Source organism: Lepisma saccharinum, chromosome 2 (assembly GCF_977018435.1).
Source record: "Lepisma saccharinum chromosome 2, izLepSacc3.1, whole genome shotgun sequence".
Lineage (NCBI taxonomy): Eukaryota > Metazoa > Arthropoda > Insecta > Zygentoma > Lepismatidae > Lepisma > Lepisma saccharinum.
In genome coordinates this window covers 1,384,270-1,456,358 of record NC_139230.1, presented here as the reverse complement: position 1 = coordinate 1,456,358, position 72,089 = coordinate 1,384,270, and the positions used below count along the sequence as shown (strand labels likewise).

The following is a 72,089-nucleotide window of genomic DNA, read 5'->3' as shown; positions in this document are numbered from 1 at the left end:
ATATCTGTGTTATGTATATATGTAATAATAACATAACCCATGGTGCAATAGCTCATGAAGGCCAGGGCCTACCTACCGACTGCCGACCTCACTCTCACCTGCCGAGGTGCAACATCATCCAACCAGTTACGGGGTGGGGTGACATGTGGTCAGCCATGAACCTCCAGTCATTGTTGTAATGTACGAGGGTCATTTAGATTGAAGTGGCAACACTGCTGTGAATCACGTGTTGTTTGTCCGGGAGAATAATGACGAGCATAGTGTGTTCCTGGGCAGTGTAGCGATTGGATCGATGTGTTCGTTCTCTTGTATTATGGTGTGTGTGGTCAGTGGAGGGTGTTAAAGTGAGATGTGTGTGACATAGCACCCTAAGCAATGTTTACCCATGCAGAACAGCGTGTGTTCATCAAGTTTCAGGTGGCACGTGGTCGACCACGAAGGCATTATGCTCTCACATCAAGTGCCACAAGGGGTTCCTTAAATGCTGCATACTATGCCTTATACTTGAGTCACCACTGTTTCTCCTGCAGTCTGGGCTCTCTTACGACGATGGGGTTGGGAGGTACTGGAGCACCCACCATATTCCCCAGATATGAGCCCCTGTGACTTTGATTTGTTCCCAAACTTGAAAGAACCACTTCTGGGACAATGTTTCTGCACGGGTAAACATTCTTTAGGTGCTATGTCACACACACACCTCACTTTAACACCATTCACAAACCACACACACCGTAATACGGGAGCATGAACACATCAATCCGATCGCTACACTGCTCAGGAAGACACTAGGCTTATCATTTGTCTCCTGGACAAACAACATGCGATTCATAGCAGTGTTGCCACTTCAGTCTAAATGACCCTATTTGTTTTGTCAATTACACTAGGGTACAGCCATTTTGTATCCTCTTAGCAAATGTGTGTTCTTAACTAATTTTGGCATGCTGATTTTGGATTTGCCACTCATTTTTCTCAATCATGTACCATTTTCGAGATACGCATGATGCCATATGTGGTATAATATGGGTAACGTATACATCAATGAATTCCGCTCTTCATGTAATCTGGCAACACTGTAAACTGTTCACTTGCCTAATTATCATGTACAGTGGTCGGAAGTAGCACGCTACTTGTAGTGGCACTTCTGTAGCAAGCTACAAAATTTGTAGCTGTGATAAATTTTTAAAAATGTAGCTCTAGCTATAGTGACGCTACAAAATTCCTGTACAGCTGCATATCTTCTCAGCATTTTGAGGTAAATTTTCAATGTGGCAATAGGGTCAAATAACATTCGACAATAACGCTTACTTTTGGCAGGACGTTCATAAAGACAAAGTCTATTGCATGGAAATACGAATAATCTAAGTTATAAATATCTTGATATCACAGATTATAGATATCCACGTAATTTATTAGTATCTAAGTAATTCTAATACCCAGATAACTAACTGATAAATATATACATATATTACAGCTAAGAGCTAAGTTTTTCTTATCTGCATCGCTATTTTGGGGAGCAACATGCCTTGTTTGGAGCACCTCTGGAATAATATGCCTCATTTGCTCCACCTCCAGAATAAATTCTGTTTATATTCATGGCATAAGAGAGAGCAAAATGTCATTATTTACTGTGAAAAAAAAACAACTTGCAGTGCAAAAAACGAGAGATCCATTTTCCACTACAATGACAAAATAATAGTGCTTGCAATCAATGGCTCAGTTCGTTAACAGCTTTTTGTCGGTATATAGGATCTCATCAGCAATATATTATTAAAAGGTACATACAATTTAGCGACTTTACTGCAGAAATGACAATTTTCTTTAGTCAATATACAGTTGCCAGATTTATTTATTTTCCTACTTTTATGTCACTTTTTTGTAACTTTCGCTAATATCAATGATGATGAATGGTTTATTTAGTAATTATCTTATCTAGGGTTGCTTTCTGCCACTTTTGGCTTATTGTGAGAATGAGAAAGAATGATGAATGATGATGAGCAGTGTGGAGAATGGAGGAGCAGGGAGATCCCATCCTCCAAACTAGGAGTCTTTCCTAATTTTTGTTTTGAGTTCACTTTATGCACAGATAAGCTAATTGAGACTGGATCCGAACCACTCTGTGTCTCTGCCAAGTATCGAATCTGGGTCCTTTGATTACAAGGTGATTTCCACTGTTTTTTTAAGGAAGCATTCCCAACAGAAAAACTTACGTAAAGCATTGCTCCACCTGTTTCTCATTAATATCATCAGCTATCCCCAAGATTTGAGCAAAAATCCCTCCCTCCCAATTAATATTCTGTTTAAGAGCTGAAGATAAAATTGATAAATATCGCATTGTAATGTTATTCCCCGTTTACACAACACGTTATAGTTAATTTCAATACATATGATATTCCAATTAATTTTGCAAAGTAGTCAGTGACAGAAATACATATTTTTGATATGACTTAATGAGAATAGGGACATTTGTAAGACCTCGTTTCATTAATCTTTCACGTGGGCAGCATGAATATTTAATAAGATTGATTGATTGATTGATTTGGTGTTTTAAGTCCACTTTATGCACAGTAAGGCTAATTGGGACTGGACATACAGTTTAAAGTGGGATCCGAACCACTATGGGCCTCCACTGGGCATTGAACCTGGGACCCGTTGGTTACAAGGCGACGACGCTACCACTGCATCGGGAAGGCCCGAATATTTAATAAGAAAAAAAATCATTACAAAGCATAGTTTACCCTCCAACTATTTCTCCTTCTTCCATTATTTCATTATTTAAATCTGCACAGATAGTAAAACTGCCCCATATCTTGTCTCTCCGTAGGCATATTAAAATTGGCTCTCGAAGAGCAGAGGACAAAATAGTCAGGGACCAGTGATGTGTTCATATGGGGGTTCATGTTTTGAGTGTCCTGCTGGCCTGGCAACTTTGGATGTCTTGTTTTTTTACCTTGAATTGAATGGACAGAAACACGAGAATGGGCAGGGGTCATGTTTCTAAGGTGTAGTTTTCAAAATTGTTGTTCATAAACCTTTAGTAGAAATGTCAGTTATTTGATTTGGTTTGCTATATTTTACTTCGCTTTTTGTTTCACTTTTGGCTAATTTGCGAAGATGGGGATGAGTGATGATATGATGAAATTGATGAACATTCACAAACATCCATGCCCAGGCTGTGATTCGAATCCGGAAATGTCAGTTATTGAGGAATTATTTTATCATAACTTACATACATACTTTATCCTCTAACACTATAGTGAAAATAAGTAACTGAAGTAACACTGCTATCAAAATTATTGAATGACTGGAATCATGATAAAGAGTAACATAATCTATGTTCCACTAAGTACAACAATTATACTAGGGGCTCCATTTGAATGTCCAAATGGTGGTTTTAAGTTTTTTGTGCGGAAGTAGCGCAAAAGTAGTGAAGAATCTATTAGCGAACAGGAGTAGCGTATTTTACAGCATTTGATTTGTAGTGACAAAGTATGTTGACTGAAAGAACCCCTTAGCACATTCTATTACATTTCTGACAAATTCACACCAAAATTGCAATGTATTAACATCACAGATTGTGTAAAGATAGTGTACCGACTGTACTTTGGGTGTTGCTGCAAGATCAAGACTGCACATAGGCCTCAAATGTTACATGTCAGAATTGTGCTGTGTAACACTAAGAGAATGGTTGAATGGTATTCATTCAATGCCTTTCCATGATATCGGTTGAACCAAGACACCTCTGAGACAAGATTGTTATTTTTGTCGAACTGTAGTGTGTGGCTATTCCTCGAAGAATAAAATCATATGCATATGCCAATGTGCCCTCCTCATGGAAGCCAGTACCACATAGTGAGAGATTCCCAGTTCCTAAAGCACCGTCCACCACAGTGGACTTGAATATTTATTGTGGCCCGGTCCTGAGAAATGTTCAAATCAAGGGAACATTCTTCATCTCAAGAAGAAGTCAACAGGAAGGTTCTTTCAAACGTAAAATATAGCGTTAGATAGGAAAAGATAGGTATGTTAGTTTTTCATAGGATCAATTTCAAATCTTTTATTTCATTTGGAAATTAATCAAATTAAATAGCCACATGTCACAGCACCTAGCACTGCACTCTGACACGACTAATGTTGCCAGTACATTTGGAATTTTTTTAAAAAAAAGATAAGAATTTTATGAATATGACATGATTAACCCCATAAATAGTTTCTATTGAATATAATTCATAAAAATTTATTGTTCCTTTATCAATTCGATGAATACCCATTCAGAACATCAACACACATCGAAAATTATTGCAAGTGATTCCATGTCTGTGTTTTATCCATGTTTTTCTTTCCTTTGTACGATTTTTTTTCACACCTTACGAGCTTTTATTCCATACTGAATGTTCATGCAGACAAGTATACACTAATGATGAAGGAGACAGTAAACACTTACCACACAAAGATAAATTATTCTATATTTCGCGATCTGAGTCGCATTTTCATGCTAGGAGGAACACGATCGGTGTTATTTGGAGAAGAGGCACAGAATACTGACCGTAGCGTCTCTACGATCAGTGTTGCCAGATATATATATATATATATATATATATATATATATATATATATATATATATATATATATATATATATAAGTTAATAACTGAAATGTAATGTGATACAAAAGTTTTGAGATTTTCTCAGAACTCCCCACACCAGAATTAGTAAATAACAGATTATTTCATCTAGGACACAGAAAAGAAAGTTTAAATTTGTTCCCTAGTTATATCAAGCAAAAAGTACAAAAAATAATGCACTAAATATTTGGCCACATGAAGTCCACCTCATCCTCGAAGATGGAATTGTGTCTGCACCACTGTGTTGAAGTAAAGTAGGTGTTTCCAATATCCTCTCCCCATTATTTATCAGAGATTCATATCCTGATTTAGTTTCCAGAAGCTGGATGTATATGTTGATAAAAACTGGGATGGTGGGGTATTTGTAGCAAAATTGATTTCTTGTACACCCAATGGCAAAGAAAGTAATACGTAAATTGTCCATCAACATTTTCATTCAGTTTGTTTTCCACACCATGATGATAAAGAATTAAAATAATGTCAATGAATAGAGGTCAACACCTGCTTCGCATCAACAGAATTCCATTCCAACACAGGATGTGGAATAAAAAAAATGAAAATGGCGATGGACAATTTGCCTACTATTATATTTGCCATTGGCGGTACAACTGTGTGTGTGGGGAGCGATGACTAGTGTCCATCCTTGGCATTTTCAATTTTAGGTACGTTATACTTGGGTATGCGGGCACAAGAGACTGCGTTACGCCACTGGCCTTTTATGTGATCACAAAATATAGTTATTTACAATATGTTGGTTCAAAGTAAATGGAAACATTAAATTTTGCATGAGCTCCAGGATAATGGGACTCCATGAATGTGTCATGTGGCATTTTCGCATATCCCACAGAATATCAAGAAATGGAAAAGTATTGGCCAGTATCAGTAAATAAAATCCAAGTGATACTTTACGATTTTGATTGGAATTGGCTCAGCACTAGTTAACATATTTTTCCAGAAATAGTTTCAAAAAGATGATTTTTAAAAACTGTCATAGCAAATAAATCATTAGTGTTTGAGAAATTTGTTGTGAAAAAACATGGGATTATTCAATTCCGTAAATTAAATAAGTATGATTGAGAGATAATTTCTCGTAATAAGATGATAATTGTTTCAGAGTGAAAGAAGTAGTGAAGAAGAGGCCGAGCTGCGTGAAGAGGCTGAACTTCCTGAAGCTGCAGAGCCATGTGAAGAGGAGGCTGTATGTGGTGAAGATGCTGAGACAGACAAGCAGGAGTCTGCTGCACAACGTGAAGATCCCAAGCCATGCGACCAGGGTGCTTCCGCACCTGTTGAAGATGGAGAATCATGTGAAGAGGAGACTGCATGTGGTGAAGATGCTGAGACAGACAAGCAGGAGGCTGCTGCACAACGCGAAGATCCCAAGCCATGCGACCAGGGTGCTTCCGCACCTGTTGAAGATGGAGAATCATGTGAAGAGGAGACTGCATGTGGTGAAGATGCTGAGACAGGCGAGCAGCAGGCTGCTGCACATCATGAAGATGCAGAGCCATTTGAAGAGGAGGCTGCATGTGGTGAAGATGCTGAGACAGACAAGCAGGAGGCTGCTGCACAACGCGAAGATCCCAAGCCATGCGAGCAGGGTGCTTCTCCACCTGTCGAAGATGGAGAACCATGTGAAGAGGAGACTGCATGTGGTGAAGAGGCTGAGACAGGCGAGCAGCAGGCTGCTGCACATCATGAAGATGCAGAGCCATTTGAAGAGGAGGCTGCATGTGGTGAAGATGCTGAGACAGGCGAGCAGCAGGCTGCTGCACATCATGAAGATGCAGAGCCATTTGAAGAGGAGGCTGCATGTGGTGAAGATGCTGAGACAGGCGAGCAGCAGGCTGCTGCACATCATGAAGATGCAGAGCCATTTGAAGAGGAGGCTGCATGTGGTGAAGATGCTGAGACAGGCGAGCAGGGTGCTTCTGCACCTGTTGAAGATACTGACCCATGCAAGCAGGAGGCTGCCGCACCTGTTGAAGATGCTGAGCTGCACGAGGAGGAGGCTGCAGCACCACCTCGTGAAGATGTCAAGCTGCGGGAGCCCTGGTCGGTGGGCACCATTTGTGTTATATGTTGAGTTCATGTTTTGAATTTTGGTTTGCTTGCAGGCAAACCTAAGTTTTATTCCCGAGGATTTCAGGCAATTTGGTATATAAAACAATAATTGGACATGTGTGTTTACATTAATAATTCTTAATTCTTTCATGTTCATTTTGTATCAGGTAGTTACAACTTGTATTGCTTTCATGCAGGTAATGTTCACTATTTTTTTTTTTTTTTTTCACATGCATCTCTACTTCAGGGTGTTGCTACATTCTGCAGCTTTTTCAAGAGGTTGTACAAGATTTAGATAAAATATTATCAAGCTTAAAAAGATAATCAGAAATTGCACTGTCACAATGTGCATCCTTCCATGTCTGTCTGGCAGCATTACCTGCATGAAAATTATTTTATGTGGTGTACGTATGGTTTTGTTTCATGGTTATTGTTGCACACAATACATCCTACTTTTTCGTGTCTCTTTTACACTTTGATGCCACTCAGAAAACGGTGAAGACTTTTGATGTATCTAAATTGAAGCATGATCTGGGAGACGAGGACCAGTAAAAATGTCTTGGGGGAATTGTTGGCATTGGGGAGAGAAAAAATTCCCTGTATTTCACACTGCATTTACGAAATGGCCTTTTCCTAGCAGTTTCCTACTCTGCTTGAAATTTTCTAGTAAAATAAAGAAAAAGGGAAGTAACAGTTTTGAAGTTGCATATATGTAAATCAGCTAACAGATTGTGCTCCTTTTTATTTGTACAACGTTGCCCTTCGGTTTTGGTGTAAGACAATGAAGTGGAAGTGTGACATCGACCCACAAATCTAAAGGCTTTATACTTCTCCCAGTTTAAATTGTGATGTATATTTGTAAACTGAGTAGGTGTCATTTAGTTCCAACTGATGTATGTCAGGATTTGTGTGTGATTAACAGAAGATTATATTACCATGCAAGGATGATGAATGTTACTAAGTAATATGCATTGTTGAGGTGTATGGTATTTATTCTATGTTCAGCTTGTGAAGTTTGGCTTTGCCAGGATCTTGTTGGTGCATGCATATAAAATTGCTTCAGAAGGTCCTAAACTTCCCTTTTGCCAGCCCTGGTCAGTGGGCACCATTTGTGTTATATGTTGAGTTCATGCTTATGGCGTTGGAGTTAATTGACTGGCAGGTTATATGTCTGTTCCTGCCACTGATTTTGCTCAGTGCTATGTATTTTATTGTTCTACCAACCAGGCCTGTCTTCCAAAAACGGGTATTAGAGCATATCATAGCTTAGTGCACTGTGGCTTTCTCTGCACAAAGATTATTACAGGCTTAAAGGGGCAGCAAGAAGGAAATTAATGGTGATTATTTCATTATGGTGGTTTTATTCACTGGAAGTTAGGACTTTCACAGCTCTCAACTTGTCTGTTCCTCAATCTGATCAAAATGCAAAACTGCTTTCATGAAATGGTGATTCCAATAAATTGTTTTGTATTCTAATGAACTTTTTTTTCATTTATACTTCTTAATATTGCTTAACTTGTTAGAAACATGTTCAGTTTTGTAGGAATTCTGAAATTGTTAATTGTTACTGGAGAGTTTTAGTGTTGGTAATATTTTTCAAGTAACCGTTATTGCAGCTATTTTTTTTAAGGTTCAACTTTGTGGTTTCAATTGAATTGAAACAACTTTTTAATTCTTTATATTTTGCTGTTACCTGCGGTAACACCGGCTACATGCACACCATGCCTCGGGCTATCGCTCTTCTCTTGTTACTATTCATTAGAAAATATGAATAATTTCATTTCTATCATTGCTTTTGATTGACGAAACAACAATGTTTCAAACTCAGAAGCCAATACCAAAGATTATTTTTTGTTATTTCACGCAATTGTTATACCACACTCAGTTAATTGTGATGATAAAGATTAAATATGTAAGGTGGAGGTAGGATGAAGACACCCAGCTATTCGACTTTGAAACACGTTACGCTAACCTATTTGCCAAGGAATAGGTGTTACCGCAGGTAACAGAAAAATGTAAAGAATTGGAGTTGTTTCAATAAAATGACAACATTGTTAAGTATGTTAATGAACACCATTGCCGTCAAGTAGATATTGCCTAGGACATTTTTTCTGCAGCCGACAGAAGTGAAGAGGGAGGCAGTTCCGCTACCCTGAAGAGGCAACAAGGGAGAAGAGTTCGCCAGTGCAAGGAAAGAGCGGGGAAGGACTTTGGGGTTATTCATATGCCTGTTAAGGGGCCCTGTTGCCATTCAGACCTACCAGATCAACCAGTGTTGTCACAGGATTGGCATAAAAGAGCTAAATCCCGCCTAAAATAGGAATACCATTTCTGTGAAGCCACTAAAAGTAGTCTGCAGAGCCAAGGTTGGATTGAACTACAACTGAGACCAGTTAGGTAATAGACGAAAATACAGGGGCGGCTGCTCATAAGGATGATACGGACGCCGCACTGCCATGTGTGACCCAGAGGCGCAACCACAAATTTGTGTGTGTGTGGGGGGGGGGGCAAGTACCAGGATAAATGTACCAATTATAATAATAACAAAAACATTAATAATGGCATTTATATATATACCAGTTGGCGTATACTGGGTTAAGAACCTGGGCTATCGCACAATATCATAGTGTTTGAATGGACCAAAAATTGCTGGTGGGGGTGTTTTTGTGTTTTTTAACTCATTTGAGGTGGCGGGTTGAAGTGATGTGACTCTCTGATTAGAAATATATACCTCATAAATAAAACATGGAAATGACAGCAAGGAAAGGATTTCAAGAATTTCATTCTTATTTGCATAAATAAGAGGCCCATATTGTGAAATATTATGTCTGCCTATATACGAGAATAAAAATAAAATTTCAACCTTCCGATTTTCACGATTTTATGTTCGGGTACTCCTTGTTGGCACAGTGGTAACGTCATTGCCTTGAAACTAAGGGGTCCCGGGTTCGATACATGGTGGTTTAGATACAACTTTAACTGTAGGTCCGATCCCCATCAGCTTATCTGTTCATAAAGTGGATGTACAAGAAAAATCCACAACGATTTGGAGCTTATCGTCATTCATAAGCAGAATAGACAGCTTGTTAATTATGTCCCTCATTTCAGTTCACTACACAACAAAGCACATATCATTCACAAAAATACAATCCACTCACTAGTGTATTCACACAATGCCTCTAAATAAATTCCAAGCACCAAGACCACTCCACACGATCTAGACTAGAACTGGTCCTTCATTTCGGTAATTTTTAGATGCACTCGTAAACCATTCCCGCTCAGCCAACAATTTTCTACTCCCCACTGTATCTCTAGTTGTTTGAAGGTCAATGACCTCTTTTTCAACTCCTCTGCAAGTGTTCAATGATGATGTTGTCCCTCCATGTGACACACTTTCCCCTTGATCTGATAATTTGGCTTCAAAATTCCCCATACGTTGGGAAAATTTCATGCTGGGAAAAATTGGTTTGCAACATTGACCCAGACTGTTGAGGGTTTTCCCCCCACCATATGCAACCCTGTTCTCTCTCTTGTAACAGTTTGGCTCCACAATTCCCCGATCCTGGGGAAATTGCATGCTGGGAAAAATTGGTTTGCAACATTGATCGGTGTCCTGTGAAGCTGTGACCCCCGTGGAGTTGCCCACCGGCGCTGGGCCAGACATCTTGTGAATTCAAAGAAAGCGGGCAATGTTTCCAACTCCTCTAAGAAATCAGGTTCTTCATCTTATTGAAATGAACAATTTCATGCACATTTTCTGCTAGAAATTTTTTTGTGTATTTTATTCACCGAGTCTGGACTTTGCAGATAGCCTAGATAGCCCCGAATATACGCCTCTGATATATATATAACAGCAAGGAGGGCCAAAAGGGCTAAATAAAAATTAAAAAAGGAGAAAGGAAACACTCGCCGGACAGTGGAAAAATTCAAAATTTTCACTTACTTAGTAGCATCATTGGTGTGAGACGAAAGAGACGGAACCAGAAGTTGGAGCCCTGCAGAGTTGCCAGGTCCCCATCGAAGAAGAAGCGGTGCGTTGAACGAAAAAACACTGTTTTGTCACCAGGGTTGTCGAAAACTGTGAGTGTGTAGGATGAGTTGGGAGGGAGGGCGGGAGAGATGGGATGGCTTGGGAGGGACGGTGGGTGAGGGGTGGGCATTACTGGGTGGCCTTGTTCAGGCCAGGTGGAGTGGTTTATATATATATATTAATGGAATAATAATAACAAAAACATTAATAATCTCATTATTATTATTATTATTATTATTATTATTATTGTTTCTACTACTAGAAGTTATTATCCTCTTAAATTACGCAAGAAGGGGGTAGAAATCGGTGCTAAAGCATTTGCTTGGAACAAATGATTTGAAATACATATTTTTTCAACACTGTCAATTTCACATTAGTTAATAATGGAAAACAAACAACACAAACTGTATTCTTGAATGGCAGAAAATGAATGATAAATGCATTCCGAAGACAATTATTTTTATTTATTTATTTATTTACCAGAGAATTCCAAATACAGCTATGGCCATTTTAGATTGGAATGTAATAACAATGGAAGTAACAATAAAGAATAACAACAAACTAAAATACACACACATGAGATACAGTGGATTACATGTTGTTACACAGTAGCTTTTTAAAGCTTGACTGGTTTTCAAAAATATCAACTTGGTTTGGTAAAGTGTTGTATTGGCCGGGTAGTCTGTGGAAGAGAGAATGCTGTATTAGGCTTAATCTGGGTTTCTGGTATGTGAAAAGCTGAGTGCTCCTTGTGGTGCAGGATGGTACTCGAAAGTGAATTTCTTGAAGAAGGCGATCACTTCTTATGTTCCCATTGGTTATTTTATGGAGGAAAATATGGTCTGCAAGTATGTGTCTTATCATGAGGGGTCTGGATATTTATCATTTTCAGAAGGATGGACTTTTGTAAATGTTTCGTGGATGGAATTTGGTGGCGAACAATGGCCAGGAAGCAATTTAGAACAGAATTTAGTCTATCTAATTTTGAGGGGCATACCATAGACCAGATCAGAGAACAGTATTCAAGTTTTGGTGAAATGAAAGATTTGTAAAAAGGGCCGAGAGCAAGCAGGTTGTTTATTTCAGTAAAACGATAGAGGAGACCCAGCATATGCATGGAACGCTTAGTGACTGCAGAAATGTGGTCAGAAAAGGAGTTTCTCATCAAATATGACACCTAAGTCCATCTGTGCGGCAACCCTTTGAACGCAATTATTATCTATGAAATATTGTGTATTAAATGTATTTTTCTTTAAAGGTCATGGTGGTACATTTCTGAGGATAAGTTTCAGTTTCCATATTTCACACCACTTTATTATGGAATCTAAGTTCTTTTGCAAAAGTGCCATGTCATTTAAATGTGATATTTTGCAATCATCGGCAAACAAAAGATGGCTTTTACATGAGTCAGAAAGATATTCTGGAAGATCATCGAGGTAGAGGATGAAGAGAAGAGGTCCAAGAACACTGCCTTGGGGTACACCAGAAGATAAATCTTGATAAGAAGAAGAGGTTCCGGGAAGTTTTTTTCGTTGTCTGTTTCGGAGGTAGTGTTTGAGCAGAGAGAGAAATTTCCCATGAATATTAAAACGACGAGATAATTTATGTAGGAGGTAGTTGTGGTTCATAGAGTTGAAGGCTTTGGAGAAATCAATATATATGATTTACAGTTGATAGCGTCAGATAATACGATGCTCAAGTTAGTTAAGCAGGTAAGGAGCCGGGCTGTGCTGTATTTATGTACGGAGAGGTGAATTTGTAAAGTCTGTCCTTAATTATTTTTTCACAGGCGATAGAAAGTGGTGATAACAGGGAAATGGGTCTATAAGAAGCAACAACATCCTTGTCGCCAGATTTATATAACAGTACCACGTTAGCAGTGGTCAGAAGTAGCATGCTACTTGTAGCGTCGCTACAGTAGCTAGCTACAAAATTTGTAGCTGTAGCTGTAGCGACGCTACATTTTGAAAATTGTAGTTGTAGCGGTAGCGAAGCTACAAAATTCCTGTAGTTGTAGCAAAAATTTCGCTACAGCTACATTTTCTCTCAGAGGTGAATTTTGAATGTGGCAACAGCGTCAGAAAAAATCAACAATAACCTATAATTTTGCAGGAGGTTCATAAAGACAAAGTCAATTACCTAAAAATACAGGTTATCTAGACTGTAGATTATAGATATCTGCATGTTTAATTAGTACAAATTAGTTTAATTAGTATCTGGATATCTAACTAACTGACATATATGAATATATTCCATCTAACAGCTACGTTTTATTGAGCTGCATCGCTATTTTGAGGAGAAACATGCCTCGTTTGCTGCACCGCTGGAAAAAAGAGCCTCGTTTGCATCACCCCCGGAACAAATCCTGTGGATATCCATGGTGTAAGAGATGCCAAAATGTCATTAATTGCTGTGTAAAACACAACTTGCAGTGCAAAAACGAGCGATGGATTTTCCACTGCACTGACAAAGGAATAGTGCCAGCACTAAAATGGTTCAGTACGTTAACAGCATTGATCATTTTCAGTATATAGGATCTCACCAGCAAGAAATTATTGTTACAATAATGATAGAGTTTCTGGAATTACAATTATTTTCGCGAAAATATTTGTTCACAAATTTTAAAATTACAATACGTGTAGAACGCTCTGGTTTACACGACAGTTTCCTCAATATATTGTACCATATTGTAAAAAGTACGTACGAGTTATTGACTTTCCTGCAGAAACGACAATTTTCTTTAGTTAATATACATAGTTTTCAAATTTATGTATTTTTCCTACTTTTGCGTCACTTTTATGTAACTTTTGCTAATCATGACATCATCACCATCCTTCGCCGTTTCCTGCCTCTGACTGGGTCGGCATAGAAGTGAAGCCTCCCCATTATTTCCTGGTCTTCCACCACTCCTCTCTTTCCACGGTGTTCTAATCTTGTCCTCTTCTCCTAACACTCTCCACTAGACATCTTGGTCTCCCCCTTGGCATTATTCCCACTCTTTGTGCATTATAATCTCTTACTGGTAGTCTTCCTGCATCCATCCTCTTCATGTGCCGGAACCACCTCATCTGTGCCTGATCTATCCTGTCCTGAAGCTTCACCACACCCACTGTCTGTCGGATCTCCTCATTCCTTATTCTATCCCTTCTAGTCTTCTCCCATAGACTCCTTAAAAATTTAATCTCCACTGCCTGCATATTTTTCTTGTCTCTCTTTGTCACGTAATTATTGGCACATAGTATGTGTTATATATTACCTTCTTGCATTTCATAGGTACATCCCTGTTCCATATTAATCTTTGAACGCTTTGATATAGTCCACAACCCATTTGTCCTCTTCTGTTTACCTCCTCATCTATTCTTCAACTTTTCTCAATCATGACAACGAGGATAAATGGTTTATTTAATTAGCCACTTTCGGCTAATTGTGAGAGCGAGGAAGAATGATGAATGATTAGCAGTGTGGTGAAAGGAGGAGCAGGAGGATCCCATCCTCCCTTCTTGGCGTCTTTCCTAGTTGTTGTTTTGAGTCCATTTTATGCATAGATAAGCTAATCGAGACTGGATCCGAGCCACTATGTGCCTCCGCTGGGTATCGAACCTGGAGCCCTTTTGTAAACAAAGGGCCCCAGGTACATTTCATTCAAAATGCTGCCTTCATATCAGTCTATTAAAAATGAAATATTTATTCTCAAGAAAAATATATTGATGTGAACATAAACGTAATCCTACCAAATTTCATTTGTGTATAGTTGTAATCATTAATTTGGGTAACACCCTAATTGCAATATTCATATATCAAATTTGAATTGAAATGCCGCTTGCATAGGTACGTTATTCTCAAAAACTATAGTAGAAATAAGTAACTGAAGTAACACAGCTATCAAAATTATCTAATGACGGGAATCATGATAATAAATAACAGAATCTATTTACCAGTAGTAGGGGATTTTTTTAATATCCACATGGTTATTTTTAAGTTTTTTTATGCAGAAGTAGCGCAAAAAGTAGTGAAGTAGCGAGTAGCGAACAGGAGTAGCGTAGCGAGCTACTTTTTGATAAATGTAGCTGTAGCTGTAGCGAAGCTACATTTTGGAAGAATAGCTGTAGCGAAGCTACTTTTAAAATGTAGCATTCTGATCACTGCACGTTAGCCTTTTTCCATGAATCCAGGAATTTTGCCTCATTGAAACATCTGTTCAATAAAATAGAGATGGGAACAGCGAGAGAAGAAGCAGTGTTTTTGAGGAAAATAGAAGGGTTTTCATCAGGACCATTTGCACGATTTTCAGGCAACGAAGATAGGATGCTTAGAACTTCTCCCGGAGACGTGGAGAGAGATGTCAGAGTGTGACAGCAAACTGGAGTGAGATTAGGAAGAGAAGAAACCTGTGTATTTGACACTATATTTTTAGAGAAAAAGGAGTTAAAGAGATCAGCTCTGTCAGGGCCCTCTGCGTGTGCTGAGCCATGCTTTACTTCGAAAGGTATTCGGGAATTTTGCCTCCTTGAGTTGATGAGTGACTAAAAACGTTTGGGATTTGATTTGATGTTGTTCGTTATAGCTTCGATGTATTCATTGTATTTAATTTTCTGCAGTTTTTTACAGTGACATCTTAAATCAGTGAAGGTTTTTCGAGTGTTCTTGTTAGGAAATTGTTTCCAGAGATCCCATGTCTTTTTTCGGTTTCCTAGGGCAAGTAAGAGTTCAGAGTCGAACCAAGAAGGAAACTTGCATGATTTAGTTTTCTTAAGTGGTAGGAAATCTTTTATCACTGCATGAATTACATCTGTCAGCACGTCCCACGCTTCCTCCAAACTTCCACTTTCCAGAAAATTCCAGGTGATGGAATCCAGCACTGAATGGATGTCGCTCCAGGGCACTTTGTGCCAGACGAGATGTTGGCATCCAGGGGTGGGAGGTTGTTGGCTCCTCAGGTGGTCCAGGAGCCAGAATACAGCATCCGGCGATTCGTGGTCCAAAGGGATGAGGTTTCTCGAAGGGGTGACGTGTGCTGAAGGGAGGGAGGGAACAATTTAGTCAAGGTTGCTGTTTTTCCGAGCATTGTGCAAGTTGTGCTGGTGAAGTCCGACTCCATGAATGAAGTAATCCATAAAATAATTGTCCTGGTTCTTTTGCAATGCCGTGTGAGCCTGTCCATGTGATAGAGAGGTTAAAGTCTCCGAAGAGAATTACATCTCCCATAGAGCATGCTGACAGCACAGAATCGTAGCAAGCCTCTAGAACTGGTAGAGGGCAAGTTTTGTGCAGTCTATAAAAACAGCCAATTAATAATTTGCTTTTTTTTTTTTTGGGCGAGAAGCACCTCCATATTCATATCTTTTACGTATGTGTGTGTGTTTTCTGAAATCTGGCAAAGTCCTAATAATGTATTCACTTCATAAGTGTCTATTACATAACAGAAAGCATCATTGGGTATTCATTATCAGACGAATAACGAATTCCATGGGAATATTTCAGCGAGTTCGTGGATGTGAGTTCAGCTCTCAATGACAGATGGTGTTAATGTCATTGGTGTTTCCTTTGTGTTTGTTTCTCTATCATAGTATATTTCTTTTTCATGGTTTCGGTGTCCTATTTTTGTGCCGACTTATCTACGATTTGTTTAAAATTATGGATCTTGAGAAATGTATGATTAAAGGCAAGGCAAAGGTAATAGTCCTGTAAAGACAAATTGAAACTTATACTTAGTTTAAATGACAATTGGTCATTGTTGATTACAATTATAAAAATAACTTCATCAAAATACTTGGTTTTGTTTTACATACATTTTTGTAATTCTTTTTGTGCACCATTCCATTCCTACTTGAACAGGTAGATTATAAATAAAAACTCGGCATGATTTCCGTCAATTCATTATTACAGTATAGATCTTCCATGATTCTCGTGGCTTATGATGCATAGAATTAACAATTACGGATTTTTCTTTGTTGTTCTTGTATATTGATTTAACAAATATAGTCACCTTATAATTCCATTAACGGAGACTGGTTGGAATGATTTCTCCATTCGCATGGACGTCTGGAAGGGAGGGGGCCATGCCACCCGGAAATGAAAGTCAATCAAAAAGTATATATTTCACGCATATAATTTCATTTCAGTCACAGTAATATATGTTAGTTATTGCAAGGGCGTTGCAGGAACATGATAACTTCGAACTGTAGAATTTTTTTAAAGGTAGTAATACTGGGAAAATTCTGCCTCATTCTGCCCCCCCCCCCTTGAAAAATATCTTGCTTGTCCCTTCCTGGAAAAAATCCTGAAGACGTCCATGTATCAGCGGCGTTAAAAATTTCATTAAATGTGCATACATCACCGTTGAGAAGCACACATAATATACATGTAATAATACAAGAGAACACAGCTTTTAAAGGCTTCTTTTTATGACGGTGAAGAGAAGAACAACACGCGCAAGTAATACTTTTAAAAGAGAACAATCTAGCCAGAATTGGTGTAGCATAATTGCAATACAACTGGCAACACTGGATCTGTCTGGCAAAGGTGATGTCTCTACGTATACATCGAACGCAACGTACAGCGCAGCGAACGAAGTTCTCAACCCCGAAACCACACACAAACAAGCTATGTACCAGTTTCACCCTCCTCCCCTCTTGAAACGGGCACAAGACCAATGCGCTAGCCGATTGCACCGAGTCACCTGCAAGGAACACGGAATACGGCACAAAACGAAGCTGTCTGTTGTATGGGGGAGGTGGGTCGGACAAATCCGCAAAGCAGAAAAACTGATTGCTTGAAATTATTCGTAACCCATTCAACACATAACAGTCAAACTCTTATATCACAATACAAAATAGTACATCTCAATACAGAAATACTATTTACGTAATTCATATTTCAACTTACATCAAATGAACAATTTACGTACTATAGCTCTCTCTCTCTCTCTCTCTCTCTCTCTATTGAGCCAAAACAACATTCTTGTGTAACCAATGTTTAATGTGCATGATTGATTGATTGATTTAGTTTATTTTACTTCTCTTCTTTGTCGCTTTTGACTAATCGCAAAGATGGGGATGATCGATGTTATGATTAAATTGATGAACGATACACACTCGCCTCACTTAGTACTCCGGTAGTTTGTTTGTTTATACAGCATATTTGCAGAAGATACAATTCAACATACAAGTGTATAAAACAAACTTATTACTAACTTCGTTGACCCTGTACAAGCCCATGCCGGGATTTGGACCACCCCACGGATCCCTGACGTCATAGGGTGATGTGCTGTAGAGCGACCACAAACAAAAAAGATTCGGCCAAAAGTCCCCGCACACCTCCCACTTCACCCGTTCGACTACGGCCATAAGGAAACATGTCCCTCCCCTCCAAGCGGGGGTGATCATACAGACAAACAACTAGAGTACGTGGAAACAGGACTGCAGGCTCTTTTCCATGTGGTTCTACTATAACCACTCCATCACGGAAGTCAGCTTTAATGTGCACATTCCCATTATTCAAGGTTGCATTACAGCATTCGTGTAAAAACAAACCCCTAACCGGATCGGAGCGTGCTGTCAAAAGCACCACGCTCCGGAGTGGAGTGCTGTTGTCTCACGCTCCGCTCCGGATCGGAATGTGCATCTAAAAAATCTGAACCACTCTGCTCCGGAGTGGAGTACTGCTGTATCATGCTCCGCTCCGGATCGGAGCGTGTCTCTCGGAAAGCCGAACCACTCCGCTCCGGAGCAGAGTGCTGTTGTATCATGCTCTGCTCCGGATCGGAGCGTGCGACTCAAAAAATCGTGTCTGTCAAGAAGTCGAACCACTCTGCTCCGGATCGGAGTGCTGTCATACCACGCTTCGCTCCGGAGCGAGGAGCGGAGTAGAACTGACGCTTCGAAGTCGCTCCGGACCGCTCCTTTAGTACGCTCCGCACTCTGCTCCGAAACCCTGAAATTCAGCATCCCATACACACACACACCCTACTACTTCACAGTTGCCTATACCTAGGTATAATGTTAAGGCATGGGAAATTTTCCATTTTAGAGCAGTACACATGAATTTCCTGTTGTTTTTTCTTTAACATATAAATAACTTTTATTCTTTGTTTTTCCTAGAATTTATGGTTATTTTAAAAACAGCTCTTAAGACCAGATAACAATTCCAAAACACACAAATCTCTAGACTGGGTTCATTTTTAATGTAACGGAACGGGAAATCAAGAGTTCGAAATGTGAAAATTGTGAACAAAGATACAACTATTCATTTTAATGCAGGGTGAGTTTAAAGGGGCTAAGGAGGATTCCCTCATCCTTTATCTTGAGCCATCCCAACCAGGAATAATCATATTCCACCCATTGGATATAAAAAACCATATTATTGAATATATCACACTTATATAGAGTTCCATTCAGTTCAGTTCATTTTAATTTGAAAGACCCATAGCTACACATAAAAAGATTTTTAAATACTTTTTGGCTGATGTGTACCACATCCAATGCTTTTTAGTAGCCGGTATTTTCTCGGACATCTAGAGGACGTTGTATTATAAAACAAAACAAAAAATGAGTTTAGATGGTTCCTGATAAACTCATAAGCTGGGATTGCAGTTGAAACCTAGTTTCAGTTTCAGTTCGGCCCGGAATGAAACATTGCAGTTCACTTTCAGTTCTCGAACTGAAACTGAATGAAACCAGAGTATATACTCTATGTGATCAGAAGTATCCGGACACCCACCTGAAAATAAAGTACAAGTTTGGGCAACTCTCCATCGGGAACACTGGCAGTCAATACAGTGTTGGCCCACTCTTAGCCTTGATGACAGCGTTCACTCTCTCAGGCATACTTTCAATCAGGTGCCGGAAGGTTTCCTGAGAAATGGCAGCCCATTCCTCGCAGAGTGCCAAAATGATAAGAGGTATTGATGTGGATCGGTGTGGTCTAGCACGAAGTCTGCATTCCAAAACATCCCAGAGATGTTCTATGGGATACAAATCAGGACTCTGCGCAGGCCAGTCCATTAGTGGGACGTTCTTGTCGTCAAACCCCTCCCCCACAAGCCCTGCAGTATGGACGGGTGCTCGGTCGTGTTGAAAGACACAAAGACACATCCCCGAACTGGTTTTTGACGGTAGGCATCATGAAAGCTGTTAAAATGCCAACGTAAGCTTGTGCCGTGACATTGCCATGTAAAGCAACAAGGGGGCCAAGCCCCCTCAAGGAGAAACATGACCACACTGTAACCCCGCCACCTCCGAATTTCACTGTCGGCATTATACAGGCTGGTAGATGTCGTTCACCAGGCATTCGCCACATCCCCACCCTACCATCGGATCGCCACATTGTGTACTGTGATTCATCACTCCACACAACTGTTTTCCACTGTTCTATGGTCCAGTTTCGACGCTCCTTGCACCACACGAGGCGGCGTTTGGCATTTGTCTGTGGGAAGTTTGACTTATGGGCAGTTGCTCGGCCATGGAAACCAAGTTGCCGCACCTTGGGCCAAAAAGTAATGGTGCTTGGAGTAGATCCTGATGCAGTTAAGAATTCCTGTGTGATGGTGGCGACGGATGATTGACGATCATGCTGTACGACCCTCTTCAACACTCGATGGTCTCTGGAGGTCAACATGGAAGGTTGGCCTGCACGCTTTTGGGTTGTACACATCCCTTCACTATAACATCGGAAACAATGGGCAGAGGGATGTTTAGGAGGGTGGAAATCTCACACACAGACTTCCTACACAAGTGGCACCCAACCAACTGACCACGTTGAAGGTCTGCGAGTTCCTCAGACCATCCCATAATGCTGTCTCACACTGTCTGCAGACTACTGAGTTCGCTGACTATGTGTTCTACGCGGTAGATGGCAGTACTGTGTCGCCCTCTATGATAAACACACGTTTCGCGGTGTGTCCGAATACTTTTGATCACATAGAGTATATCCAAACCAGAACTGGAATGATCTGATGTTTTACATCCAGTTCAGCCTGGAATGAAACAGTTTGGTTCATTTTCAGTTCTCGAACTGAAACTGGAATGGAAGCGGAATATGTATGTCCGAACTGTAACTGAAATGATCTGAGGTTATATTTTCAGTTCTACTCAGAATAAAACCTTTCGGTTCACTTTCAGTTCTCGAACTGAAACTGGAATGAAACCAGAATATATCTATCCGAACCGTAACTGAAATGATCTGGAGTTTTAGTTTCAGTTTGGCCTGGAATAAAACCTTTCGGTTCACTTTCAGTTCTCGAACTTAAACAGTTCCCAGACCCAAATGCTAAGGATCTGGAGCATTTTGCTATGTTTGAGATCGAGAAAACTACTGAGTAACTTTTACATTTTCTTCATTTAAGAACTGTATCTCACATTGTACTTTTTTTTAATTATCTGTGAAATGAAAATGAAAAGTTTATATGAATTCGCTGCGTCACTTTTACCGCAGTTGATTCAGTTCAAAATGCCATCAGACAATGGGATGAAAATTAACTGTGAAAAAAAGTTACATATCTTCATTACAGTAACCAAATTGTAGTTAATCAAACATACATTTCTGAAAGTAGCATATGACATCACAGTACAGTAGTCAAATTATAGTTAAACAAATACATTTTGAAAGTAGCGTACATCATCACAGTACAGCAACCAAATTGTAGTTAATAAAACAGATACAATTCTATGTGAGCTGTGGCTAGCTTCATTAGTGTCCATTTTCCCGCAAAACTACAAGATCAATAAGATTAGATTTTCCTATGGCAGCAAATTTTCCAATTCATGGAAAATGGCATTTACTCTTTTGTATGTAATTTGTTTGGTTTTCTGAATTCCTGAAAATAGAAAATTAAAATAAAATAGTGTTTGAACTGTTAATTTATGAAAAACTCAATAAGCATCTATCCTCGATGGATATTTTCACACCTACAAATAACCATGAATTAAAGAAAAAGCACTTAAAAATATGCTTCACAAACTTTGGTTGATTGTAAATGATACATGTCATAATTTTGTAGTATGAGTTGCTCCTCCTCGTATGCAACATAGTATTTGCACTTTAACAGCAATTATTTAAATTTTGAATAAAAAACGAAATTAGGTCATACATAAATCTTACAATGTTAATCTTTTTAAATGTCTTTGCAAACAAGAATTATGAAAAACGACAGCAAACATGTGAGCATGAATGACAACGACTATTCACCTTCCTCCTCGACAAACTCGTAAACACTACTGGAGCTAATAGAGGAACTGAAAGAATTTTCATCTTGGTTTAAGGCTGGCAAGTGCTGATCAGAACACTTTCGGAATAAAGCATTCATCCACAAGACCATGAGATCATCATCAAGTGTTGGAGAGGTATGGTTGTACCTCAAATCTGACATTACAAACTTCACACTTGAGAACAACCGCTCCACGCTTACCTGGGTGGCTGGTGCACCCAAAACCACCATGGCAACAGAATAAAGTTCTGGCATGGAATGCTTTCTCCTATCCCAGAATTCTAATACATTGTTGTTTCTTGGCATCGTAGCTTGAATATTTTTCTTCGACTGACCTCCGTCTGCAGTAATTAGACTCAAATCTTTTTCTTTAAATGACTCTCCAGTTCATCCTCCTCATACAGATCTCCCGTCATATCTTCAGTGTCTCTTGTATCAGCTTCTAGAGTATTGTCTTTAGTATTGCATTTCTCTAATTGCAACCACAATTTCATTATTTGTTTTTCTGCAGTAAGACAGGCTGATTCGGAATGAAGACAGAGATATCTTGGGTCTATATAAACAGACGCCACAAAAGCAGAATTCTCGAATAGCTTAACTTCCCTTTCTTCCATGTGCAGCACAAGCTGTTTGGCGATTTGGGAACCAACGCGCTTTGTACGGAGTTTGCATTGTACCCAAGTTCCCAAAAGGTTTCCTATGAGGAGCTGTTTACGCTGTAAGGAAGCCATAGCCACCTTGACTGGTTGTAAAGAGTCAACGAGTGTTTTGGTGGCACAGAAATCATCCTTGGATATGTCTATCTCATGTGGATTCCAGTTGTCCAGACAAAAATTCTGCAGTGGCAGCAAAAACTCTAGCATTGAGATGCTGAGTTCCATCTTGTGGGGCAGTCAAGTGCAGCAGCACGGCCCAGCCCCCCAACTGGCAACGCCACCGGACAACAAGAAGCAGACGATGCAAACCAAGATGCACGTGCCAGTGCCGCCGAATGGGAGAAATCGCAACCACCGCCGCCCGGGAACAAACAATGCAGTTACGCGGTACCATCTCCGCTTCAAACGCCATACCCTTTTGTGAATGAAGACAGTGGATCTTCGAAATTAATAGGATTGAACCATTAAATTGTGCAAGGCGGAAGTGCGAAATCTTCTAAATTTCACTTAAGTAATTTTAAACCGCATTTACCACAACCATCATGAAGTGCAGGAATATTGAGTTTGTACACGTGAATCAATTTGATATTTTTTGATGTGCGCAGTCATTTGCAGAGGACCCTCATTTTTCGTATTAGTCCTGACACGTCGGTTGATTTCAAGGTATCAGCCACAGTAAGATGTAACGTATGTGCAGCACAACGAATGCAACTCAGGGCGAAGCCGCTTGTGGCACATTCCTCCAATCCCGACATGATGATTTCCTCCTGAGTTTCATTTTTATCAAGGACTGACCAATTGTTGATGTTTTCCTAATCTAGATCTTGGCCCTTTGAGTTATTTTCTTCTTCAAATTCCATAACTATTTCCCCTCCTTGCAACTGATCATCATGGAGCAGAGTGGCTGCTTTCACCATGTTACTGCCATATCACAGGTGAGGGAGTATATATGTGACACATCAATGTGATAATCATGTAACACACCATTTATGAGTCTTCTAATATTCTCACCCGTGTGAGATACAAGTATTTCTTTAACTGTGAGTGTCCTTAGCTGTACTGTTATATCTGTAATAAATTGCACGTTAATTCCAAGAAATCCTCTTCCGAGCCGTGATACTGCATTGACTTTTAAAGAGAGTATCTTCCCCATGAACTCTGATGACAAGTTATGTCTTGTTATTTGTGCTCGCTTCACAACTTCATTCTTCACAGTACATGAAGTATTGGGTCGTCGTTCGTCACGTGGCACTGCATTAAGAATGGGCTGAATTATTTCCTGCATCCTAGAATCATCGATTATGGAAAATGGACAACCATTTTCAGCGACCAGTTTGACCAGTGACATCAGTAGAGAGTCTACCGTCAATTCTACACCATTGAGAACACTTGCCTTTCCCAGTTCCCCATTGAAAGAAAATATATTGTGGTTTAAGCCGACAGTGTGTCGATCAAACTTCTTTCGTGACCGCACAACCAATGACCACCACTCTTGGACAATGTCAATATGAGAATTTTTTCTTGAATTGAGCTGCAGCTGTGGTGAAAAACAAGATTCCAATGTGGATTTGATTAATATCTTGTATGAACAGGGTTATTTATAGTACCTGAATTTAAACAGTTTGATGGCATGGTAGTCGGGTAGGAGGCCAGGTGATTGGTTGGGAACGGGAATGCAATGCGATGTAAGGCACTGTTGGAAAATCTTGCATACTTCCTGTTCCCTTCCTACAAGTGGTGACACAATATAAACTGGACCGGACGGACGTAGTGACTACTGAGTCACCTACTGACTATTTGAATCAACAATGTTTTTTTTTTTATGTTGTAACAATATTACATTTATTTTGTTATAATTGAAATCTGGACTATAAAATATTAAAAATGACACCAAACACGACCAAAATATACGAATTACAAACATATTGCCACTCAGAAGTAATAATTACGTATCCATATTATTATGTAGCGTATTGGAAGCAATGAGTTCGTGTTTGGTGTCATTTTTCACACTTATTTCATACAATTTTTAGGTATATAAATATCTTGAAACTGTGCCTGGAAATAACTTTTTGGATTTTTTGGTTAGGTCAGGATGTCCAGGGAGGCCGATCCATTTCTCTTCCATCTTTTCTTGCTGGGAGTGTGGCTGGTTCATTTTTCTTGTTTTGGTAGTGTCCAGGAGTTGTTGGAGTTCCTGTCGGCTGCAATGGGTATAGACCAGCAGACCAGCCCCTCCTTCCATAGCCTCCCACCTAACCCATTTTAAACCTTATTACACCGACCCCAATGCAAGAAGTGGCATCTACATGGTCACCTGCGCATTTTCAGGCAAGTATGTAGGGATGACAAAGCGCCGGCTTGATGAAAGGCTCAAGAAGCATGATGCTGACCACAGGCTTTGGAGGAGACGAGGTTTTCAAAAGAAACCTACGCAATAGTGACCGCGCCTGCCAACCTCAACACCAATACCGGGGCCCTCAATAAAACCTGGCTTCCCGCCATCAGGAATATGCACACCCACCCAACCTGCTCTTCTCCAGCAACAAGCACCCATCCAACCTGCTCCTCCCCTGCAACATGCTCTCACCCAACCTGCTCCTACCCTGCGACAAGAAACCAAGCACAGACCCCAAACGTTCGCAAAAAAGCCCACCTGCGCATGCAAGCAGACAACGCCCCGTGAAAGCAGACGACAAGATCTGGAACCACCTTGTACAGTACCAAAACCCCGAGCTATGGCGACAGAAGGAAGCTCTACACCAGCACGAGAACAACAAAAAGTGAAAGTGCAGTGTCAACTAGCGCCACAAGCACAAGCGGAAGAAGAAGGAACCATGCGAGCCGCAGCAAGACAGTTCACCCCTGACAAAGCCACCAGACGAATGGCAAAATCGATCGCTTGAAAAAGACTTTCACGGAAAAATGAATAGTAAATGTATCCGAGTTAATTACCTATCTCCACGTAACCACCAAACTGATATCTTTAGATGCAATAAGAACTATTGTGGTAAACCAGGTGAAATTGTCAGAATATGCCACTGCCCTTTCATAATGTGTCGTATGCTGATTGAACTCGAACGCCAGACCTGATTATTAAATGTTGTCGGTGTTTAGTCTGTGCGTTCTTCCTGTCAAACATGTCCAATATGATATAGCCGTCCTGTGCGACGCAACTTTGTATCTTCATATCACAATGTAAGTTATTGTGCTGATTATGTTAATGTGTTCCTAAATTATACATTTACGTTCGTGTTGCTAATACTGTTTTATTCCTGACTCCATTTCTTGTGTAATTGAAGAACTGAAAGAACCCGAAACTTAACAATGGCGACGAGGATGTTGGAACATACTTACTTCTCGTAATTCTACACATTTCTCGTTATTGTTCTTCAAGTTGTCTGTTGGAGGTAAGAATCTCTATATACAATGCAGAGGTTGTCTCAATTTTCTGAATTCTGCAGGGAGCAGGAAAGTATTAAGCAATATTTTGATAGATTCGAGCATTTCTGCAAAGGTTCAGACATTCCAGATGAAAAGGCTAAGCATATTCTATTAGCAGCAATAGGGCACAAAACGTATGCTGATTTATATAATCTCATACAACCAAAATCTATATCAGAACTCAGTCTTGCCCAAATTCAACAAATGTTGATCCGCCATTATGAGCCCAAGAAAAATCTCGTGCTTGAAAGGCATAAGTTCTTTCTTATTAAACAGAAAGAAAATCAGAACATTCCGGATTTCATTGTGCAAATCAAAGAACAAGCTTCAAAATGTGATTTTGGTGATCTCATCGACTCAATGTGTCGCGACGTATTTATTCTTGGTATGAGAAGTGTGCGCGTTAGAAACAGACTGTTATCAGATCCTGATTTGACCTTGAAAAAAGCAATAGATACGGCCATGTATCTCGATGAGCTAGAATTAAATGAGGGAATTATTAATCAAAGTCGCTCAAAGAATGCTGTGGAATATTCTGAAACTCCAACTGAAGTCACTTCGCAAATACAAAACAGGTACAAGGACAAATTCCGAATGAACTTCAGACAAAATAGAACTGATTCAAGGGATATTGATAACAAATCAAACAATGATTCTGGTAAACCGTGTGGTAATTGTAATTCTTTTCATTCTAATGGGAAATGCCCAGCTTTGTATATCTGCTACTTGCAGATATTGTAAAAAGAAAAATCATTTCTTGACTGCCTGCAAGAAGAGAGAATTTAACAATTCTAGTAAAAGCAAATTGGTTTCTGGCACTAACATTGTGCTTAACACGGGTATCAATGAAAGATCTATTGATATGCAAGATAATTCGAAACTTTCCATTGTACCTAACAATCACAGCAATTTTAAACATATGGTCCGAGAATCATCCATTGATTTTTCAGATTTTAATGTGCCGTGCATTCCCATAGATCACAAATTTGCAGATGATCAAGTAGAAAAATCTAAGTGCGAATTTGTTGATTACAGCGCCGCTAGTGTCCAATGTAATGCTCTGTGTCCAAAAATTTTCACTACCTTCATTACTAAAGAGAGTGAATCTGTTTGGCAAACACAGGGATCGTTGTTTGTCGACTTACAAGTCAACAATTCTAAGATTCCATTCCTAGTGGATACAGGTTCTGTTTATACTTTAATTGATAGCAGACAATTTGAGTCTTCATTGCGAGGTTGCACTATATGCAATTTTCCTATCGTCTTGAAAGCAGCAAATTGCAACAATCTTGGTGTATTAGGAAAAGTTAATGTTGAAGTTATATTTCGAGGAATGAAACATAACTTAGATATGATTGTTGTTAAGACAAAATTGAATCGTTCGATTATGGGTTTGTCTTGGATTGATGTTTTCATGCCTGAATGGCGAAACATCTTTGTTTCACATACTCTTCAGACGGTTTCAAATACTCTTGAATCGTCATCAATAAAGGAACTGGTTGCGAATCTAAAGAAAGATTTCCCTATACCTTTTAATGGTGACATGTCCAAGTCGATCAAGCGTTTTGAGATAGATTTGCCATTAAAGGACGATGCTACGCCAGTATTCAAGAGATATTATGACGTCCCGTACTCGCTAAAGGAACCTGTCAAAGATGAATTGCAGAAGTTGGTTAGCGACGGAGTCATTGAATCGATCAAATCATCATCGTGGGCTTCTCCTCTTGTTGTTGTTCGTAAGAAAAACGGTGAATTAAGATTATGTGTATCCTACAAGAACACTGTTAATCCGCAACTCAGGAAGATGGGACATCCGTTACCTAGAATAGAGGATCTTTTCAACAAGATGGTTGGTTGCTGTTGGTTCGTTTCATTTGACCTTCGAAGTGCTTACCTTCAGTTACGCCTATCTCTTCAGGCTCAGAAGGTTCTTGTCTTCAACACGGAATTCGGGTTATTCAGACAGTTGAAGCTTCCCTTCGGAGTAAACTCTGCCAGTGCAATTTTTCAAGCCACGATGGAGCAGATATTGATGGGTGTAGACAAGGTTTCCATTTTCCAAGACGACATTTTAGTGGGAGGAGTTACTCTTGAGGAGTGCTATGATAACGCACGAAAGGTGCTAAATCTTTTCTCCGATTATGATGTCCACATACAGAAGGGATGTATTTTCGTGGGCGAAAGACTAGTTGTACCTGAATCTTGTATACAAAGTGTCCTGTCTCTGTTACACAAATTCCACCAGGGAACATGCAAAATGAAGGAAATAGCTCGTTCATCGTTCTTCTGGAACACGATGAATGAAGATATTGAAAGGGTTACATCTTCGTGTGATACATGTTTGCGATACAATAACAGGCCCAATGTACCAGGTACCGCATTCGAAACGTGGCCTATTGCATCGCAGCCTTTTGAGCGTGTTCATCTTGATTTCTTCCATTTCTCGGACATGGATTTCTTATTGATAGTTGACGCTTACTCTCATTGGATATCTGTGTGGAGAGTGAAGAATGTGCGATTTGACACCATGATTGGTTACTTAGAGGAATTTTCCTCATGCTTTGGATATCCGAAAGCATATGTTACAGATAATGGCCAACCATTTGCATCTTCAGACTTCAATTCTTATTGCTCAAAGAAGAACATCAAGCTTCTTCACTCAGCTCCGTACACCCCTCAATCAAATGGTCTAGCTGAAAGGAATGTTGGGGTGGTGAAGAACTTACTACAAAAGAACTTTTCGAATCGTTCATACATCACGTTGAGAGAGATGGACAAGTTCGTTCTTGAGCTTTTAGGCAGATTAAGGAATACTCCAGTGCACGGATGTAGTCCAGCAGAACGTTTGCTCAAGTTTCGGCCAAGAACGGACATTTCCGCTTTTGACACACCAAATGGTTTCGACAATCAGCCTATTAGTCCCGTTCCGTTTATGCCGGGGGAAAAGGTGCTTGTTGAACAACGCAAGAAACAATTCAGCCATGGATCCAAACACAAAATCGGAGAAATTGTTATATTGATGGGCCGGAAGATGGCGAAGGTGATTGTGGACAATGACACGATTGTTGTTCATCTCTCGAAGATCAAGAAGTATCCCGACAAGGTCGGAAAAGACATCCTTGTCCGAAAAAAACCAGTGCTTGTTGGAGAGGAAGATTATCTCCCAGTGCCTGCTTATCAGGATCCAGTGATACCTCCGAATGCGGCCTGCGACAATCAACCGGTTAGGAGATCACAAAGACCAAGACGACCGCCTGACCGATATGGGCAAACTACATGAAACGGGAGTCTCTTCAACCTAAGGGGGGGAGAGTGTCGTATGCTGATTGAACTCGAACGCCAGACCTGATTATTAAATGTTGTCGGTGTTTAGTCTGTGCGTTCTTCCTGTCAAACATGTCCAATATGATATAGCCATCCTGTGCGACGCAACTTTGTATCTTCATATCACAATGTAAGTTATTGTGCTGATTATGTTAATGTGTTCCTAAATTATACATTTACATTCGTGTTGCTAATATTGTTTTATTCCTGACTCCATTTCTTGTGTAATTGAAGAACTGAAAGAACCCGAAACTCAACATAATACTCTAGTTAGAATGAATAGATTGTAATTGATTTTTAGCCTGTTCAACTGTCCATATTTTTTAACTGTTCAAAATTTTGAAATAACAGAAAATTTGTAGATTGATTGGTTAAGGGCTGGTTTTTCAAGGTATGGTTAAGGTTAATGTTAGCACGTAAGTGGAAGTTTGCAAAAATTTTGGTTTTTTATGTACAATTAGCTCGTAACTGTAAGTGATCTGGCGATTATTTTAACCACTACTTCTTGTTGCAGTTACCAGACTAACTGGAAGTTGTGAAGCAACATGGCTACCTCATGGAGCTATCGAAGTTCCACACTCGACAACTTCAGTCAGATTAAACAAAATGTGATACACTAAAGAAGTTAAAGTAGTATAGAAGACTTATTTTGTTTGGCAGAGCTCAACCAATGTCCAAGCAAACAGGGAAACTAAACAGCATGGTTGCTAGAATTTGCTTGGCGAGATCGTGTTGGCACACCAATTTTATAGAGTCACTCGGGGGGTATATGCCCATTGGGTTAAATGCCCACGCCTTCGTATCTCGCGCAACGTTAATTTTATGGCAACTCTCAGACTCTTGTTTGAAAGCGTCCTCCGTGGTGAGACGAAGCAGCAGGTTTGGAGCTTGTGAGAAAAATCTGAAGCCATCCAGGGTTAATTTATTGAGGTAAGAAGACAATTTTTGAGGTACTAATTTTTTGGACGTTGCTGTATTAACTGTGTGGAATAATATTCCCAAGAGAGAAAGAAACTGAATTATATTTGGTGTAAAGATTAAGAGTTGGGGAAACATATCTGCAGAGTGAAACTGCCGCATGGTGCTCAGAGTTGCCAACCCAGTGATTCCATTTTCTGCTTGTAGCTGTGGAGTGATATGCCCACAGAAATTAAGTACAATATGCCCATGCCCATGGGCATTATTATGATAAGAAAGGACCACAATGTGACTGGATCCAGTGTATTCGTTGTAGTATTTTGATGCATGAAATATGTACCAAATTCACGTCCACGTGTCCAAAGTAAAAGAGGTTATGGTAAATTCAAAATAAATATTGTTAGAAATGTTATGCATGTCTGTACAAATTATGTTCTGTTTACGAAACAAACGTTAATAATCTTCCAGTTAATGCTGTATATTATTTTCCTTTAAATATGTCTTGTCAAGTATTACAAGAATTGTTTCTTGTATTGGGCATTTTACCCTGAACACGGGGCGAGTTGCCCAAATTGACATTCATCTGTTTATTTTTCTATGGTTCTTTTGCTATAAGACTTACAGTAATAAAACTTATAGGTAACAATAACAAAACATGTAGCTTTCATTTGACATCCTTTTCATTGTGACACTCCTTCATTTCGCAAAGCTATAAACAGAAAAAAAAAAAAAAGTTGGGCGTATTGCTCCTACTACAGTGGCTGCACTTGCAGCTCAACACTGTTGTTTAAAAATTGCAGCACTGCAGGAAGTACGTGTGGTGTGTATCATGCTCTGTGGAATGGAGGGGAGGGGTGGAGCAGACTTCATCGTGGTGGAGGGGAGGATACACGAACACAAAAGTTTCCATCCGAAGAGTGTTTTGTTTGTAGTCCCTTTATATTTGCATTCATTACAACCCAGAACTGTCTGTGACTGTACTTGATCACCTTTTGTGCATTCCTCATTCCTATAAAGCAAAAATCAAATTTGATAGTGTCATATTTGCGCATATAGCATGGCAAGGTCATGCTAGCCTTTTGAATAGTATGTATAATGGATAATGATTAGATGAAATTGATGAAGGAACACTCATGAAAGAGCTTATTCATGGGACAACCTTGTGCTGTGATGTCAGATAAGGTATGCCTACGTTGTTAGGTTAGGTTCTCTTGGCAAAAATACACTGCAAATGTATAATTTATGCAAAGAGAACTAAACCTAACAAGCCTAACCTAAAAACTTAGGCATTTAGCCTAACAATGAAAGTATTCCCAGGTGACATGGGAAAGTGGGATCCAAACTACTGTGTGCATCCACCAGGTAACCCAGGACCCCTTGATTACAAGGCAATAAAAGTCAGTTTGCTTCAACTATAAGTTGATCCCATAAAAATGTACAGGGATTGTGCTTCCTTCAACTGTATCTATTTCAAAGATTATCCTGTCTCATCTCAAACCTTACTGAATTATTGTTTTGAAATTGGACATGAAAGAATGTACCAGAGAGAACTATGATCTCATTTCAGTCATTTACATGGTATCAAACTACTTCTTGGTTTTAATTTTGATCACCTTACTTAGATACAGTCTGTACTAAATAAGAATATATATATATATATAACACAGGAATAGGGTTAGAAATGGTGCCAGAAGGGCGGATAAATACAAATAATGAAGGAGACAGTAAACACTTACCACACGAATAGAAATAATTCAATATTTCGCGATCTGAGTCGCATTTTCAAGAAGGTAGATAAAAGATCGACGACACTTTGAGTAGAGGCACAGAATACTGACCGTAGCGTCTCTACGGTCAGTGTTGCCAGAAACAGTTGAAAGGAAACACGAAATACTTTAGCCAGTGTTTACTGTAAGGTGGGTGGGTAGTTCCGGGGAGGAGAGGAAAGAGTTACTGGTTGGCTACGTTGAGTCCGGGGGGTATAGTGGCGTGCATGCCTGCTATATAGGCCCTTTCCCATCGCCTGCGGAAAGATGTGTCAGAGCGGGGGGGGGGGGGGGGGTAAAAGGTGGATGATGGCAACACGGAAGCAGTTATTGAAGGTGGTATTATGGCTGTTGGTGTGGATGGCAACTGTGAAATCGGAGTTTTGGGTGGAGGAACGGTGATTATTTATCCTTAGGTTCAAGGGGGTGGAGGTTTCGCCTAGGTAGAAGTTGCCGCAGATTTGACAGATGAGGGTGTAAATTAGGTTGGATGAGTGGCAGGTGCCCTTAGGGTGAAGGGTGAACTCACCTGCCGCTGTAGGGATCAGGAGGGTGGGGGAGGTGATGAGTATGGGGCAGGTCTTGCATCTGGGTTTGTTGCACCTGTGGGCTGGGGGAAGGGGTGTGGAAGGGGTGGGGGTGTTTCGGACCAAGATGTTTTGGAGGTTGGGGGGGCGACAGAAGACGACCCTAGGTTTTTCCCGAAAGATGTCTCTGGTCTCGGGATCACTGTGCAGGATGGGGAGGAGGGAGTGGAGGGTATGTCTGATTTTCGTAATGTGAGGGTAGAGCTAACTCCCACAACCGCACCAAACAACCCAAAACCAACCCTCCAACTCTGATCACCCAATACCAAATATATATGTGTGAACATATTTAATGTATCATTTTATTAACTTACTTAGAATCTGTAAACTAATACACATGTATACGACAGTATTTTATAAGTATTACAGAAATATTCAAAGAGCAATGTGAATAAAGAATCTACATTCAATTAGATACATCATATCTGCATAATTGAGTGACCTTGGAAGTAAAACTTGATAACCTTCATTCACTATCGTACAGCAACTGAATCCAACTTTTACTCAATTTTGAATGGAGTGTGGGTTATCAAGTCTTACTCCTGAGTCACTCAATTTTCAATTATGTTATCTAGTACCACTCTTAATACCAAGAAAAAATTTTTAAAAAAATCACTAGTACACTATAAATGAATTGCATAGCACAAACATTTAGCCACTATACAGAATTTAACAAAGCTTTAAATGACTTACTGTAAATAAAATGTAGATAAAAAGTTCACTCATATTCATTCATCCTGTAGATACCACCTGAAGCTTATAGGTAATCCTATCTGCATGAGACTTTGAAAATTTAAAATTCCAAATACACAAATGGTTACATATTAATCTTGAAAACCAGAATATCAGGTAAAATAAACTGAAATCTTACCATTTATGGTGACGGTGTATGTGTCTTTCCAAGACACTTAACCTTGCCAACCTGCAGCTAATCAAATCATGTAAAAATGTATATTATTTGTCCTCTTCAAAATAACAAAGGGCTTATGATCTGTTATAAATGTTAGAATTGTTTGGTAACATAATTGTTATATATGTTAGAATTGTTTGGTAACATAATATGCATTTATTTGTTAATAATAAAAACTGAAACATTCCTACTTAAATATACACTAAAAATATTAGGCTTAATCATAAAATAAATGAAATTAAGAAGAAAAGAATATTGACACACACATTAAAAATTTATACACATTTATTTGCATATATATTTGCATTATAAACTTAAACAGGTACAAAAATATCCCAATTTCAGTTTTGCTCCACTTGAGAGTTATTTTCATATCTCATGAGGAAAACAATGACAATGTGTATTGTTACAATGAAAGATAATATATCTGCTTTTCAATTATTATTCTGAATAAATCAGGGAACACTAATATAAAATATGTGTAATATCTCTACACACATTTTTAAAAAGTCAACAACTGTATATTATGTTAAAAGAACTTTATTTCTTTATTATTAATCACAGTACTTTAGCTAAGTCAAAAGATAATGGGTATCACAATAAAATACCAAATAACTTTTTTACCTCACACAAAGCATTATCATACAGTAGGAAATCTGTTTACATTGTGCACTCCTGCCTTCATCAGGAACCTAGCTGTGAATAAGCGCACTCAAGATACTGCCACAAACTTAAGGAAGGCACTTGGAAACTTCCAAAAGAGTTTGATATTCTTACTCTACGGCCAGTATTGTTACCAAAACCTGAAACAGTTTGAATGCATAAGTAAAAATACTTTACACAAAAACGAAACCCTAATTAAGTACATATCCTCCCTTATACTCTGGATACATGGTGATTCACCTATAATAGCCCATAGCAATACTTAAAAAACAAAGCAAGATGTTATTGTCTTGGCAGGAATGTAATCATATAAGAGGCACAGATAAAAAAACAAAAACAACGAAATGCTTATGTTACCAACAGTGTTGCAACTTTAGAAGAAAGTTGCATTTTAGATACATCAAGTATCTCACCACATGCTCTCACACAATGTACATAGATAAAGTGCTACTATCGTTGCATGAATTCTTATGTTCGCTTATTTATTATAATAGTGCGCAGGTGTAATGAAAATTGCTGAAGTATTCTAGTTTTCAATTATTTGCACAGGAACTGATATGCTAAAAGTTGGGTGAGTAAAATACTCACAACTTGCACCCATTGCAAAATGCATATTTATATCAATCTGTAAGATCACTTTGTACCTAAAGATATCTGTTTGGCAGTTATGCGGAGATAGGTAATTTACTCTGATAAGATTACTTTTCATTTTTCAGCGTAAATTTTCTTCGCGGGTGTGTAGGTATGATAAAGCACCAACTTATGATAGGCTCAAGGAGCAATTGAATAGGAAATCTCAAAGAAAAAACAGTTTCACGGATAAAGTGAGTACTAGTTTTTCTATATTTATCTACTACCGCATCTCTCATTTCCCAATTATGAATGTATACATGTTTAGTTATTTAAAAAATAGAATTTTGTTCTGAGGTTGCGATGCTGTTGGTCATGTGGCCACGTTACACATCATATTATGTATGCACTTCACAAGGTAATATCATTGGAAAATACAAGGTGGTCCAAAACTATAGATACACCCGAATAAAAGTTGAATCACATGCTGTTCCGCAAAACTAACACTGTATGTTTGTAATAGGGGTGAGGGGAAATGTTATGACGATGATGGCTGCCATCTTGAAATCAACTTCAAAATTTTTAATTTAAACCATAACTTGTGACACCTCAATTGAATAGGAAATTTTCTCATGAGTTCCATGGTGTGTTTATTGTTATTCTAGCACCAAACATGACAAAGTTATTAACATTTTTCACATTCTACAGTCTGTATAACCTCTTAAAACTTCATGGAGAAGAAACTAATGAGAGTGGCACCAAGGTGAAATATGCTCCATGCACAGACAGAGAACTATGGACTTCAACATGGCAGTAGCTGCATACAGCTGGCTTGAAAGTTACGGCCACATGCCCAGGTCTGGCACTATCAACCTTAAATGTAATACTTGTGTTCTAAAACAGTTCAGATAAATTTTTAAAAAGTGAAATGTGAAATTACGTAACGAACCGTAAAGTTCGTGGGATCTTACGAGTACCTAGAATGTTAACCAATTAATCAATGGGTGATGTATGTTACTCATCATTCATCCTCTGATGAGAGCACTCGTCATTGGCATGACGAGTTAATGCTTGGCAATGCGAAAGGTACAAAATCACTACACTACACTAAACTACAGAAAAGACAATGGTCCCTCGTTGGGTTTTGTGAATCATTGAACCTGAATCATGGCTGGGTGTTAGGATAATTACCTGTCTATCTGAAGTATTAAGCTGAATAGAATATGCGAAGTCCTCTGTTAGCTTCTCCAATTCATCGACCAGAGCGTCGTTCCACTTCTGACCTACTGCTCTGCTAACCACCTCTTCTCTCTCAACTCAATCCCAAAAGTCAGTCCCCTCTCAGCTTGTCTCACCTCTATATCACTAGGCCATCGAGCTCTTCCTCTATGCCGAATCGTGTTTTTAATTGCCACCATGCAAACCACTGACTCAATAACCAGAAGTATTACCTGTTTCCTGAATGCTCAGGAGGTTTGCATGGCACAACACAATGCATTGTAAACATGTCTTAGAGGTTGAGACAACTGAGAAAAACAAGTGAATGCCCTGGTCAACGTGAAGCATTCAGAGAGACTTAATAAAATAAACATATAATCTTAGGGATTGATACGATTACTAGTTTAGACATTGATTTGGCTAAGGTGTTACATATAACTATAACACTTTCCATCTCCGTAACAATTTACAGAGTGTGCATAGGAGTAAAACCTAAGTTAAGCTTCATGGTGAATAAAAGATAAGGATTAAATGTTTTGTTGTAATGACAGATTTAAGTGAAGAATTAAAGAAATTTTGTATCAGCAAGAATGATTGTGGAATTGTACTGGAGAATGAGTGTTTACTCTGTTGCAGGCAGTGGAATTAACAGGGTATTAGATGATATTGTGTGATGTAGTTTGATTATGTCATGAACTTATTTTGTCAATATTATGTAAATTGAACATATAAAGGCACTGTGAATAATATTGATATAAAGAAGTAAAGGTAAAGTGCTCCCATGTGCTTAGCACCACGCCATGAAGGCATATAGGGGTGTGGGGGTAACGCCACACACTTTCTTGATCCGGTCATGAGTGGGGGTGATGTGATCAGCATCACGCCCCTGACCACCTTTACCCCCCAGGGTTTCCCACAGGTACCCATGTTATTCAATGCTGGGTGGGCGCTTCCAACGTTAGAAAAGTTCCCGGATTTGAACCGGCCGGGGATCGAACCCGGGACCTTGAGCATGGTAGTCAGATGCGTTACCGACTGAGCCACCGCGGCCAGTCAATATTGATATACAATAATAATTATTGATTACCTCTGAAAAAAAATAAAAAGATTAAAAAGAAAATGTAATGTAATTAAGCAACAACAACCACTTGCTCTCTGTCCTATTGGACAATGGTAATAGCAATATACACACAATCAACTTTCACACACTCACTCTCACACACACACCTTCAGTCATCATTACCATTGTTTACAAATAAAATGTGCAAATTTTGATAAATTCAAGATCTTACTTTGGGAATGAAGATGATGATATTGAGAAATTCCATGCAGAAGAAGTCTTTCAAAGCCAGACAAATCAGAAGAGAGAAACATAGATTTTGGATCATGGCTGAAGAAATCTAAAACTTCATCTTCAAGGTACTGAATCATTCCCTGAAACAAAATATTAGGAAATTATTATGAACAGTTATACCTTATGATAGGGTTGAAATAATATAAATATTACTACCTACACTGGAACCCCAATTTTACATTTTCCCACATTATACAGGGTGTACACAAAGTGTCTGACACATTTTAATTATTAATAAATCAGAAACTAATGAAGATACAAATAAACTGGTGGCAATGATAGATAAAATCAAAAGTTCAATGTCCTGTATCAGTACACTTCACTTCTATGTGTGTTATTTTTGTCACATGGAGAATGTCAAGACAATAATTGATTTTTTCCTACATTCAGGTCAGCATGTCAACATCCACAAACACTAATGCATTGTTTATTCTTGGATTTACATATGTTCATCACTTAAAGAAAAAAAGTCCAATAGGGTTTTGTCAGGTAACCTCGTGGACCAAGGAATCAGACCACCATGCCAAATTCATCTTCCCGGCAAGCGTTCGTTCAAAACACGACAAACAATGTTGACGAACCTTACAAAAGTGATGAAAATAAAGCCAGAATAAATGTGATATATATATACTGTAGATACTGTGGATGTTGACATGCTGACCCAAATATGGGGAAAAATCGATTATCATCTTGACATTATTTGTGTGACAAAAGTAACACACATAGAAGTGTACTGATACAAGAAATGAACCTTTTTGAGTTTATCTATCTATCAATGCTCTAAACTTTTTCCAGATTTTACATTTTCCCACATTTTAAGTTACTTCAACTTGGTCCCCTGAAAAATATAAAAATCTAGGTTTCACTGTAATTACATAACTTTAATGAAATTTTGTGAATAAAACTAACAATTTACAAGTTCTGAAAGTGCCTGATGTTTTCCAAAAGCATGGGACAATGTAAGAAATGTAAAGTTAATTAGGGATCGCCAAAAATATCCAAAAAAAATTGAGATTCAGAAATTTTACTGTCTGGATTTCGGATAAAATCTGGATTTATTTTTGTCTGCCACTTTGTTAGAGCAATTTGAGTCCAGAGAGTTGTGAATATGCTCCTGTGATTATGAGCAATATTTTGAAGATTTTGACACAACATTGTCCTTTGTCTGGTGATTTTACAAGCTCTTGTGAGATGACAAAGGGGTGGTTTGAACTTTCGACACAGTATGAGGTGGAAAGTTGGAGGTTGCAAAAAATGCACATCGCTCAAGTGAAAATGTTAAATTGAGCTGCCTGTGACTAAGGAGTCATTAAGGATCACAGAATATGTCAATTAAACATGAAGACGACCTTGAACAAGAACAAGCATAGATGAAGAGAAAGTTTAAACTGAAATAGTAAATTTCTTTTATTTTGGCAGCTGCTTTATGGCATGTGGCCTAAATAAATGTTGCTAGAAGAGATTTAATTTTGTTCATGAATTATTCTGGAAAACAATTAGAGAGTTTACTTTTCTGATAAAATGGTAGAAAGCAAATGCGGAGAAGTAGATGGAAGGATTTTATTTGGGGGGAGGGGGATTAGTTACATTAAAACTCGTAAGTTCATTTCATTATTTTTTTCTTGTCTATTTGGGGTGAGGACTTGTTTACAGCAGGGCGTCCACCCCTCTGGTGTTATTTCAGCTTACCTTACACAGGGTGGCTACAAAGAAGGAGAAATTAAATTCCCTGACAATTATAAACTAAAAGTAAAATAAATTACTACTGATATTCTTGTTTTATTTATGCCTAATTGGTAGGGATCTCGATTTTTAGTTATTTTTTTCCTAAATTGGTGCCATTACCCCCCCCCCTTCCACAATTCACATTTTCATTTTAGTGCATTTCTGGGGAATATACCTAAATTTATACTTTCATGGTGTTTTTAAAGTACTGTTTCAAATTTTAGGTCTCATGGGCTATGCCTCTTGGTGAGAATTTGATACCTTGGAAGTTATTTTCCATACCCCTTTTTAATTTAAAGGTAATGGTTTTAGATAAGGGGATTTATCCAGTTATATACTCAAGGGTGCATAATGCCCATACTTGGCGGCACACCCACAAATTCTAAATCAATCAATCTCACATGACAGATACCGATATATTACGGCACCAAAAATTGGCATTATCTTTCTTTTTTTTACTTTTCAGTATTATATTTTCCAAAATTCATGTTTTTATTTTAGAACATTTTCCTGCCAAATATACCAAAACGTACACTTTCATTGTGCTTTTAAATTATCATTTTCAATTGTAGGTCACATTGTCTACGTATTTTCGTGACAGTTTGATATGTTCGAACCAATTTTTAAGGAAGTTATGTTCCATTATTTCTCGCTCTACAAATGCCGATGTTACGATTCCCCTGTGGCAGTAGGTGAGCACTCAATTCTTGCCAAAATCACACCACTTAGCTCGGTAATTCAAAATGTGATTTAATGTGTATATCGGAATTTTTCCATGTATAACGTGCATTACAATTTTCTATTGTATAAAAATGTTGGAAAACTTGCACGTTCTATACACACAAATATGGCACATTTTGTTTCCATAAGCCTAAAAAAATACTAAAATGTTAGATTTCAAGGTATTTCTTCATTGTTTAATTAGAGTTTTTAAAATTGGCGAAAAATGTCAACAATTCACATTTTATGCCATATTCATGTTATTTCACTATTTTGAATGGGTGAAACATGTGTCCAGACATCTCTGCACATTCATAAACACTACTTCGCAGAAATTACATTTTACATTGTTATCACATTTGTAAGAAATCAAGGTTCTTGCTAATTGGAATTTACTTTCTGGATGCCCCTCTATAAATCAGTAGATGAAATGTGAAAATTTAGCAGGGCTGCCAGAGAAACGTCAAATTACTGAAGAAAGTGATATGCTTTTAGGACTGAATGATTTATGTAATTATAATAATTAAAATATTTACATATGTATTATTAGTATTTTATTTCATAACTTTGCACATTAACTTAACTCGGTGACAGATTAATATCCATCTCTCACGAGTTTAAACAGGCAGGAGGGGGGGGGGGGTTAATTGCAATGCGAATGTTGCAGAAAACCTGAGGTTAGGAGAATGCGCTTGCCAAATTTTTATAACGTTTACCAATGCAGATTTCTGTTTCACCTTTTTGTGATACTATTCAACATATATATATCTTGATTTGTTGGATTCTTTTAGGGATCAGAATAGTTCAATGTCATCGTAAACGCATCTTCACTTGTGCAAAACCAGTATTACGCCAAGGGGAAGAAAGAAAACCTTTGTAGGGATTGCTATATGAAATAAGGTTAAGTGAGGCAGAAGAGTAATAAAATTCCAGCAGCATATTTGCAGTGGTGCAGCAGACTAAGGTTCCGTTTATGCATGTGATTTTTGTTGGATGTTCCATCTAACAAATGTCATACTGGAACATCCAAGAAACATTGGATTCATAAGAGCCCAATGCATGCAATTTTTGTCGGATGTCGCAGAATGACAAATATTGAACAGCTACGTTCGACAAAATTCGCATGCTTAAACAGAGCCAAAAAATTTGTTCAATGAAATGTGGTACCACAGGAGACAAACTTGGATGCACAAGGCTCTGTTTATGCATGCCATTTTAGTCAGGTTTTGCAGTCTGAAGACATTCAAAAACAATCAATTCCATAAGAGTGTCATGCATGTGATTTTTGTCGCATGTTGTAGTGAGACATTTTGTCGAAGTTCAATGTAGTCTGACGGCGATATCAGACAAAAATCATATGCATCAATTGAACCTAAAATGTTCATCTGACAAATGCTGTACCACGACATTCGACAAATTACAGGGTTGCATAGTGCCCTTATTCGTTTCCACGTTCCTTCAGAATGTCCCACAAAATGCCGTACTACAACGTCCGACAACTATCAGATGGTGCCAAAGTGGTATGCCCCCTCCCCTCCATCCACTATATTTGTTGACAGTCCTGTCCCCTTACTACTTCCATACAGACAAGAAAAAATGATAATTCAATGCATTTTCTACGTAATGTTTAGAGGCTTATCCTTTTTTCTGCCCCTCCGGAAATCTCTCTCTCCCCCTCCCCACCTCCCATCACTAGTTTCTGGCACTGTAATTGTGCTGTGCATAAAAGAGATAAAAGTTGATGCTCAGACTTATAGAGTGAATGCAACCATGATGGAAAAGTTGAGTAGGTGTGAGATACAGGCTGTAGGCTGAATCTATAAACAAAACGTACCATTAACCTGCATAACTTTGAAATTTAATACTTCTCATCTATGGCCTTTTCTACTCATAAAAATGAACATATATACACACACTTACCAATGGCATATGCTTCCTCCTCAAGGTATGTCTAATTCCTCTCTTGATACTGAGAAATGCCTCTTCAGGTGTTATGGTTTTGCTGGATAAATGCTGATTTGGTTTCTTTACAGACTGAGTCTGTGGTGTTGAGAGAACAGCAGCCTGCATTTCCTCACTGCTGTTTATGAAATTATGCCAAAGCTAGAAGGAAAATGCACAGGAAAAAGAATCGTACAGTCAAAATAAACACACACACACACATACATACATATATACATACATACAGGGTGATTCAAAAGTCCTAAGACACCCTTTTTTCTCTGAAACGGATGTGAAACTTCATTTGGGTATATCAGGTGTGAGGGTGCTTCCAGGACATGGCCGCCATCTTGAAGTCTGTCATATTGGATTGAGGTCAAATGCATCATGGGAATTTTCGGGGGGACAAAATTTTATACCATTTCTATATATCTTCACAGCAAAATGGGGGGATTGTATCATTTGATTGACTTGTTATTGATTTTTAGTTTTGGATAATTATGTATAGTTTCCACCTACCTGCGGTGATTGCGGCGATAGGGTTGAAATGAAACACCACCTCTTATGCCTTTAAAATCAGTTTGGGGGGAGGGGGACATGGTATTCGCATTAATACAAGGTTAGTCGAGCAGACAAACTGTGCAGAATAAGGTTGACTAACAACGGCAGTGAGCCTGAAGTATCTAAAGTAAACATATACTGCTTAAATATGTCTGTATTATACAGTGACGAAACCACAGGGAGGCAGTGGCCATTGCCACCCCCCCCCCCAACAACCCTCGATGGAAGTCAAATCTAGGGTAGCAAGGGGGACAAACATTGATGGCCAAGGGCACCTTCGATTTCAAATTTTATGCAAATAAAAATTCATTTTGTAAAATATTCTTGCTTGTTTCACTTGCATTATCTGCTAGTTTTCCTCAAGTTTAGAGCTGTAGCTAGGGGCAGCAAGAGTCTGCCATGGGCGCCGAATGATCTAAATGAAAAAAAGTTGTGACAAAAATAGTTTGAGTATTTAATTTGGCATAAACGGGGGGGGGGGGATGTTTTACCTTTTAGGGCATCATGGGCCTTGGGAGGATGGGCACCCCTGGTTCAACATACATATTGGAATCTCTGAAGTACTTGCAGAATCTACAGCTTAATATCAGCCTATGTAACTGATTAAACGTTTCTACTGGTGTACTGAGCTCTGATCTTTCATTCTACTTCATTTCAATATTACAAGTGTTGTGCATTTTAGATAGCAAAATTAATCTCGAGTTATAATGATAGTCGTGATCGCATTCGAAGAATCTCAAATGCAATCTTCATTAGTATACACCTCTATGATGTTCCTTCATTTCAGAAATCACTGAAATACCAAAGTTAATGAAAAATCCACTGGGTTTTAAAATGGTTTTTTACAAGTGGGCCCAACCTGAAGCCCACCTTGGCGAACCCTGCATATCATACACATTCTGATTGGTCAACTAATTCATGAATTTCAGGTTTTATTTTTGTTTGGTAAATTGAACATTTTGCTCAAAACCCACCTCTACATCAAGAGTCCCCACTGTTACTCATACACCTCCTTACCAAGATAACACTTGAAGGACACTAAAACTTACTTGCATGTTGTTCTCATCATGAAAGAGTTTACTGAAGATAGTCTGACGTGACATGAAATCATCGATTGTTGGTTCACCTAACTCATCTTCTTCAACTAAAGTAACCAACTGGTTTACTATAAAAAATGAAACATACATTTTAAGTAAATGTAAAATACATTGTCTTCTTTTGATCATTAGTAAAAGTTATTCTATCCTTAAAACCCATAGTAAACTAAACTTTTCCCTTTGCAGTTAAATTAGAAAGCAAAAAACATCAGGTAATGTCGTTACGGCCAGAACTAATATAAATTACTAAAATTGGAGTTTTTTTTTGTTGTTGTTTTAAATCCACACTATGCCACAGAAAGGCTAATTGGGACTGGACCTACAGTTTAAAGTGGAATCCAAACCACTATGGGCCCCCAAGATAATAATAGACAGAATTATGTAGTGCTCAGATATTGTCTAGTCTTGGCATTGCATACTGTTTCCAAGGTTTTTAAGTTACATCTACTAACTGTTTAGTATCTGGTAAAATAAATACTGCATATCAGGCTTAAAAGTACAATAAAAGAAAAATCATTATGTGTAATATTTAACCAAGTGCACCTTAAGCCTTACGTAGTTTGCAAGGTAATCTCAAAATGTTTTTTTTTTTCCGTGCTTGCAAAACGTCAGCACTTGTTGGATTGTGCACAAATTGAACTGAACTGAATTGAACAGTTGTAGCGTCCTTGGCCACCTAGATCCCTGGACATTACTCCTCTTGATTTTTTCTTTGGGGTTTTGTAAAGTCACAAGTGTACAAGACACAAGTTTGTAACCTTCCTGATTTACGACATCGTATTTGTGCTGCAATCCGAAATGTGACTCCAGTAATGCTGAACAACACATGGGCGGAGCTTGAATACAGGTTGGACATCTGTAGAGCAACTAATGGTGCTCATATTGAGGTGTACTAGGTATGTAAAAAAAAACTCTGAGTTACTACTCTATACGTAGATGAACACTCTAAGGAAATATCTCAATAAGGTCATTCCATGTCAAACCAACCGATAAAAATTATTTTTGAACCTTAAGGATTCGGATTTTTAAGATTTTTTGTTTATACATTGTACCTATCAAGAGGACAAAAACTGCCAAATTTCACATTTCTTCGGCTTTTAGTTTTTGAGTTATTGACTTTCAAAAAAGCAAAAATCCGAAAATTTGACATTTTGAAATCTTTAAACAGCTGTAGATCAAAAACTATATGACTTAGAGAGCTCAAATTGGTGTCGTTTTCTTCTGCTTTTAATGATCTTCAATTTGAAATGCAACATGAGTGTGATATTTGAATTTTGTAATTATTAAAAAACTTGAAGAAAAGTTTTTTTTTGAAAATCTCGAAAATCTCAAAAACACAATTTTTAATTTTTTTGAAAATATATATATATATATATATATATATATATATGTTTTGAAGATGACAATTTGTGTGCAAAATTTCATAATGGGTTTCTATGCAAATCAATTTTTTTGTATTGTAATGTGTACAAAATTTGATAAATTTGTTGACTTCCATGTTAAAACACCATAACTATAAGCTGAGTGATTGATGTTGGAGTCTTCATATTAGTCTATTTTATAATTTTTGGACTACCAATAACATGAAAATACCTAAAATTTGTCACTTTTAATATCAAGTAAGCAAATTGAAAAATGTACAAGGGGAAGTCACTAAATTACAGTAATTTTATCCTAAACTTCATGGAGATGTATGTGCAATGAAAATTTCTGTTTTGGCACTTACTAAGGTTCTTTAGCAACATGCCATAAAGGTGTCGTGATGCCTGCTCAGTAGCACGTACATGGCAGCTACATTGTTGATTTGCACCGTAGAAGTGTTATTAGTTTTTTTGAGGTCAAAAGGGAGTGAAACCCTCTGAAATGTACAGCAGAGTGAAGGTTCAGTACGGAAGCAATTGTTTAACCTGTTGGGTCCCAAGTGTCTCGGTCGAGATACCCAAATGTAACCCTCACGGTCCCAAGCATCTCGATCGAGACGCTGTGTCAAAGTCGTAGTTCTTACGTTATAACTTTTCTAATTTTGGCTAGAATTTCGATTTTTTTTTATATTGTTCCTAACACATGTATTTAACAGAAATGTTCTTGCACTTATTTTTTTCATCATGAAAAGGTGGGAAAAGGGACTTCTCTTTTGCGTCTCTTTTCAAGGGAAAATTTTTGCCGACAAAGGAAGACCGGCTTTGTTGTTCTAAAGCAATGATTTTCACTCCCGCCTGGTAACTGCATGAGAAGGAAGCTTGTTTATCAGTATCCGATGTCAAAATGAAAGTTTTCCATGCGGGCGGAAGCAGGGGGTGGGGGTGGGGGAAGACTGGTTGTTGAATCTGCGTTGTGAGAATGGAATTTCGAGGCATGCTGAAGGAAACCTTTCTTTTTGAGCACAAGTGTTCCACAAGTTACCTTGCATTATCTAAAAATAGAATTTCAAGCAGCTGCAAGAATCGGCGCTCATTTTTCACTGCGTTCTAGCTTTTTGTCCGTGAAAGTTGTGCGTAGGTATGTGTCATTTTGTGCCCAAGTGTACACAAAGCCCTTTAAGTGTAGACAAAATGAAGAAAACTAGAAGAAAAAATTGCATTGTATTGCTCACATGCTAACTATACATTATTTGATATATCGTGTTGCAAGTGTAAAGATTTTGAGTGAAGTGACAGACTTCCAAGGACTTTTTTGTCATCTACATGTTTTTCTTGTGGTGTGAAAAGTGTGCTAGTGTTGTTTGTGCCTGCTGCATTTTGAACTTTTCATATCCTTTTTTTTTGGGGGGGGGGGAAACCCCATTTTTTAAAAAAAGTATTTAAGGGGATTTCCCCCCTTTCCCCCTCCATATGTACGCCGAATGTGCATCAATTATATATCATCTGAATCTGTGATTCATTCTGCGTACAACAGTATATCTTTCATATCTCCAGGGCATTTAGTTTCTGACCTATAGTCATTTCAATGTAACTCTGCATTTCGCTCAATTCCGAAGCTTGAGACAGTGGCGTACAAGCCTTTCATTTCAGGGGTACAACTCGCGTTACATTGGTCATTAGGGTGGAGTGAAAATTTTTTTTCTTCAATTTTGAAATGCCTGTAGTCAGAAAAGTTGCATTTTGGTATCAGATAGTCAAATAAAAAAAATCAGCTCTCTAGGTCAATTTCTTCTGGTGCCCCAAGGCCTCCGAAGTTTTCATATTTCCACTTATTTTAGCGTATTGAAAGATACATGGAGAATTCTGGATGTGATGAAATTATACCTTCATATCCGCCTTTAAAAGCAAAATAAGAAAAACTCAGGAACCTCATGTTTCAGAAATTAGTGAAAGTGTTTCTCACCAAGTGGTAGGAATTTTGATGAAACCTTCATTGCAATCAGTGTCACATCAGCAAGTCGTTGCAAAAGTGAAAAAACTTCACGAACACTATCGAAATCTCTTAAAGCCCTTTAAGTGTAGACAAAATGAAGAAAACTAGAAGAAAAAATTGCATTGTATTGCTCACATGCTAACTATACATTATTTGATATATCGTGTTGCAAGTGTAAAGATTTTTCAACCTGTGTTTGTTCTAGAGAGAAGAAAGTACCTATTCAAGAAGGAGAATTTCTTTTGGATCAAAGAACAATGAGAAAAATGTTCACTGGAAAAACTGATTTCAAAAAATCCAAAGAATTTCAGAAGAAGCAAGCAAGAAAAGCTATGGAAGAAGCAAGACTTCAGAAACATTTGTCAAGCTGTAGTGTCAATGCTGCATCTAGTAGTCCTCAATCAAGTCCATCAAGTGAACTGGAGGAAGAAGGTTGAGATACTGATAGCGACACGAGTAAAGTACTTAAAACCAAATCGGAAATGCCCTCCACTTCAGCGAATTCCTCATTAACCTCAAACGAAACTCAAATGCGGTTGCCTCTTAAGAATTTTGCTAGAGAGTGTGACAGACATTGCATATCTGACAGAAGTGCAGCTAAAATTGCTAGTGCAGTTCTTCAAGATGTAGGTGTTATTAGTGATGGAGATGTTTCTAAAGTGATAGATGGGAGCAAGGTTAGAAGGGAAAGAAGTAAAGTCAGGAAAACAGCTGCTGATAGTTTGGATACTCTGACTGGATTGTATTTTGATGGCAGGAAGGACCAGAGAAGAATTAATGAGAAGAGAGGAGTGAAGAATTATGGTCGCGTCGTAACAGAAGAGCATGTGACTTTAGTCCAAGAGCCAAATTCCAAGTATATAAGACACGTCACTGTATCACTATAAAAAATGAGATCTTGAGGTTCTGTGCTAGAAAGGAAATAAGTATGGATGATCTTTTAGCAGTTGGATGTGATGGTACAAATGTGAATACAGGAAACAAAGGATGAGTTATTGTTTTACTCAAAAAAGAACTTTCTAGACCCTTCCAGTGGTTTATTTGTTTGCTGCATATAAATGAACCCCCACTGCGCCATCTCTTTCAGAAAATTAATGGATTCACAACTGGTCCAAAAGATTTTTCTGGGGAAATAGGAAAAGCTCTACGAACTTGCAAAAAAAACCTCTTGTGCAATTCGATCCAATAAATGTTCCTTCTTCTTGTCAGCTTGTTGGGAATGTTGACTTTGAAGACTTAAGTACTGATCAGAGGTATCTCTATAATTGGTGTATAGTGTAACAAATGGACACTGCAGTGATGAATTAGCGAATTGCAAACCAGGCCCATTAAACCATTCTAGGTGGCAAACAACAGCTGCAAGACTGCTAAGGTTATATGTATAGACTGATAAATCCTCAAATAATTTGACAACTCTTGTGACCTTTGTGGTGATGGTATATACTCCAGTGCAAATATATGGATTTATCTTTTCAACTATCAAGTCAAGAGCATTGATGAAAACATTTCACACTAAGAAAGAATATAAGTTGTAAAAGTAATTAGTATTACGATATTGGGCTATATGTAAATGTAAAAGTTTAACATTGTTACATATTTTGGGTACTAATGGGTACTTGGGTAGTTTATTTTATGTATTTCGGTAGCACAACTTTATGGTTGTATTCAAATATCTATTTTTTTGCACTTGTTTACTTAGGAAACAGGGTATTCTGTTTCAGTTCAGGAAAATAAATAATAAGTTATAATTTTCGGTGAGTAAATGCTGATTTTCAATATGAAATCTTCAGTGACCCCCACTAAAAATCAATTCTTTTTTCTGAAATAGTTAGGGTTAATTAACTGTACAATAACACAGCTTTTCCCACTACAGGCATCTTCATTTTTTGAAGAAAAAAAAATTGCCCTATATTTTCACTCCACCTTATTGGTCATATGACAATGATGCAAATATTTTTATGTTTCTTACATGCCAGCGATAATTTGTATGTGCATTTTGAACTTTTCATATCCTTTTTTCGGTGGGGGGGGGGGGGGGGAGGGGGCTTTGGGGAGAAACCCCATTTTTTTAAAAAAAGTATTTTTCAGGGGATTTCCCCCCTTTCCCCCTTCATATGTACGCCGAATGTGCATAAATTATATATCGTCTGAATCTGTGATTCATTCTGCGTACAATGGTATATCTTTCATATCTCTAGGGCATTTAGTTTCTGAGATATAGTCATTTCAATGTAACACTGCATTTCACTCAATTCCAAAGCTTGAGACAGTGGTGTACAAGCCTTTCGTTTCAGGGGTACAACTCACGTTACATTGGTCATATGATGATAATGCAAATATTTTTGTGTTCCTTACATGTCATCGATCATTTCCATGTGCATGTCAGCACTGTCATGTACTTTTTTCTTGGGGGGGGGGGGGGGGTTGGGCAGTTTTTTTCCTGAAATTTTGGAATTTTGAGAGTTAGCCCCCTCCCCCCACCATATATGTGCTGAATTTGCATAAATTTAATATAGTCTGAATCTCTGGTTCATTCAACGTACAACGGTATATCACTCATCTCTCTAGAGCAATTAGCCTCCGATCTACTCATTTAACTGAAACTCTGCATTTTGCTCAAAATCAGCTCGGGACCAAGGGGGTTACATGTGAAAATGGCCTTGGGACTCAAAAGGTTAAGTCAGGGAAAAACGTACTAAATTAACAGATTCGCTGATTGATCTGCTGCTTCACTGTCTCAGTTGCCACGCAAACTGTCCTCCCACTCCGATGTTCATCACTGACATTTCGTCTTCCATCTTTAAATCTTTCCACCCACTTATACACTCCCCCCTGACTTAACCTTTTATTTTATGGATAATTCTATGGTTTTGGAGTATATAACTTTTACTACTGATCAAGGTAATACAATGATTCTGTCAGCATATGTTTAAATATCAAATTCTTCATCTATGCAAATGAAAATAAAGCACATAGGTCAACTCAAATTAAGACTGTTGCAGGTATCTAGAAGGAAAAAATATTCTCTTATAATTAAATTTGTATTTTGTAAAACCGCCACCGACCCCCTTTAAAATAACTAGCAAGAAGGGGGGAAAAAAACTTTTCTTGTACTTAAATATACTGTCACATTCAAAATAATTAATATGTAAATTTTACTACAATCACTAATTCATTGTAAAAACACTGGATATGTTATACCTATTGCCTAGATTTTCTATTCTATGCATGAGTGGCTACAATCTCGATCAAAAAAATTCTTCCACCGTGGTATCCATGCACTTCCGAAACGGTGGAATACTTGCATTGAACGTCAAGGGGACTACGTTGAAAAATAAGTGGTACGATTTCCTTTTCATTGTTACATTCTAGCATTTATTGCACTTTTAAGGTTTTCATTTGATCCTCCCTCGTAATAAGAAAAATATGTGCACACAATATACTAAATTATACCTTCATATACAGAAAAATTATAACAAAATGAACATGCTCTCACAACCACTCACATAAATCCTTCTACATTATATTATATACTATGTCTCCATTGACAAGTTTTTTCTCTGTAAAGAATAGGTGGCTTGAACACCCATTGTTGCTTGTCATTTTACAATGGTTACTTTAAAATAGTTGTGACCATGTGAATGTGCTAAGGGGATGACGACACCAAAGTATATGACTGACCGCTGTAAGTGAAATCCTGATGGGAAGGCAGTTTCTGTGAAATTTATCTTTGTTCAACTTTGAAAGGTTTTGTTACAAGTTGTAGCAGCTATTGCACCAAAAACACCACACACCACGTGAAATACTGAACTGAAACCCACAACATACTTTCACTCATGTTACTACTTGAGCTACGAACGTCTTCCCTTTCTATGAGTTTTCACGGATGTTGAAATGTAAAGTGATTAAATTCTGCAAAAGCAGCTGGAGGTCAGCTTTGTTATAAAGTCCCATTATTCAAATTCTCAGCTTCTCACATGAATATGAATGCCTACTATGGAAGAACACATTTTTTAAAAAAAAGACCGCACCTGAACAAACAAATGGAGCTGTGGTAGGCCAGTCAGTAGGACATATAGGCATGGGAGATAAGGGTCAATATCTAGGTGGCAAATGTTTTTTTTAACTATGTCCCTGTATGTCCCTGCATAAAACTGTTCTCGAGTTTGCCAGCCTCTAATCCCTGGTTGGGGAGTAAAGGAGGGTACAGCAGTTTAATGTATTTTAACCTTTTAATGAACTGCCGATTTCCTTTCCTCCCTTGATAAAGAGCCAATGCTGGTTTAAAAATTTGAACTAAGAATACAGGAACATGTTGTGACTTCATTAATTGTATGTATGGTGCTAAAGTGAATCTTGCCTTGGCTGAGTAAAGAATTTCAGTTACATGTAAGCAAGTAAAAAATTAACAACCCATCTTCATTTCTTAATAATGCGACGCAAAGTGTGGCAATGAAGTACTTTACTTAATTAAGAGCAAAAACTCTTGGAGACATTAGCAAGAATACTAGAAAACAACAGAATTGTGAATAAAAATCTGTGTCACTATAGACATAAATGGAAAGTCAATATGATTATGACCAACATAGACATACAAAAATGACAAAAAAAGAAGAAATATATGTAAGGATAATATGTTGCAATTAGTTACCATTTTCATATCTCCTTTCTCTTTTTCTCCCCAAATACTTTCTTCGCAGGCAAAATGTAGCTGGTATTGCAGGGTTCCTGCGATGAGTGTACCCAGCATTAAAATTTAACTCAATTGTTGGGGCAGTGGCTATTTCATCATCACTTGATTCAGGAATTCTGAAAATGTATTCATACACACTTAAGATTAATCATCATAATCAAAAGAATGTGTGCATACAATATAAATACAATTCCAGAAACTTACCCCTTCACATCCATGTTGACCAATACTTGATAGTGGCGTATGCTGCTTATAACGAGTGGGTAATCTCTGACCCTTGATTCATCCACCCACTCCTGAAGTCTCCCTGCAAATTTACCTCAGCATCCATACAGGATTTATGAAAATTTTACCTTATTGTTGGAACCACTATCGATTAATTGTTGTGATTGTGGTTAATCTACATTTAGAATTTCGAATAAAAAAAACATGAAAGTATAATAAACCTATAAAAAAGAACCTGTAACATAGAATATGAAAGGAATGTGCTAGTGAAATAATCCATGCTGTTGCATTGATTGAGTTAGGTTATTTTACGTCGCTTTTCTGCCACTTTTGGTTAATCGCGATCAGTGATATGATGAAATTGATGATGGGACATTTACAAAGAATACCCATGCCCAGACCGGTACTTGAACCCTTGACCTCTGGCATCATAGGGAGCTGTGCTAAAAACTTCACCACGGAGGTCAGCGTAATTCTTGAATTTTTAGTTTAGTTAAAACTTTAATTTATTTAATTATCTTCATCTTCAATATTTAAGCTTTTTCACTTTGACAAATTCTGTTGAAATAGCAGAGATGAAGAAGACAAAAGCAAATGTAAAATGAGAATTAACATGGGATTGGTTTACAAATGTTATTCAGATTTCAGTTTCTCAACTTCCATTTTCAGTACGTAATTTGTGAACCCAGAATTCTCGTTCCTGAGAAATTTCCCTGTCGTAAACAACACAGCTCCTACAATGCAAAGTCCATCAGGGAAGAATGGCAGAAGAGGGCGCCAGCCGAGGGAACGGTAAAGACTCTGGGGTGGAGAGTGCGACCGGTGGACTCTCTCCAGAAGGAGGTTACCCTGAACATGGAATCACCGTGCCTGAGAAGCTGTTTCCTTTCCCTCTTATCAAGGGATTTAAAGGGAGCCATTCAGCAGCAAATGGTTGAAAACACTCACGCGCTCTAAGCAAAGAAATGTATGAATCAAAGATTGGATTGGAAGAATATTGGGAAGAAATTAAAAAAAAAAAAAAAAACTTTTTAAAAAATTATAGCTGGGTCATCTCCGATTACCTAGATGACCCAGAGTATACGCCACTGATACTTGATGCACTATAGAACCTTTCAAATGAAATTCCTACTTATTTTCATCCCACACGCAAAACAACTAAAATTGTTGAAAGAGCATAGTTCAAAGTATATTAACAAGGTTTTTTTGTTACATGTTTCAGTCTGATTCCATCAGGCAAAGATAACAATGGCGGACCACAAGTTGAACAGAAAAATAATGTTGTTCATTGAGTCCAAGTCACCAACCACACAGTCCAACAAAAGTACCAATGTGCAATTAGGAAATATGTGAAGCAGTTCAACAAGACAGTATATGTGACCACAATAAACATTGACAGAAACTCAGTGTCAGAACACTGGCTCGCATTGCAGAAGTGCATCAACAGTCGATGAAAAAAAAATCTTTCAGTCGAGACCAGAGATGTCCATATGACTTTTGCCTTGGAAGGCCGGGCCTCCAAACTCCATCTCGGCCTCACACAGCCTCAGCCTTGCAAGGCTCTTGGTGGCCGAGGAGGTTCGGTCTGAGACTGGCATGTTGGAGACAACAGTGTGGCATATTTTGCAACAAGATTTACACATGTTCTGATGCATCATACGGTCAAGCCACACACCATAGAAGCAGCTCTCTTTTCTGCACCATCACTTCAAGCATTGCATCATCTAAAAACTAACTAGCTCTCTAGCCTTTTGAACCCAAAGGTTCATGGTTGCACCAACACAGGCCATCCATTTGTCCCTATCCTGAGCAAAATCTATATACTCTTTTCCATCCCTACCAATTTCCTTTAGGTCCATCTCAACATTATCCCTCCATCTTTGTATTGGTCTTCCTACTGGTCTCTTACCATCAGGTTTCCCAATAAGAATCTTGTAAATTCTTCTTTCCTCTCCAAATTGTACCACATGGCCTGCCCACCTAAGTCTTCTTAATTTAATCATTCTAATAATATCTGGACATGAATACAAATTATGTAGTTCTAAATTATGTAACCTTCTCCACTCACTTGTTGCCTCATCTTTTTAGGCCCAAATTTTTTCCTAAGGATCTTATTTTCAAATACTCTCAATTTATGTTCCTCTTTTAATGTAAGGGACCAATTTTCGCATCTATATAATATTACAGGCAAAATTACTGTTTTGTATATTTTAACTTTTAGTTTCTTAGATATTAAACGAGAAGACAAAAGTTTATGAAGAGAAAAGTAACATGCATTTCCTGAATTAAGCCTGCTTTTTATTTCCTCTTTAATATAATTTTCATTTGTTAGTATTACTCCTAAGTATTTGAATTTGGAAACTGGTTCAAAGGAGTTGTTATAAATAATTAGATTTTGATTATTACCTAACACTTGGTTTCAGCCTGTAAGTGTATATTTAGTTTTATCTTTGCTAACTTCCAAACATTTCTCTTTAGCTGCTTTGAAAAATATTTTAGCAGTCTTCTTATTTGTATCACATCATCCCCCAGTAAGTCTACATCATCTGCATATGCTAACAGCCTGAGTCACACCATTTAATTTTAGTCCTTCGTTAGTTTCTCTTACCTTCCTAACAGCATATTCTAAGGCAAAATTAAAGAGTAATGGAGATAATGCATCTCTTTGTTTTAACCCATCATGAATTGTAAATTTGTCAGACATTAATATCCACACGAACTTTCTGTTTCACTAGTGCAACTTTTATCATATGAACAAGCTTGAATAAATTATATAATTTCTCTCTTTTGACTGAATCATATGCTTTTTTTAAAATGTATGGTTCGGCGGAGCGGTACAGTGATTCGGTGCTCCAAACGGCATGCTCAGTACTTAAGGCTTAGCGATTGGGCGCCATTGTTTTGATCGCCTGGGAAGTACTCTCGCTGCAGTGAACCCGTTCAGTAGACATGGCAGCAGACGACGTGTAATCCACGATATGCTACAAATTTGAGAATATAGTTTACACAGTCACAACTAGTTCAGAAATTCATAGTCGCCTACAAGCAAATAAGTGGCCCTATAATTATAAATATTATTTAGTTAAAAATAAAACTTTATTCACAAGGTTTTCTATATCAAAAGTAGCCGCAACTTGAAACTAATGTTTATACGCGAGGCATAGCACAGTCAGTATGTACACATCTCAAGGGTTTCAGCAGGCCCGTACCCAGGAATTTTGTGTGTGTGTGTGTGTGCATGGGTGTGTGTGTGTGTATATATAGAGGGAGGCTATAGTTTAAATGTTTTTATTAAGTGTTATATTTTAATTCTATTAATACTTATATTAGTCTTACATTCATGTTTTATCTTTGTTTTGTTTATGTTGCTATACCCAGGATCTTTTAAAGGAGGAGGAGGTAGATCCAAAAATGTTTAACGAAAAGAAGATCAGATATCCTGTGAAGTTCATTGAATTGGGTTATTTTTTTTTTATTTGCTTTTCTTCCAAGTTTATCTAAACGCAATGATGAGGATGAGCGATGATATGAAATTGATGAGAAGGAACACACAGAACACTTATGACAAAGCTGGGAATCGAACCCAGAACCCCTTTTCATCATAGCATGCTGTGCTAACTACTTATGCCAGGACCACTGAACAAACACGATAATTCTATGTTTAAAAAATTATGTGTTTGTAAATTAAATTATACGTGTTTGTTAGCAATTATTATTGGGGGTGGCTCAAGATAAAATTTTTACTTGGGCAAGGTTGATTTCTTGCACCCTCTACTTTCCACCCTGCCATTCCCTCCCAACTTTCTACCCTCCACTTTACTCCAATTTATGGTTTTATTTTGAAATATTATATGACTTTAGTCATGTGTAACATGATTTTTCAATGTTATTTTCATATTTTTTTATAGGTTATAATAATAATAGTAATAACCAGTGGCTCAACAGCCCTTGAAGGGCCTTGGCCTATCTCCCAACTGCCAGTCTCCCTCTCACAATCCTACCTAGATGTGTGGAGATCTTCAACCAGTAAGGGGGTGACAGGGGGTGAGCACGTCGAACCCCCAGTCATTATAGGAGATTTATATAACCAGGTAACGCTACTCATTCGTAGCTCCCCAATTTCCTTATGGTGGTGGATTACCACCGGTCCCATTCACAGGCCGAAAACCCAGAGACTGAACCCAGGCAGACTCGAACCCATGCCGTGCCACAATGGGAGTCCGACTGTTGGAAATTTTAACATTTCAATATTTCATAGTTTGAGGATGGGCATGGCCCCTTCCATGGGTACAGGCCTGGGTCTCAGGCAGTGCTTAAAGTTGTTTCATTCAATAGCACTAATGCCACAACTGAATGTACATTACTACTACTACTACTAGTAGTAGTAGTAATAAATGAATATTAAAATAACAATAATTTGATTTCATTCATTTTACTTCGCTTTATAAACCAATTCGACCAATTGTTGTTGTTATTATTGCATCCAAAGTAAATATATAAACACAAGATGTGTCATGTCTGTCAGTCTTGTCTTCTTCAGTTTCGTTCACAATACCAGTACAGTTGTGCTCCTTCGTAAGAAAACTGAATTATCGCAGAATGTTCCTTTTCATTTTAATCTGCTATTCTAACAAAGAAAAGAAAATTATCGGACTCTGGTATATTACACAAGGGGGAAAATTATAAGGCCACAGATGAACCAACTACAGAAAAAGAGGCATTTCATAGCACATAACTGACAGCAATAGGAAAAAAAAATCCTCCTAGAAGCTTATATTCCGCTTTTGGGAAATCCATCGCTCTTCCGAAGCTTTGCAATTAACATCTACCAAAACAAAAATGCGATAACGAAACCTGTCTTGTCACCGTGAAATGTCTGGCACCTACTGACTGCCCGCCGACGGGAGATAAATTTAGTACAGGAACTTTCCCTTTTCCTCTTCATCTCTGGTTTGAAAGAATTCATGTAACAAGAAATTATATAAATGGCAGGAACTAAGATCCGGTACCAAATTGATTTGCCAGAATGCAGTTTTGGTGCTTCCGCCTTACTTCAAGCACTGGTACCATTACACGATAGAGGCGGATCCCTCTTTAAAACTAACTCCAGTACCGATTAGCTTATCTGTGCATAAAGTGGGCTTAAAACATCTCAAAAAACTGTTAAAAAATGTAAAAGGGTCTTAAATATATGGTCTTCCATTGCAAAAGTTTGACAACAGCGAAGCCAAGCTTGCTGTCCAGGACAACGGCAATGTTACTAATTTGTCTGGAGAAGATGAAAATCAGCCGTGGAATGCAATCACTGAGCTGAAGCGTTCAAAGAAATTCCTGTTTTCCAGTGATCGCACGCAAGTGAGCCGCTCCGCATTGGCTCAGTCCTCTGAACGTAGCCAATGAATAGCTGATGGACATTTTGATTATATTCCCACTTTTTCTCAAGTGTCTGTCTAATATGAAAAATTTGATCTGTTACATTTAAATCCACATTGATAATCAACTATAATTTCATTAGCATGTGGGGTTAGTCGTGCTAAAAGAATGTTAGAAAATATTTTATACGTTGTTGTGAGTAGAGAAATTCCACGGAAATTATTGCAGTTCATTTTATCACCTTTTTTAAACACAGGAACAATTATGGATTATTTCCACTGTTGAGGGATTTCTTCTTTATTTCATATTAAACAAATTAATTTATGAATTTGACATATTAACGAATTGCCACCATATTTAATTAACTCAGCTGGTATTTAATCAATGCCAGGTGCTTTGTTATTCTTTAGCCTTTTAATAGCATCTTTAACTTCAGTCAAGTTAGGTTCTGGAACTAAAGGTTCTGCTGTGTGGACTTCATTTACTTCTGATTTATCTCCTACATGAACATTTAAAAGGTCATTAAAGTAGTTTTTCCATCTATTTAAAATATCGCTTGGGTCAGCCAAAAAATTGCAGTTTTTATCTATTATCAAGTTTACTTTAGGTTGCCACCCCTTTCTAAATTCATTTACACCTTTATGTAAATCTCTGATATTTTTATTTTTGCTGTTTGTTTCAATTTCGTTAATTTTACTTTTCAAGTAATCTTTACTTCTAAAAATGTGGTTAACTTCTCACTTTATTCTATTATAATTACTTAAATTTGTATCATCCGAGTTATTTAACCAATAAGTCTTGCCTGATTTCTTATTTCTATTAGATTATGACATTCTTTATCAAACCATGGCTTACTTTTTCTTGGTTTATGGTATCCTATACTTTCTTTAGCTGCTGATTCTATTGCATTACGTATGTGCTCCCAATTCTTATTTACGTCTGTTTCATTTATATTTTCATCATCATTTAAATCCTGCAAAACATCAAATCTATTTGACAGTTTAATTTGGTAATCTTTCTTAATTCTAATATCAGCAAATTTTCCTGTATTAAATTTTAGAGCTTTTAGATTTTGTTGCTTATGGTTTATCACCGAGAGTCTCTCTCTTAATTTAGCAATGGTCACTGGCACAGTCAGTGCCTCTATGTGAACGAATGTCAATTATATTAGTATGCCTTCTTTTATCAATGAGAATATGATCTATCTGATTATGATTATCTGCATTGCATCATCTACAATCACTATCCAGATTTCCTCAATACTAAACTGCTGGACAAACTGCTTATGGTTTATCACCGAGAGTCTCTCTCTTAATTTAGCAATGGTCACTGGCACAGTCAGTGCCTCTATGTGAACGAATGTCAATTATATTAGTATGCCTTCTTTTATCAATGAGAATATGATCTATCTGATTATGATTATCTGCATTGCATCATCTACAATCACTATCCAGATTTCCTCAATACTAAACTGCTGGACAAAAAAAAACCGGACACTTGCATTTTTTGTGATAACACATAAATTCTGATTCGAAGGCTAACTAAATGTTGCAGAAATTATTGGAAATAAGAAAACCTGAATATATTCAACAGAAAGCAAATTAAAATTTATTGTTAAATTAAATTAGAACATAAACGAAAGTTACAGAAAACTACCAAAAAAAAATTAGAAAAAAAATCCTAGCAATATTTTTTATGATATTGTTAACTGGTACTGGTGGGGACTTCTTTGCTGATTATGAACACTTCCACTGGTTCCAGCAGGAGCCACTAGAGGTTACTGTAGAACTTAAACTTTTATTTTCTTCAGCAGTAGCCAACCATGTTTCACACACTGCTTGTACAGAATTTTCCTATTCAACTACTTAACACCTGGATATGATTGCAAAACACAGCACTTCTAACACAGGCCAATATTGACTGTCTTTGTGCACTTTCCTTGCAAGAATATATGTATGTTCTGCAACTTTGGTAATATTACTTATGTAGGGTGGCTACAAACAAGCAAAAATGAAATTCCCTTCCTTTTTCAGGTTTTCCAGAACAAATGTTCCATTTATCCTAATATTAAGTCCACATTTTTTGTAAATGAAAATAATCAACTCATACAGCTTCCAGGTATTGAATGTATCAAGTACTTGTATTAGTTTATAAGAAACTGACTTTATTTAGCCATGATTCATATTCAAATTGAAAAATGATTACAATTCACAAGATATGGAGGGATTTTTTGTTATCCAGGCAGTTTGAAATACAACATTTTTTTGTTTTAAAGTTACAAAAATTAGTTGTTTTAAATAAGTGTCACGAATGAGAAAAAAAACAAATTGTGTAATTTCTCATTCTTCCTGGTTTATCTTGTTATTAAATGTTGCTATTGTGACTGAGGTTAGGAGATTTCTAATTTCCTCTGCTTGCAAGAACCACAACTTCAGACTCATTCTTCTGTGAATGAATAATTGTATCCTACTTCTCTTTTCTCTGAAAAGCAAACAACTTAACCCTTGCACACAAGAGAGAGATTATGGCATCAAAATCCTTATACCTGCTTCTCGGGATTATCAAACAATGGAATGATACAAAACAAAGTGTCATATTACCTTACATTATGGGACGTACCCTTCAGTACAAAACATTCACAGTATATCCAAGTACAGGCAAACCCCGATTTTACATTTTTCAGGGGCCTGTAAATAAAAAACGTAAAATGTGGGAAATGTAAAAAGCAGGATAGCATAAGGGAGGGGTGGAACTGAAGTGTCAGTAAGAAAGGACTACACAATCGACTTTTTAGGGGGTATATTGTGTCAAAAATTATTTAAAAATGGGAAAGAAGTATGGTAATAAATTTCTAAGGAAAAAAGCAAGACATGCTGTGAAAGTCAATGACGGATTAATGGGACCCACTCTCGAGGGTAGGAAGGGTCATATGAACCTCTGAAGCAATCGGCTTTGTCCAGTTGTCGTGGTGAGGGGAAATTCTCGTGGTATTCTGCGTTGCCACATTTATCATCTCAAGTCTTTTACCTTCAACAAGGCCAAGCACAGCGACCACAGTGCAGTAAGCGAATGGGTCTCTGATTCCCTGCCTCTCCCTGAAATGTGAGCAAAGGGGTCAAATGACAGGAAGAGGTGTTGTGTACGAGTGGACAAAAATCAGGCATGTAGCAATCGGTAGCAGCACTGCTTTTCCCCCCTTGAACTGGAGGCTGAAAGTCTGGGTTTCCTCAAGTCCGTTCTTTGGCCGGGAGGACTTTAGGAAGAAAGTAGAAGAATGGAGAAGACAGAAGACAGCAGAGAAAGCCAAATACCAGACAATACCTGATAAAGTGCTTGGAACATACAAATGTTCAAGTACTTTAAGAAAAGCTGTATCCAAAGTAAATCGAATTGTGTACTTCCATGTAGCCCACACAAGAAAATAGCTGTTGTTCGCCAGTTCAAAAAAACTTTTCACACCCTTACTGATTTATTTGAAAAGGGGAAACCATCCACATCAAGATCAATTTCGTCCGACATTACAGAAACAGTTGTTAATTTCTTTGAGAGTGATGACATTGGCTGGCAGGCACCCGGAAAATGAGATTTCATCTCAGTTAAAGATGGTCAAACTGGTGAAAGAATACATAAGCAGAAACGATACCTGATCATGAAAACTGATGAAGCTTATTCTCTTTTTAAAGAGAAGTTCAGTGTTCCTCTATCAAGATCAAAATTCTTTGAACTGAGGCCAAAGCATGTAATACCTTACAGCAAAACTCCCCATAATGTGTGCATGTATTTGCAGCATCCTGACTTTTTAGTTTTAGTGGTCGTCATTTCTGAATTTGCTAACACAGCAACACCACTAACTAACTCATAGATCATTGTTCCAATGTTGATAACGAGTTCTGCATGACGAACCAATGTGATTTATGTATATTGTGATGTTACTGTTCTGATAGTGTTTAGATGAAAATGATTAAATGGAAGAAATGGATGAAGAAACAAGGGGTTATGCAAGTTCTTGAATATTCATCTCCTCTTGCAGATGTTGTGTGAAAACTGAATGACTCCCTAGTACCTTTCAAAAGACACACTTTTGTAAAAGCTGAACAGTCAATGTATTTTGAGCAACTCAAGTCCAGCTCAAAAGAAGGTGAGGCAGTTATGCAGATGGACTATGCTGAAAACTACAGCCTAGTCCATCAAGACAAGGTGCAGAGTGCCAGTAGCGTACGCAGGATTCCATCAGGGGGGGGGGGTTATTTTGAAAACTTTCTACAAATTCACATTACCATTGTTTTATTTAATTAATTAATAATAATAATTAATTAATAATACTTACAATTAATTAATTAGTTTACTTACCACTAATAATACTACTAATGCATCTGCTGTTACTACTTACATCACTACTATTATCTATGCTATTATTAAGTAGTAGAGTTATGAAAGCAATAGAACAAAATTACATTTTTTTTGTTTCTTTGTTACTAAATAATTGTCTAGTCAACTGTTATTTGTATATGATAGGTGAGACATTCTAAGTGTGAAGAAAATTCATAAAAACAAGCAAATATATTAAATTTATTGAAATAATCAAAATATGAAACTCATTCAAGGGTCCGCGGTGGTCTAGTCTCGATCTCGTGGGAGATCCGGGTTCGATTCCAGGAATTGGTTGGAACTTATCCAGCCTTGTCTCCGCACCCAGCCTCATATCAATAAGTACCTGAGAGCAACCCTGGGGGATAAAGGCTGCCAGAGCATGGTGCTGATCACATCCCCTGCAAAATGGCCAAGATCGAGAATGTGTGGGCCCCAGCACACCACTACATGTGTATTTAGCATGGAACGGTGCTAAATACACGGGGAAATATAGACATTCCAACATATTTATCACTTCTAGGTGATTCACAAAGCACTTCTTCAACATTATTTAATGATGTGGATGTAGACTCAGCATCACTTGAGAGTTCACAAGGGGATGTGAATGTTTGCAATAACGTCGGCACACTGCGACGAAGGAAGGAATTTTCACAAATCTCGCGAGAGACTGCGTGACGTTTTGCAAAAGAATTGCAAAATTGAACTTTTTGGCCACTTAGATTGTGTTTGGAATGTTGTTTTTCTCCATGCTGCATTGGAATAATAATTCAAATTATTATTATTACTCTCGCAGATCTTTGACTGTGATAAATTAGCCATTTTTAATTTTTCTACAATATTTTCCATATTATTTCAAAAGCTCAAGGGGGGGGGGTTCAAACCCGGTAACCCCCCCCCCCCTTGCGTACGCCACTGCAAAGTGCACACTGGCATCATTCACAGGTGACCCTATTTACATGTTGTATATGGTATGGACATGGAGTAGCATCATATGTTGTTATCAGTGATGACTTATCTCAATTTAAAGAGTCAGCATGGTTATTTTTGAGTAGCATTGTTTCAGACTTACAGACAAATTATGTGAAAGTGGATCACATCCATATTTAATACTACTTTCATCTAGTCAAAACACCTATAACTCATTTATTTCATCCTTTTTAACATTGCTACTTACTTATTCTGCATTGTGGAACATTCTATAAGGTGTAATTATGAATTTCTCATGAAAATAATTTCAATTTTTCATATTACGAGTAATTATTGTTGTTCCTTTTTTTTTCGCTTGCGTGAGACACAATATGGCGCGAGCGTTCCGAGTCGTGCTTGTGTTTTGTCGATTTGGAGTGGGTATTAAGTGTTTCCAACCTTCTAAACAAAAAAAAAAAAAATACCTACTTCAGTGTTATTAATTTTCTATTTTTTCCCAGGTTTGAAATTATGCTAATACCTAAAATTTGGGGTCGTATAACCATTGACGGATAGCCCCATGAATCATTCACAGTAAGGTTAGGTTATGCAAGCACAGTTAAAATTTGGGGTCGTAGAACCATGCAATCAAGAAAGTGAGGGGCATTACCCCCACACCCCCTATACGCCTACATGGCGTGGTGCTAAGCACAGGGGAGCACTTTACCTTTTTTTTCAAAAAATGTCCCTGCAGAAGACATTCTGTGGCTCACCCAGCCTCTCATCAAAGTGTACCTGGGGGTTACGGTGGCTGAGATCGTGAATGTATGAAGCTTTATCCTCCACAGAATGGCATGGTGTAATGTACAGTCACCAGCAATAAAAATGGGATATATAGATCTTCAAATTCTCCCTTCCCTGCAAGGCGTTGTGTGGGTTGCCTAAATCTATGGGTCTGGTAGAAGTTCCCATTGAAAATTATCTATTAAAATCAGTATATCGCCATAGAGTTGGGCAACACACACAACGTCTTGCAGGGAAGTGAGTATTTCAGGATCTATATATCCCATTTATATTGCCGGTGACTGTACACGAAAAACTTTACCTTTACAATATTCCGTGTGTTAAAAAAAACAATAGGGGCAAAAACACTACAACACAGAATATATGGCATTGTATTTCTAAAGTGTTTTGTCATTCAATAAACACAATTCAGAATCATCATAGTAGGATCTAGATCACTAGCACATTATTTCAAACTTTTCTAGTTCGAGTCAGAATTTTTTCTCTAAAAATTTCTTTACAGTTGAAGATTGTGTTGCATAAAACAATGTTTTTTGTAGGATGATGCTTGGATAAGAAGAGTACAACATTTTTGATAAAGCACATCAAGCAGATCTCGTATATTACATTCCTGAACTGTCACAGATTGTAGCAAACGAGAAAAAAAAAATATTTACAGTTCTGGAAAGTAATATTTGACTTGCTATCCTAAAGAAATATAAATGATGCAAAGTAATGGTTTATCTCAGATGTTGTACTCATACATAAATGTCACATTTTCAGAAATGATACATTGTTCATAAAAATAAGCTACAATAAGAAAAGACTGCACAAGAAGCTAAAAAAGGAATCTATACTAATTCCATTACTGTACTGTACTTTCCTCTTTGATCTTTTCTCACATTTAGCAATTATCCTAGCCTACCAACGTTATACATTTGTCCTATCATGAGTTCAGATAAGAATTCTGTTTTATAATATTTTCCTATTTTCCAATGTATCTTTCTTTTACTTCCTCAACAAACACAAAATCTAAAATGTGAAAAACATGTCTCTGAACATTTATGAATATGAATAGATTAAATGAGATATGGATTAATAAAAGTTGCAATTTTTCACGTCTAAGGAGCAAAATTCCCAGAATTCAAGGAATTTCCGGTGAGTAGCCACCCTGTATCTTGCAGATGACTTGTCTGTCACAACAGTGGAATGGAACACCTTTGCACCAGACATGGAAAAGGTCCAGTAGATGCCATAGAAGGTCAAATCAAAAGGACCGATTGGATGTCGGTCAAGGCCAGAGCCAGACAAATTAATTCTGCGCAAGAATTTTATGACCATGCTGTCAATTTGTCTAAAACTGCCGATGTGGTTTTGGTATCCCAAGCTGATGTTGAAGAAACGGCTTGCCTACTCCTGAACAAACGTTGGGTGTTTGTCAGTGATATCCTTGGAATAAGGAACTTCCATCACTTTGAGAAATTGGATGAAAATCATATTTTAGTTGCTCTGACAGCAACTTCCAACTTGAAACAATACAGGTTTCTTCGAGATCAACTCAGCAACCAACCATACAAACATTACCTCAAAGGTGTTTGAGGTATAGTGAAGTCTACACTGATGATGATGATAGTAGCACATTATCTACCATACAAAAGTGTTCTTCTGACGTTCCTGGGCCATCAGTTGCAAAACCTATATCGGGTGGTATTTCTAAAATTGTATGGAAGTGACGGTAAAATATTTAAGATTGATGACCATGATGAAAAGTATGTAAGCTATGAACAAATAAGACAAAATTCTACCTCCTGCAAATATGAAGATTATAGGAAACAGGGTTCTGTACGAATTTCCATATCCAGTTGGTGTGTATGAAAAGTAACTTTTTGATACAATAACAAAGAGTATCCCGATCTTGCAGCAAGTAACTTTTATTAACTTGTATCTTATTTTATACATTTTTTTTTCTTCATAATTTCCAAATCGATTGCATGACATTTCCTATTGATCTCAAGTTGACATCCTGAACAGTTATAACATATTGTATGCTATATAATGTTGTCTTTTCTTTATACCAATGATTTGATATGTAGTCTTCAAAGTCTTGTATTATGTTTTGTTACTAACATACCACTAATTTTCATTAAGATATGTACGTTTACAGACTGCCTATAGTTTTATCTATTATGTAACTCATTCTGTTATAAACATAAAATGATTTATTTTATGATATACTGTCTCAGTATTAGTTGAGTTACCGATCTGACATTACTTGTAAACTCAGTTACAAAAACTTGTAATCTCCGTTATCTATCAAATAAATCAATTTAATTTTTCTCCTACAAATTAGTTGTTGCAATTTACAGTTTCATTTTTTAATAACTAGAAAAATTGAAAAGCAATAACTTTCTAGTATAAATGTTGACATGTGTATTTACTGACTCAGACAAACAAAATGGATAAAACAAGATTAATTTGAATTATATATCACTTTGCCTTAGTAAAAGTGTAACCTCAGTTACAAATGGATTGGCTGATATGCATCCTTTAATTTTCTTTCTCAAATTTAATAGTCTAAGTCTTTTCACTCGATGCCTAACTTTTACTATTAACAAACTCTTTATTTTGTTAATATTTTCTTAAAAAAGAATAAAGAGTTTGTTAATAGAAAAAAAAATAAAAAAAATTCTGAAGAAATAATGAAAAGAAGGAAAACCAACTTAAAAAATTATTAAGTGAAAATGAAAGAAGAAATGTACCAAATGAAGAGGAGGAGGAGAGAAGACCTGAAGAACCAGATATCCTAGATGTAGAACAAGAAGTAATTACAAAGTTTCAAGTAACTAGGTGTTACAATCAATAGTAATGGATTGATTGATTGATTTGGTGTTTTAAGTCCACTTTATCCACAGTAAGGTTAATCGGGACTCGACCTACAGTTTAAAGTGGAATCCGAACCACTTGTGCCTCCACCGGGTATCGAACTCAATAGTAATGGAAAAATAGATGAAGAATTAAACACTTGAATAAAGAATACAAACAGATTATATTATGCCATAAACAAAGGATTTTTAGGGGAAAAGGAAATAAGCCAAAAAACAAAAATGATTGTGTACAAATCAATTTATGTACCAACATTGACATATGGAAGTGAATCCTGGATAATTAATGAAAAACTAAAACAAAACTTACAAACAGTAGAAATGAAATATTTGAGGAGAACAGTGGGGAAGACCAGAAGGGACAAAATCAGAAATCAAACAATCAGAATAACATTAAACACAAAACCAATATATCAGGATGTTGAGCAAGCACACCTCAGATGGTTTGGACACCTCAGCAGAATGCCTGAACATCGAATACCTAAACAGGTATGGGAGGCAAGAAAGGGAGGATTGGATGCAAAGAGACCAAAAGGAAGACCACGTAGGACATGGAATGAGGGAATGAAGGATATCCTGAGCAGGAGGAACATCTCGTGGAATGAAGGAAGGAAGTTAGCAGAAGATCGTGAAAGATTGCGAGCTCTCTGTAAAACCTCAGCACCAACTGGTAGAAGAGGATCAGATTAAGTAAGTACAAACTCTTTAATCAAAAGGAATGGTATTTTGTCATGTTTGATTTAATTTCACAAACAGTATGAGCAAAACATGAAATAATGATTTTCCAATAATTTCCATTCTCCAAAAGATGATTAATGTTATGCAACCAGAACAAGCAAGTATGCCTACCCGATAATTTTCCTGTGGGTTACTTGAAACAACAAATAAGATTATTCTTACCTCAAAGAAGAATTAATCTATCCTCAGACTCCAAAGAGATACCTGAGATTTATAGAGCAGCATCATTAGAAGGGATCCAGAAGATCTGCCCTTCACGAGGAGAGTTGAACACAACTTTCAACTGCACCGCCCTCACACAATAGGAAATTCAAATAAATCCCACGCATTTGCATACATATTCATGACGTGGTGCAATGTGCACAAATTACTTGGAAAGGAACAATTTCACTAAATAAATATAAAGCTCATTGAATAAAATGATTGCGTGCAATTGAATAACTTCTACATGATCGAGACATTTACATTCACACGACATTCAGGTACATTTTTAAATTACCCATATGCAATGCAGACCCACAAGTAGTCTGCTGTTGGATTTACGTCTCATGTTCTTTCAAATCGAACATGGTGTATTTTTCTATGTATTTTGGTTACCGAGATACGAGGCTTTCAAAATACTTGTGCAAGGAAAATATGGAAAATACAGGGTGGCCACTATAGGACCATGATAAAATTCAAGTATAATTCCCAGTTTTCAACGTGGACTTTCCAAAAATTCAAGGGTACAAGTAGAAGTTTTCTCTATTTCAACCTTAGGTATTACTGCCTCTCACCACCCATACACACAAATATATTACAACAATAACAATGTAAAGGGTCTGTGCGATTCTAATGTATCTAAAAATTCTAATTCAATCAAATCAAACGATATATATATAATATTTAATTTAAGGTGCGGAGTTTACATTTGCCACTTCACATACTTAGACTCGAAACACATATACAAACACATGTTACAAATGTTACTAATCTACAAAAATACGTTAATTGTATACGAATTTCAAACTTAATTTACCTAAGCAACTTCAAGATATCTTACATTGCAATAATCTTCAGTCGGTAAATTTCTTATATCCGCAAGACGTCTGAAATTTGCCAGTTCATTTAATTTGAATACTCGTACTTATGTATTTCTGCATTGAGAAACATTGTAGAAAGTGGTATTTCGCTTATTTCTTGGAAATAAGCTCTATTTGCGACATATCGAGTAAGTTTTTCGTTTATTTTTGCCTTCGGTAACACGCAAAATGGCGGTTGCTGTTTAACTACCGTACTCGGCATGCAGTGTTTCCACCCCACTGTACCCCAAAATGGTAAAAATTTACTATCCTTCGGACACCTATAACTTCTTCGTTTCGTCAATTTTTTTAAATTCGTACTTACCTATCTGCTTCACAGAACATTCCTTAAGGTGTATTGATGATTTTTCCATCAAAGTAATTGCAATTTTTCACATTACGAGTACTTCTTTCTCGTAGTCTTTTCACTTGCCTGAGACAGAATATGGCACATACACCTTCCCACATAATCAAGCGTTGTGCTTGTGTTTTGTCGATTCTCATTCGTTATGCAGTGTTTCAACCTTCGGAACCCAAGAAATATCAATGAACAAAGCTCATCTGATCCAATTTTTTTTAACTTTTTCGCATTGTTTTACGAAGAAAATTGTAATGTTTTGTGAATGGTTTTTGGGGCTATCTGTCCCGGAATCGGTGGGAAATTTAAACTAAAAAATTGCTTTTGTTTGAAATTTTTGAGTCCAAATTTCCCACCGATTCAGAGCTCCGCCCCTGGGGTAATTGACCTACCACCTCCAACCGCTGACGTGGACCCACCTTCGCTATGCTCCAGCTCCTCGGTATTCTCTATAGAGTCCCTGTTAAAGGCATGTTAGAAATTGACCGGAGTCACCTGCCTCCAAACTTTTAAATTTGAAGAAATCAGTTTCCAGGTTACAGAAAACTTACCTGAATTTCACCACGCATTCACGACACATCATATTAGGCATATACCATCAGCTCATTCCTTCTAATGAGTAGCTTACATTCACTGCCACATTTTCGACATTCCTTTCCTTTCTTCACGATCCCATGTTCAATTAAATTTAAAAATCCACTGGATCTTCCACACCCGGTACGAATTTCACCACGCATCCACGACAAGTCATGTTTCTAACTTTCGTTGAAAACACAGACAGTTCGAAACACTGGATACCCAATGAACATGAATTAAACACAATCACGACGCATGATGATGTACGAAGGTGTACGCGCCAAAGGCTATTGTCCATCGGAGAATTAATTTTCAACAATGAACATGAATTTCCCCTATCACACATTCCCACATCACACAAAACACCTTCCAGATGTTAGACAATACTACAGGAACTTATTACGGTAAGTAGTTTCCTCTGTACAAATGAAGAAACCTGTCCGAACAATAGTAAACTAGTACCTCAAAAATACCTACGTAGCCCCACAAACTATTGACACATAGCCCCATGAATCATTTCCGGTAAGGTTAGGTTGGGTGGCATGAGTTTACAATACCGGACCACTCTCCAATTTCTATAAATTTCGCCTACTTACTAATTTCGGTGTCCTGATGACGTATCTGTAATTCATATTTGGCGGTCACTTGTTAAAATTGTACATTTACGTGTAGAACTTGTAAAATAACCTTGCGATTTACCATGGTCATTGTCCATACACAGCAATTCGGAACCATCTTTCTTTCGCAATTAGTTAATGGTCTTCCATTACGCACAACAATCTTGATACCTTGAATATTGACGTCAGACGATGAATGCCTACGAGGTTAGGTTAGGCCTGTTAGGTTAGGTTCCATTAGCATAAATACAAAGAAAAATTAATATTTTGGCTAAGAGAACTATACCTTGTCTTGCCGTGATGTCAGAACACAGAAAGTGTTGTGCGATAAGTGACACCCATTCGGGGAAAATGGCGTGTTCCATGGAGCTACTGTTCTTATGGTAGGGTTAAGTTACGTTAAGAAAACATAGTTTATTTCAATTTTTTCTCGATTTCTATACTCGACTGCCAATTATTACATTCAGATTCGTGATTAGGAGTTCACAATTAGAGAGTAGGCAAAATTTCATAGAAATTGGAGGGTTCTGGTTGGGTCATGTTTAGGTTAGAATAGTTAAAAATTGGTTTAGAAAAAAAAATGCATAGCCACACACACCATTCTTGCATAGCCCCATGAACCATTGACACATAGCCCCACAAACCATTGACACACAGCCCCACAAACCATTGACACATAGCCCCACAAATCATTTGCAGAAACGTACCTTCTTTAGTTACAAAAAAACGTGTTTGGAAACACTTACCGTGATTACGTCATCACATACAGACAACATCCAGCTAAAAGGAAATGGATGCAACAGCTTTCGTGCAACGGTCACACATTTGGTAAAATTCAAGTTTCCCCGAAACACATTTCTTCAATTTTACAGGAGAAAGTACTTACCGAAAAGAGTTTCTGTATATTCTATAAAGGTCTGGGAAGTGTTTCTTTGCCTCGCTGAAAGAATTTTCACGGAAAATCATCTATTTTTGAACATTAATGTCTCTCCGATGCACGAAACCTGTTCCATTGATGTCCTTCTACTACGTGAACCAAATTTTGCATCCGCTTGATGACGTAACAACCAGTCAGTGTTTCCAAACACACGGTATTCCTACTGTGTAACAGTAGTATAACGTAAATGAACGTATGTAACTGTGCATCATTTGTGAATACGAACTTGTGAGAAGATGACGTGTACAGGATACGTGGTGAAATTGCACGGTGTCCAACATCCAGTTGAATTTTTAATTCAGCATGGAATTATCAAGGAACTACAAAGTAATTGCAATTCTTCACTATTTTCGTTTGAAATTTCCCACCGTTTCCGGGCTCCACCCCCGGGGTAATTGACCTACCGCCCTTAAGCGCTAACGCCCGCCTTCACTCCGCTACGTCTCCCCGGCTTTTTCTATAGACTCCCTTTTAAAGGCACTTTCGAAATTGGCCGAAGTCACCTGCCCCTGTCCCCACAATAGTAAACTCGAGTTGAAATTTCCCACCGATTCCGGTCTCCGCCCCTGGGGTAATCGACCTACCGCCCCCAACTGCTAATGTGGCCCCGCCTCCACTCCGGCTCCCCCGTTTTTTCTATAGACTCCCTGTTAAAGGCATGTTTGAAATTGGGCGGAGTCACCTGCCCCCCTGTCCCCACAATAGTAAACTAGTACCGTAGGTATTTTTCGATGAAGGTTGCAACACTGCATAACCACTGATCATCGACAACGCTAGTCAAGATTTCTCCGCCATATTGCGTGTAACGCAAGCGAAAACGAACAAACAATAATTACTCGATATGTCGAAAATTGAGATTATTTGCGTGAAAAAAACGAAATGGCACCTTCAAGAATCCTTAGGAATGCAGAATACGTAAGTACCAATGAATGCAGAATACGTAAGTACCAATGTGAAAAAGAAGAAAATAAAGAAATTCCAGCCGTTTCGGGGATACTTAACATTTAATGAAATTGATTAGGAGACCCAAATTAGTAAGTAACCGAAAATTCAAACAAATTGGAGAAATTCCCTGTATTGTTAAATTATACCAATGAAATTTATACCGGAATTTGAATTAATAACGTTGTAATTTTTCACGTCTAAGGAGAAAAATTCACGTATAATTCATGCATAATTCCCGGAATTCCGGGTGAGTAGCCACCCTGAAAATAGACTTCAGCCTCCCCCTCTCTCAAATTGACAATTCCAAAGATATTGGGCATAACTTCATTGCATGTTAAAGAAACCTGTACCAAAAACAGGCAAACCAGAACAAAAGTTGCCTGTTTTGGAGCTAGGTATAAGAGCGAACATAAGACAACTAACTGGTCACATAATTTGTTTGCAGCAACTTACGTTAGGCCAAGTGATTCCACGGAGCTCGACTCGAAAGTGCCTAATATCGAATCGTTTTTCTTTATGACACCCATACTGAAGCCTATGACAGATAAACTTTCTTAGTTTGCGATCAATTTACAAATATACAATGCAGTTCTTCTACAAAACCTTCCTTGTGTTTTACTTTCACCAGCAGATTAATCTCGGATTCAGTGTTGCCACAATCTGAAAGCTTAAATAAACAATACCCTCGGACTCCCACTCCTATAAGGGCGAATGGCCAAAGACCTCCGGCCCCAAACGGTAGCCAGATGTGGGTCAACCCAAATTCCACAATTCCTCTCAGAACAAAGTATACGACAAAATAAAATAAAAATAATAAGTTTTCATTGTCAAAACTGTAATCTGTTATAGTGTTTAATATAATTAATGTTTAGTCTGTCTTAAAATTTCCCTGCAAAT

The 72,089-nt window shown here is 37.7% G+C and overlaps 1 protein-coding gene across 1 annotated transcript; it reads right to left on the bottom strand.

Moving 5' to 3' along the window:
- Positions 1 to 33,768: 33,768 nt before the first annotated feature.
- Positions 33,769 to 71,874, bottom strand: LOC145983851 (R3H domain-containing protein 4-like). The gene is made up of 6 exons (XM_083116895.1): positions 71,646 to 71,874; positions 51,379 to 51,536; positions 43,326 to 43,441; positions 41,695 to 41,877; positions 37,268 to 37,409; positions 33,769 to 34,327 (listed from the first exon to the last, which is right to left on the bottom strand). The coding sequence occupies exons 1-6, from the start codon at positions 71,717 to 71,719 to the stop codon at positions 34,209 to 34,211; spliced, it is 792 nt and encodes a 263-aa protein (XP_082973021.1). The 5' UTR covers positions 71,720 to 71,874; the 3' UTR covers positions 33,769 to 34,208.
- Positions 71,875 to 72,089: the final 215 nt, after the last annotated feature.

Bases quoted from the DNA above. Each gene is read 5' to 3' on its own strand.
- LOC145983851 (XM_083116895.1), bottom strand. From the start codon at position 71,719: ATGGGTGTCATAAAGAAAAACGATTCGATATTAGGCACTTTCGAGTCG. The intron at 51,537-71,645 runs GTAAGTTGCTGC...ATACATTTTCAG, and splicing joins GTGGAATCACTTGGCCTAAC to AATTCCTGAATCAAGTGATG. The intron at 37,410-41,694 runs GTAAGTGTGTGT...ATTTTGTTTCAG, and splicing joins GGAGGAAGCATATGCCATTG to GGAATGATTCAGTACCTTGA.